The sequence below is a fragment of the Apis laboriosa genome, unplaced genomic scaffold (assembly GCF_014066325.1).
Source record: "Apis laboriosa isolate Shangri-la unplaced genomic scaffold, ASM1406632v1 scaffold1_cov151, whole genome shotgun sequence".
Lineage (NCBI taxonomy): Eukaryota > Metazoa > Arthropoda > Insecta > Hymenoptera > Apidae > Apis > Apis laboriosa.
In genome coordinates, this window is record NW_025222279.1 from 3,750,762 (window position 1) to 3,822,625 (window position 71,864).

The 71,864-nt window shown below is 44.7% G+C and overlaps 1 protein-coding gene and 1 long non-coding RNA gene across 4 annotated transcripts in view; both read right to left on the minus strand.

Moving 5' to 3' along the window:
• Positions 1-3,034: 3,034 nt before the first annotated feature.
• LOC122712412 (titin) lies at positions 3,035-52,562 on the minus strand. Of its 2 annotated transcripts, none has more exons than XM_043932072.1 (7): positions 52,056-52,562; positions 25,214-25,320; positions 14,116-14,163; positions 13,264-13,737; positions 12,860-13,144; positions 3,522-12,762; positions 3,035-3,443 (listed from the first exon to the last, which is right to left on the minus strand). In XM_043932072.1, the coding sequence occupies exons 2-7, from the start codon at positions 25,296-25,298 to the stop codon at positions 3,341-3,343; spliced, it is 10,236 nt and encodes a 3,411-aa protein (XP_043788007.1). In that variant the 5' UTR covers positions 25,299-25,320; positions 52,056-52,562; the 3' UTR covers positions 3,035-3,340. The 2 variants fall into 2 exon arrangements, with proteins under 2 accessions (XP_043788007.1, XP_043788006.1); XM_043932071.1 differs by having other exon boundaries at positions 3,522-12,765.
• A 16,527-nt stretch (positions 52,563-69,089) lies between these two features.
• Positions 69,090-71,864, minus strand: part of LOC122712304 — a 43,041-nt gene continuing 40,266 nt past the window's right edge. For both annotated transcript variants that reach the window (XR_006346309.1, XR_006346308.1), the window contains 3 exons: positions 70,072-70,228; positions 69,775-69,998; positions 69,090-69,704 (listed from right to left, as the gene is read on the minus strand). This is a non-coding gene — a long non-coding RNA (uncharacterized LOC122712304). The remainder of the gene's footprint in view (positions 69,705-69,774; positions 69,999-70,071; positions 70,229-71,864) is intronic.

Sequence of the window (71,864 nt, forward strand, 5' to 3'; positions counted from 1 at the left end):
TGTGTCGTAAGGTTTGAAAATTGGCGGGAAAGGGATTTCAAATCGCCGAGAAACTTTACTTTCGTTTCAGTTGTCGAGTGTATTTTTCGATACGCTTCGAAAAAAAAAAAAAAAAGAAAATGAAAAATGTTCTTTTTGAATAGACGCGTTATTGAGAATTTGCGTTTTTCCAATGAAAAACGTGGAGTGGCTACCCGACCGTGTGAAATGTACAAACAGTGGCTGGTCTGGGTTTTCAGATACTTCTTCCAAAATTTTTTTCTCTTACATATATATAGTAAAATTCAAGATATAACACTAGAACTACCAATTCCGTTAAAATGGCAAATTCTTTGAAGTGCATTTATTACAAATATATAAGTGTATTTGGCAAAATGAATTTTGACTTTTATCTAAACACGATTATATTTATAGTTATTTTTATTATATTTATTTTATTTCCATTATATCACTTTAACTATAATTATATGTATATTTAATATATTTATGTATATTTATGTACACGTTAGAGATTGGTCGTTCCAATGTTAATCGATCAAATTTCTCAAATTTTATTTTCTATTCCTTATTTTAATATAAATGCAACTTGGAATGCTAATTTTAAACCTGAGTCAAGAAATGAAACGCGTTGCTTTTCACATTTTCTCGTATACAAAGTTTCGTTATAAATCTTTAAACTTCAAATTGCGGAGTTTCCCTTAAAAAATCGACTCGTATAATTTCCATATATATTTAAACTTTATTTATCGGACGTGTAGCGTTGTTACGTATGTATATGATAAATCTTGGAGACAATGACAGTATGGCCACTTGTATCACGATCGAGTTGCCATTGGAAGCACTATAACATTTCAGCATTATTTCTAATTCCGTTTAATTTTTCCCGACGAGAATTTTTCACGCGACGCGGGTTCGTCCGCGTGTTTACGAGCTAAGAACGAACGAACGAACGAACGAACGAACGCGTGCACAAGAAAAGAATCGACGGGAAAGTTTCGCTCGGGGACTGAGTGAGAATTCTTTCAAGGAAGACACAGAGAAAAAACGACTTTTAGACTCTCTATCGGTCTGATATCGTTGGCTTATTAAATTACAAAGAGAATGTTATTATTCAGCGTTCGTTCTATTACATCTAAAAAACGGCCCCTAAGTTCCGAAGTCTCAAAGCGTGTTTGTCACTATGTGTTTGCACATTCGGCTCCCTTTACACACGCGGATCAACACTTCCTCTTCTTCTGTTGCTCAGGTGTTTTTTTTTTCTTCACGCGCATCACGCACGTGTGTATGTATGGCTTATTATTTTATTTAAAACGTAAATCAAAAACTCTAATTGACTTGTTTACACGGAATAATCGCGGGAGGAGAATTCGACACATTGATCCCGCGACACTTTGAGACTAGAGAACGAAGAGGAACAAATGTATATCGTTTCAGAGGCATAATTAATATCATATACTTTCGTACAAACGTATAGAACATCGTTAAGTGTTTGTTATTTTTAAAGGGGGGTACAGTGTGTATAAAGAATCGTATAAATGTATATATTTATATTTATATATATATATTTATATATATATGTATAATGACGCCAGCTCGCCGGAGAAGCAAATTCGCGATCGGTCCTCCGCGCGAGCCGCTGTTTGAGCTTTGAGATACGCGTACCTTTCGTCTTTCTTGTCTTTCTTGCTTCTTTTTTTCCTTTTTTTTTTTTCCATTTTTTTCTTTTTATTCTTTAAACGTATAAATGTACCATGCACACACGCGCACGCACACATGCAAACGCGGGTGCTCGAATACGATCTTCTTTTTATTGCACGCTACGGGGGATGGATTTTCGTATCGCTCGTTCGTATTGGATTCGTATGGTATAAAGTACAAACGATTTTATCGAGTTAAGTTTAGCGTTTCAACGAACAAGCGATATCGCGTTAAGAGGAAGACTAAGGAGATATATATATATATATTATAAAAATTCCTCCAAAGAGGAGGAATGTTGTGCGTTCAGAAAAAACAGTTTGGAAGAACGATAATTGATAATTGAAAAAATTCGTCATGGATCTGCGACGTTGTTGTGTATTATAATCTTTCCGATCGTATCCCAGCACGCGTGGAACGTCAGCAGACGCGAGTAAATGTGGACTGATTGTAAGCGCACGACGCGTGTCAGCCGTGTAACGATCAAGATCTATCGCGATCGTGGGGCAAGATCGCCGTCGATCATCGTTGTTCAAGTTTTTTTACAGTGGTATTACAAGAGCAATGTATTATTACATAATATACGTGACCATTCTCATCTCTTAATTAATAATTCTCACGCAATTATTGATCGCACATGGGAGACCAGTACGACGAGCTTCTCCCAGCTCGTTGATAAAGATCTTTCTGATCGTATCCCTCGCACGATCATGACCGATTGCTGTTACAATGTCCACTGTAAAAGAGAAATCGTTCCGTGATCGTTTGTCGATAACACAGATTCCTATTATTTTCTTCGCATTTTTTTTATTTATATATTTTTTTGGTCGCGCTCGATCGGAACGCTCTTTTATACGTTTGTTTCCCATCACCACGTTTAATTCCTAAATGACGATATTCCCATTTTTTTTTTTTTCCAAGCTTCAACGACGATGATCGCGGCTATATTCAGCGCCAGCTTGACTGTCACGGAACGAAAGTTTAGTGCCGCTGTTCGGCACTGACGAAGGCACAGTCATAAGTCTCGTACGTTTAGCAACATTATCTTTTTTTCTTTATCGCTTCTTTTCCTCCATAATTGTTATTTTTTTTATTGGTGAAAAAAAAAAAAAAAGAGAAAAATTAATGGCGTGAAACGTGCAACTATATAACGAAATATTTCTTTCTTTCTTTCACTATATCCCTTCTCGTTCCACCGATTTATTTCTTCTTTCCGATCGTATCCCAGCGAAGGGATATAGTTTTACGTTTGGCACCAAAAAAAACGAGCCTTGTTTTTACGCAGAGTTAAATTCTTCGTTTCTTTTCTTTTCTTTTTTTTTTTTTTTTTCTTAGTCCTTCCGTTACACGTACTCATCTCTCTCTCTCTTTCTCTCTCTCTCTCGTTCTCTATTCCTATTCTCATTCTCCCCCTCTCTTTTCTTTTCTTCTTTATATAACATAATATTATATTATAATATAAACGTTTACGGTTTTGGCCACTCAGTTCGTGATCGCAGAAGCACATTACAGTCTGTGTTCCCGCGATATTTAGATAGTTTAGAATATTTTTAATTCACTTTTATACAACACTGATCCAGCTCTCTAGACTTCCTTTTTCCCTTGTATGTTCGTCCAAAGGATCCCCGGGATCTCGTTGGACGGCTCATCTCCTCCTTCTCGCCGTGGCCGCCGCTATCATTTGCCTCAACATCGGTTCCGGGCTGCACACTCGTGGATCACATTTCATGTTCCCGTCACCACCGCAACTGAAATTTTAAATTATTCGAACGGTAAACGATGCGAGAAAGACTTTAAAGAAGAAAAAAATGATTTAAGTAACTTACGTGCACTGAAGGCAAGGTCCGGACGCGGACCTAATGACTTCTCCAACGCGATACGCTTGGCCGCGAATCTGACATCCGCTTCGTTTCGCTGCTCCTTTGTATGCATGGGCATGGAAATGAGGTGGTAACGTGGTCGTGGTCGTGGTCGTTGTCGTGGTGATGTTGAGCGACGTGGCCATCGACACCGGGCACTCGTATCTCGGACAGCAGAAACCGCTGATCGGCTCCTCGTGGCAACCTGGGATCGGTGGTGGGCAGCTCTGCTGCAGACAGATGATGTCGCTTCTGAAGCAGAAGCAGAAGTCGCAAGGATCGTCCCTTGGTATCTGTTGAGCCGAGACGTAGACTTTGCCGCCGTATCGGCAAGTGCCTGGTCCGTAAATCGCCTGGTCATCCTCGTCGTAGTCTTCATTCGACAGATAACTTCCACCGTGCGTCGGGAAGTGCGGATTCTCCTCTCCAGATACCTGGTCGGAGTACTCGGGTATCTGAGGGGCTAATGTACTCGTTGGCTGGTGAAGGGTGGGTTGGACGGGTCGTTCAGTGGCTTCGAACGTTTGGTTCATCGACGGAAGGTGATGATCCGATGAGCCTTCGGCCGATTCTTCTTTCTCGGTCGTCGAGCCGGAAGTTTCTGGCAATCCAGGTTCTTCTACTTCTCCCTCCTGTTCCTCTTCGCTCGATTCGGCGAGAGACGGCTCTGTTGGAAGCGGATGAGCCTTCGTCGTGGGCTCTTCGACGGACGCCTCGGTCGATTGTTGATCTTCTTCAGGTTTTGGGGAAGCTTCTTCCTCTTTGGGCTCCTCCGGAACCGTTGCTGGTTCCACGGTGCTCTTTTCTTGAGGCTGTTCCGTAGATGCTTGGACCGCGGGATGTTCTTCGGGAGCCTTTTCTGGTTCTGCCATCTCTTCTTCGTGTTCCGTAGTAGAAGTTTCGACTGTAGGTTCGATGGAAGGTTGAGCTTCCGGCATGCCAGGTTGCGCTTTCGTTACGCCAAGTTGTGCCTCCTCCGAAGGTTCCGCTTCCTTAGTCGTATATTCGTGCACCTCGGGCGCGATTGTAGTTTCCGTCGATTCGGTTATGGGGTTCGGCTGCTCTTCTTGAGGAGACGTCGCTTCAACTTCAACCGCTGCTGTAGTTGGTCGCGCCAACTCTTCTTCCTCACTGGTTGGAAGCTTGGTCGCTTCTTGAGGAGCTTCGGTCGCGGCTTGTTCGGGTAATTGTTCCTTGAGAGAAAGATCTTCCGTAGTTTGAGAAACTTCTTCTTCTTCTTCGGGCCTAGCTGTTTGTTGTTCCCCTTCGACTGTTGGTTTTTGCTCTTCCGTCACTTCGACAGGTTTTTCTTCTTCTGATAGAGTCTTTTCCGTCGTTTCCGCAGGCTTTTCTTCTTCAGGAGGAAGCTCCTTTTCCGTCGTCTCGGCTGGCTTCTCCTCTTCGGGAACAAGCTTCTCGGTCACTTCAGCAGGCTTTTCCTCCTCAGGAACAATCTTTTCCGTTGTCTGAACTGGCTTTTCTTCTTCGGGAACAACTCTTTCCGTCACTTCGACAGGCTTTTCTTCTTCCTCGTGAAGAACTTTTTCTGTGGTCACAACTGGCTTCTCTTCCTCAGGAACAATCTTCTCCGTTACCTCGCCAGGTTTTTCTTCTTCCGGAATAATGTGCTCCGGCACTTCTGTAACTTGGTCTCCTGCCGCTTCAGTAGGTTGAGTTTTTGTCGATATTTCAGGAACTTCCTTCTCCGATGTCTCGGTAGTAATTGCTTCTTCTTGCGCTTCGGTTGGAACTTCCTTCTCAGAAACTTCTTCGACAGGAATTGCTTTTTCAGGTAGTTCGGTCGAATATTCCGGCGCCTCTGGTGTTGCAGCTTTCTCTGGTGGAACCTCGGAAGGAAGTTCTTGTTCTGGAGCTTCCGTGGAAGGCGCTATCTTCTCAGGAGCTTCCGTAAGTTGCACAGGCTGTTCGGTGGAAAGCGCTTGTTCCGGCATTTCGGACGATACTTCTTCGGGAACTATCTTCTCTGGCACTTCGGTTGGACCAGCCTCGAGAGGTGTCTTGGAAACAGTCGCTTTTTCGATCTCCGCTGCTGGAGTCGTTTGTTCTTCTCCCTTTTCTTCTTCCATCGGTCTCGCTGTCCCTTCTTCCATCGATGGCGCTTCAGTCACTTCTGGAATACCCTCTTCCGGTTTCCTTTCAGTCACGGAAGCTTGTTGCTCCTCTGAAGGCAGAGTTACTTCACTTGGCACAGTTGTCGCTTTCTCTTCCGGTATTCCTTCCGTTACTACTTCAGGTTTCTTCTCTTCCTTCTCTTTCGACTCTTCTGGTGAAATTGGGCTTGGAGTATAATCCATCGGAGAAGGTGTCTCGCTAGATTGCTCTTCGCTCTTAACTTCCTCACCTTCCACAATCGATTTCTCAGTTCCCTCCTCGGGTTTCTGTGTCTGTTCAGGAGCGATTGTTGCTTCCTTCTCAGCTGGCACCGCAGATTCTGTCGCTTGTTCCTCCTTCTCCGTCACTTGTTCCGCAACTTCAACCGGCGCTGTAGTTTCAGGCGTTTCTTCGCCTTCGACAGAGACTGCTTTTTCGGTCGTTACGTGTTCCTCTGGTTCAACGCTTTCTTCCTTAACTCTCTCCGTAACTGTTTCTTCGGTAACAGGTGCCACCGTTTCTTTCTCGATAGCAGCAGCAGGTTGTTCAGTTTGTTCTTGAGGCAAAGTCGCTTCCACAGGGGCAGCTTTCACCGTGGTGGCTTCATGCGCAGCTTCCGTAATCGTTTCCTGAGAAACGGAGGATGATGTAGCTTCCTCTTCGCCAGACGGAGCAGGAGTTTGTTCCTCTGCTGGTGGAGTTGGTTCGGACGAAGGTAAAGCTTCCTCTTCGGGCTTGCTTTCGACGACGGTTGGTCGCTGCTCTTCGGTGACACCCTGTTCTTCAGTCGTTTCCTTCGTTTCGATAGGTATCGATGGTTCTTCCTCGCTGCTCGTCTCGACAGATTCGGTCGAGCTTGCCACTTGTTCCTCGGTTTGCTGTTCAGGTATCTCCGTATGCTGCTCCTCTGCAGTCACTGCTTCCGTAGTCACCTTGAGCGTGCCTTCAGGTGCAACTGTTTCTTTGGTTTGTTCGCCTGCTAAAGTAGTAGGTGTTAAAGGTTGTTCAGTTCCAACGGGTTCAGTTCCAACAGCCTGTTCCTCCGTTGAAGGAATCTCTGATTTCTTTGGAGCTTCTGCCTCGCTTGGTGTCGTGACCTCTCCTTCCTCCTGAGGTGCTTCAGTTTTACTTGGTTCTTCCTTAGTCACGCCAGGTTCAGTTATTTCCTCTGACGCCGGAACTTCTGTAGAGATTTCCATTTTTGTCGTTCCAGGTGTTTCACTTTCGATGGGCTTAACGGTTTCCTGTTCCACAGGAGTAACTTCTTGCTCTGGAGTGGATGGTTCCACGGTTGGAGGAGATGGTTTTTCTGATTCACTGGGTTGGACAGTCTGCGATTCATCCTCTGGAGTAGGCTGTTCAGGTTGTTCTTTCCTTTCTTCTTCGGGTTGTGTTACCGATTCCGCACTCAAAGTTGTTCCTTCTTCCAACGGTCTCTGAGTTTCGCCACTTTCCTGTGGCTGGCCTTCTGGTACGAGGGTAGAACTTGGAATTTCGGACCTTTGGCTCGTACCTTCTTCCGAGATCGCGGGAGAGACGGTCACTTGTTCTTCACCCTCTGCAGGTTTTTCCTCTTCTTCCGGTGGTTGTTCACCCGTTGATTTCGCCGTGGTAGCAGCTTCCTTTTCAATTCCAACGGAAGTTTCTTCTTCTTGAATCGGTTGCGTCGTCTGTTCCTCGCCTGCTGCCGGACTCGAGGGTTGTTGCTCTTCGGGAACATGTTTCTCGATTGGCTGTTCAGGGGATGGCACCTCCGTTGCTTGCTCTTCCTGTTCTTCCACGCTCTTTACCGAACTGCTCGGTATTTCTGATGAAGTTTCCTCCGAAGGTATTTGACTAGAAGACTCTACCTGCACCGGAGGCACTACTGGGCTAAGAGTATGCTCTTCGGCCTCTTTGGCACCTTCCACGACAGTGGAAGTCGCTTGAGTGTGGTCAGGTTCGACAGATTTCGGTGTCGTTTGCGCTTCTTCTGCCAAACCAGGCGCAGCAGTCATCTGTTCGCCTGTTTCCTCGCCGGGTATTATTTTCGGCGCTACGGTGGTCGAATGCTCTTTCACTTCGACGCCCTCCGTTGTTCCTTCCTTAGGAAGTTCCGCCTCTAGAGGTGGTACGGTCTTCTGTTTCTCCTCCTCTTCGTATTTAGGCGTTTCATGCTCGATCATGTGATTATCGGACTCCAAGCCAGCGGTTGGCGTCGAGTCGCAAGCGTACATCGGGCAGCAAGAATCTTTACCGATGTGAAGCGGCATACAATTCGACAAGTGGCTCGGGGGCGGTGGACATTGAACCAGGTCGCACTGAATAATACTGCTGACGCAACGGCAAGCGAGTTGACAAGGATTCGACGGAGGAATCGCAGAGTTGTTGCTGTAAGATTGACCTTCGACGAGACAATTGCCCTCTCCTGGAATTGTTGGTGGTATATGATAAGGAGGCTGCGTCGATACCTCTTCTTCGGGTATTCCTCCAGCCAACGTGGATTGCTCGACGACTCCTTCAGTCCCGACTTTTGACGATGTTTCCGTGTACGGGGTAGTTTCTGGAGTTTCTCCTTCCTTAGGTGCAGACGTTGCTTCTTCTTCTATAATCTTTTCTTCCAACATTGGAGCCTCGGTTTCTTTTTCTCGAGAAATTTGCGTTGTTCCCTCTTCTCTCGATGGAGCTTCGGTTTGAACTTGTTCAGGAACAGATACCTTTTGTTCTTCTTCCGCTGGACTGGTTTCCTCGGAAGGTGACGCAGATTCGGTCGGTGATACTTCAGTCACGATATTTTCTTCGGTGGATATTTTGCCTTCTTCTTTGATTGTTTCTTCGCTTGGAACAGCCGCTGTTGTCGCTTCAATAGGTGATTCTGGTTGTTGAGTGCTTCCTTCTTCGATGGGCTGTTCTGGAATTTGTTTAGTAGGTTCTGTAGAAGGTTCGCCATGATCGATGGGAGCTTCCGTTAATTTTTCCTGCGGTGTGCCAGCAATTTCTGTTTGCGTTTCTTCCGTGGGCGAAGGAATTTCTTCTTTCGGAGCGATCGTGGAACCCTCTGGAATCTCTTTTGGAAGCTCTGTCGATGCTTCAGCTATCTCTTTAGGAGCAGACGGGCTAACAGTTTCTTCTACAATAGGAACTTCGGTAGATAGTGGTTCGGCACTTTCAGAGGGTTTCTCTTCTATCGTAGGACCTTCAGTTGAAGTTTCAACTGGTACAGTTTCTTGAGAGGGTGCGACTTCGCTTGGTTTTTCTTCCGCAACAGGTTCCACAGTTGTCTTTTCCTGTTCAACAGGTTCGACAGGTTCGATAGATGGTTTCTCTTCCTCGGCAATCTTTTCAGTTGGCTCTTGTTTTTCCTCTTCTATTGGTTGTTCAGTTGGCTTCGCTTCTTCAGTAGGTTTTTCTTCTTCGATAGGTCCTTCAGTTTGTTGCACTTCTTCTTCTTCTTCTTTTTTAGGCTGTTCACTCGATTCCTCTTCTTGTACAGGCGCTTTAGTTGATTTTTCTTCCTCGCTAGGTTTCTCTTCTTCAGGCGCCGTTGATTTTTCCTCTTCAATAGGACTTTCCGTTGGTTTTTGTTCTTCAACAGGCAATTCAGTCGATACTTCAATTGGTTTTTGCTCTTCAGTAGGTTGTTCTTCTCCTATAGGTTCTTCAATTGGTTTATGTTCTTCCGTAGGTTGTTCTCCTTCGAGAGATTTTTCGGTTGGTTTTTCTTCCTCAACAGGTTTTTCCGTTGGTTTCTCCTCCTCAATAGGTTTTTCTTCTTCTTCAACAGGTTCCTGAGTCGGCTTCTCTTCTTCTCCCAATTTTCCTTCCTCCTCGACACGTTTTTCTTCTTCCATGGGACTTTCTGTTCCTTTCTCCTCTTCTATTGGCTTTTCTTCTTCTTCAACAGGTTTTTCGCTCACCTTTTCTTCTTCCACAGGTTCAGTTGGCTTCTCTTCTGTCGTCTTTCCTTCCTCGACCGGACTTTCGGTCGGCTTTTCTTCTTCCGCGTGTTTCTCCTCTTCAATAGTCGGTTCTTCGGTTACTTTTTCACCTTCTACTGGCTCTTCAGTCGGTTTTCCCTCAACAGATTTCTCTTCTTCCTCCTTCGTTGGTTCTTCACTAGGTCGCTGCTCTTCACTAGGTTGCTCCTCGGGTTGCTTCTCTTCTTCGATAGGCTTTCCAGTTACTTCAGCTTCCTCTGGCACTGCAGTCATTTCTTCCTCCCCTGCAGGCTTTTCAGTTGTCCTCTCTTCTTCAAGAGGTGGCTTCTGAACGCCTTCTTCCTTCTCGGATGGCTCTTCAGCACCTTTCACGCTTTCTTCATCCTCTTTACGCTCGCTGATAGGAGATTTAGTGTGCTCCTCCACAGGAGTTTGAGTTCCTTCCTTCTCTGCTCCTGCTTCTGTCATCGTCTCTTCCGTCGATGGAGACGCAGCTGCAGGTCCTTCGGTTTGTTCTTCTTCTTCCTTCGTAGGCTCCTCCGTCTTCCGTTCTTCTTCTTCCTTCATAGGCTCCTCCGTCTTCCCTTCTTCTTCTTCCTTCGTAGGCTCCTCCGTCTTCCGTTCTTCTTCTTCCTTCGTAGGCTCCTCCGTTTTCCGTTCTTCTTCTACCTGTTCAGTCGTTTCTTTGGTTATAGGCGCTTCGGTCTGTGTGACAACAGGCTGTTCCGAAGACTCTGGCGTTTCTGTCTTTCCTTCCATGGACGCCACTGTTGGATGAACTTCGATCGTTAAACTTCCTTCCGTTGCTCCTTCAGCCTCCTGAGTTGCTGGCGTGCTTTCAGGTATAGCTTCTTTCGGAACTTCTTCGAGAGGTTTCTCGCTCGCTTCACCTTCTTCGCTAACTACGGGTACTGTGCTTATCTCTTCGCCTTCTGCTGGTTTAGCGGTAACAGGAGCTTCCTCTTTGCCAGCAATTGGTTTCTCAGTCACCTGTTCTTCGGCAGCTTCCGAACCGACTTCAGGCTTCTCGCTTGGCACACCTTCTTCTGGCGCAACAGTGACTCGCTCTTCTTGTTCGGTAACAACTTTCTCTTCTGGGACCACTTCTGTGGATCGTTCTTCTCCGCTTGGAGCTTCCGTCGAAGGAGCTATCGGGGCACTTTCTGTACTTACTTTCTCAGTTCCAACAGTCTGTTCCTCGACTGCTGGTTGTTCCGTCAGATGCTCCTCGATTGCTGGTTGTTCCGTCGGATGCTCCTCGGATACAGAAGGCTGAGTTGGCGTCTCTGACGGATGTTCCTCGGGTCCCTTCTCCGTCTCAATCGGTTTCTCTTTGCTAACTTCCTCACTGGAATCGTTCACTTCCTCGGATGAAGTTACTTCTTCGGATTCCTCGATAGTCAATCCCTTCGTCGGCAGCTCTTCCTTGGAAGTTTCCTTCGTGGGCGAAACCTCGGAAGACGAGGTTTCCGTGCTCTGCTCCTCCTGTAAGCCAGGTTGTTCCGTCTGTTGAGCCTCTTGTTCCTGTGAAGGTTGCTGCGTTGTCGATACCTCGACACTCGGCGCGGGTTGCTCGGTGCCTTTAGGAGCTGCTTCCGTCGCTTCTTTCTCTTCGCCTGGAACCTGATCGCTTTCGGTAACCGAGGAAACTTCTTCTTCACTCGCCTTTCGTTGCGGCTCCGTCGTGGATCCTTCTTCGGACAATTGTCCCCTCATCGTGGTCCCTTCTTGCTCGATAGGCACTGTTTGCTCTTGCTTAGGAGCGGACGTCGTTTCGTGCTCTTCCGGTAGATACGTGGACGAAGGTTCCTTGGCCTGAGGAGCCTCGGTCACGAGGTTGCTCGGTACGTGAAATTCTGGCGGCTTCATATCAACGTAGCCCTCGGTAACCTGCATTTCGGTCACCGCTTCCTTGTCCTCTGCTTTGCTTTCAGGTATACGCTCCGTGATCGAAATTCCTGTCGGACCCTGTTCTGGGATCACCGGCGTTTCCTCCTCCTCCTCTTCAGCCTTTTCACCCGTAAACGGTTTCTCGCCGGCCTCTGGAGAAATAGGTTCCGGAGGAATTTCAGGAGGGATCGCGTCTTCCTTCTTAGGAGCCACGCCTGTCTTATGTTCGTGTACCACTGGCTGCTCCGTTTCTGCCGCAGCTTCCGTGGTCGCTTCTCGTTCTACGCCATGTTCCGTTGGAACAACACCCGCCTCTGTAGGCTGCTGCTCCGTGCTGACTTCCACCATTGGCTTCTCTTCCTCTTTCTTCTCTTCCTCTTCTTGCACAGGAACTTGTTCGGTACTTGGAGCTTCTGGGACAGATTTTTCAGTGGCCACCTCTGTTTCAGGCGTGGCCGCTTCCTCTGCACCTTTCTCTTCGCCAGGCACCACCGTCGTCCCTCTTTGTTCCTGCTCGGACACGATCGCAGGGCCTTCCGTTTCCTTCACCGCCTCCGTCACTTGTTCTTCGCTCAAACCCTTCTCCGTTGTCGCCTCAGGGATCGAGGATGTTTCCTTCTCCTCGCTTGGAAGTTCAGGCAACCGCGTGGACTTTTCAACCGGCTGCTCCTCCTCCAGAGCTACAGAGGACTCGGAGGTGACGCTTGGCTCTTCTTCCTTCTCTCCCTCGCCAGGAACGAGGCTTTCTTCCTCCGTTGGTTTCGCTTCTTCCTCCTTCTCGCCGCTTGCTGGTAACTCAGGCCGTTCTCCCTTCTCCACTCCTCCTACGGTCTGCGCTTCTTCCGGTACTATTGCCTGCTCGGTAACCACCTGTTGCTCTTCCCCTTCTTTCACTTCTCGAGTAGTTTCTTCTGCGGGTGTAGTAGCCAGTTCCTCGCCCTTCCCCTCTTTTTCCTCCGTCGCCCCCGCTTCCTCGGGAAGTGGCGTCGACTCGGCTGCCACCGCACCTTCGGTCGCGTATTCTTCCGTGATACCAATTTCTTTTCCAGTCGACGCCTCTTCCTTCTTCGGCTCCTCCGTGGACGACGCGCCCTCGACGGGCAGCTCGGTGCTCGCGGCCTCGTGGTCTTGAGGTATCACGTTGTCAGAGCCGGGGAACGACTCCTCCGTCGTTTCGGCGAGTTGTTTCTCAATTGCTTCCGTTACCGCAACAGTGGTCTCCTGAACGTGTCCCTCGGTCGTCGAGTATCGTTCCTCGCCTCTCGGTAACGTCACCACCTCTCCGTCATCTTCTATGCGACAAAGAACAAAAGTTTATATATATATATATACACTATGAAGGTAGTCTCTCGGGATCGGATCGATAAAAGGAGGCGCGTCTCTTACCGCACTCGTACGTGGTCGGGCAACACTCCCCTTCGGGCGGTGGCAGGGCCGTGCAGTTCTTTCCGTGAGTCTTCATCGGTGTCCCGCAATCTTGGACGGCGCACGCGATGTCACCGTGGAAACAATAGCAGTGCTGACAAGGCTGGGTCGAGTATATCAAGTCACCGCCCTCGTAAACCTTTCCCTCGTGGTAGCATTGAGACGTGGTCGCCCCGGGGGCCATCGTTGTGGTCATGATGAGGCCGGGCGTTGGTTCAACCGTCGTCGCTTGTTCCTCGTCGTATTCTGAGAAATTAATCATTATTATTATTAAAAGTATATATCGGGAAAATTTGAAAGCGAAGCGTGCCAATTATTAATAATAAGATCTATTTCTCTCTTACTTTCTTCCCCACTCGACTCACCGCAATTGTATTTGACAGGACAGCATACACCCGGTTGATAGACCGGCCTGCACCCTGCCACGCGCAAAGTACACTCCTGCATGACGCAGGTTGTCCTGTTCCTGATGCAGTAGCAGAGCTCGCAAGGATTCTGAGGATCGGTGGGCAGTTGGGCACCGTCCGCGTAGAACCTGTCGTCCACGTTGCACCCGTAATTGTCGTGGAACCCGACCGCCGTGGAGCCGGAAGTGGATGGCGCGCTAGTGGTGGAGGTCAACAACTGTACCGGCACCTCTGGACAGGTGATGACCGGGCAGCATTGATCCGGCCGTTTCTCAACCGTGCAATCCTGGCCGATCGCTTTCGTGAACGGGCAAACCCTGAGGTAGCACATCAGCATTCGATTGTGGCACGTGCAGTTTAAACACGGCTCGTTCGTGATGATTCTGTCCCCCTCCTTGTAGTGCTGGTAGTTGTAGTAGCATCCGGAAGTGGCTGCGAATTTCATCCGAAATTTTTCCTCAGATAAATCATCGTTTCTCCGAGTTTTTCGAGAATTCGAATTATCTTTCTCGATCTTCGAGATTACCAATGAGATGAAGAGATTCCGTAGAGAGGATATGTGTATATATTATATACGTACGTACGTACGCACGGTGTTTCAAAGAGCCTGTCTGGGAATATGTGACACGGAAGCATCGAAGCGCGGTTCTTAATATTCATCGAAAGGATCGATTGAAAGCGGCACCGTGTAAGAATCGTTAAAACGGCACGTGTCGTGTCGTCTCGTCCGAATGCGATACAATTAACGTCACGTCGGTGGCGTGCGCGTACGTTGATTAGAAGTAATGAAACTCGCCAAGTCGTACGTACCTCCATCGTATTCCGCTACTTGTGTGGTATCCTGGTCGTAAACGGGTGCTGCGACAGAAAAAGAAAAAGAAAGGCGCATTTTTATTAAACGTACGATCGATAAAATTGGGATAATGGAGGGAGGGATGGGAAGAAAGGAACGATGTCGAAAATTCCAGAGGTGGGATCTGCAAATAATCTTAGTAAAACTCGTAGTTTCCCATGAAATTCAGGGGGGAAGGAGAGGAGGAAAGAGACGAGCCGTGTCTCTGGGCGCAGTTTATCATAGTAATTACCGGCGGGATGCGTTTGTCCGGAGGGTGAACACGGCTTAACAACGGAGTGAGTCAAAGCGTCATATGGCGCGAGCGTACGTGGGCGAATTCTCGTTAACACCCTCGCCCCAGTCGAACGAATTGTATGCGCGTGGAATTCTTTTTCCCCTCTTTCTTTTCTTTCTTTCTTTCTTCTCCCTCTGTTTCTCTCTCTCTCTCTCTCTTGTTCCTCGCCTTTCGCCTCGCTTTATCTTTATCCCTCTAATTTTCAACGTCGACGGTTAGAAGAAAAGAAACGCACGTGCACGAATAACCCCTCCGACCTCTCGTTCCTCGTTTCTTTTTTTCTTCCCGTTCCTCGTTTCTTCTCTCGTTCTTGCGGGGCGTTTTCGCAATTTCTTCGGAATTGAAGTGTCGCGGAATCGAGAGGGGAGAGAAGGGGAGGGGGGGAGACTCGAGAGTTCGATTGTTCGTGAAACGGCACCCTACAGCCATTCTTCCCCACTCGGACAATAAGCTTCGCGTTCTCTCCTTTCTAGACTTTCAGTTTATTGCGAATTTCAAGCGGATAAAGTCTTTTTTCTTCTTTTTTCGAAAGAGAATTCCTCGTTGAGAAAGAAGTGGATGCTATTGATAAATTGAATCATTGGATTGGATATAATAATAATAATAACAATAATAATAATAATGGATGATAAATGCGGGAAGAAATTTCCCGTTGATATGATGTCTGAAGTAACGTGTGAGCGAAATGGGTGGATAGCGTACGAATTCGTAAATGACGGCGTCGTCCTCTTTACGAAACTCACTGCCTGTACTTTCTTCTTTTCTTTTCTCTTCTCTTCTCTTCTTTCTTTCTTTCTTTCTTTCTTTTTTTTTCTTTGAAAACCGTCCAGGAACTCTTTGTAATGCGCGAAACGTCCCTTGTACGCGGTATACGTGCATTGCGAGGCGAAGGACTCGAATGTCCAGTATAATCCCTTCATTGAACGTACCGGGTTGGCAGATTTATTACATGGCGCTGAAGATTGTTCCCGAACGTTTTTTTATAGCTCGTATGACGATCTCCTTTGTTTTAAATCGACTGTCGCCTCCCCACCTGATAAATTTTAATGGCCGAGTTTCGAAAAAGTCACGATCACGCGCCCGAACGGGATCCAATCATCGCTCAAACTTTTTCAATTCTTCGATCGATCAAATATTTCGAAACTAACACGAAATTATAATTGATTGAAATTAAATCGAATTAAATTCCTCCAACCCACTTTCTTCCATTAACCGATAACAAAATTTCCACGAAAAGCGTCCTTCCTTACCGACCTCGATATCCAACGATATCTACGATCTTCTCCTCGAAAGAAAAATTAACAAAATCCCCCTCTCCTCCAAAACACAAAAATTGTCCAAGTTTCCGCGAAGCGAGGGGATAAACTCTGTCGGGAGGAAGGCGTGCGCGGCCGATCCTCCAGCTGGCACACGGCTGGGAACAAAGTTGAGGGCGGTTGAGTCGTTGCTCGATCGGAAGTCCGCCCGCGACCCGAAGGCGCGAGGTTGAAATGCGCGGCGCGTGCGTTTCCGCAAGGTGTTCCCGAGAGGAGAGGATTCGCGTTTCCACGGTACGTGCCTCGCTCGCCGGCCGAGCCAACGCATATTCGAGAATCATGCATTCCGCGACTGTGCGGGGCGTGCACCGGCCGTCCGTTTCCAACGAATTGAATTGTACTGGGAAGCGCGCCGGGGTCCGTGAATGGAAGGGCCGTCCGTGTCTCTGTCGCGAGTCCCACGAGCCGGGTCCCCAGCCGCGTGCCTCCACGTTACAACGGGGGGGGCCCCACGTGTTACGCGCACACGCACACGCACACGCACGAGAATCGTCTCGCGCGAGCCGGGCCCGGCCGTTGAATTATCGCGAAGCGGGCTTCGTCCGAGGTGTCGCCGTTCTCGCCCTCGATTACCATCTCCTGCGTTTATTTTATTTCTTTTTTTTTAACTCCTCTTTATCTCTTGCCCTGCGATTCTCTCGACACGAAAAGTGCCGGTGGAAGAAAGGATCGATTGGAAAGGAAGAGGGGATCTATCTTCACTTCTTGGCTTTGATTTGTTGAAGAGATGTAACTTATTCGGATATTCGGAATCGTGGAAATTAATTTCATTTACGAACATTGTTAGGATAATCGTTATCTAGGAAGCTGAAATATTTTCGAAACTATCTGTAGAATGTTTATACGTACAATTATTATCTTAAATATTTGAATACGAAGTTACAAATTATAGTTATATAAATTTTTATTGTCTACTGCTGATGCATCGAGGTTTAAATATAGATCGTTGTTTTGGATTGTATGTGATAAACGAGTGTGTAAATAGGCGTTTCTTTTTAGATTAACCAATCAGATCCGCGTTAATTCCACGAGATTTTTTTTCATCAGTGAATAGTAGGTTTAAAGCGAAGTTTTGAGTGACGAATTGTCATCATGGTCGCTTCGATTTTCAGCAACAATGCGAAGAATTGTGGGAAATTTAGGTGTTAATGAAATTTTGAAATTGTAATGTTATAATCTGATTGCTTTTATCTTAAAATTGTTTGACTAAGATACGAAGAAATCGAGTATTACGGGATTAAATATTATTGAAATTCTGAAAATAGCGTTGAACGAACGCAGCAAGTTCCGAGCATCGAGTCGTAAGATTCGATTTTAAAGTTGCCAGTAATGAAAAAGTCAATATTAAGGAACGTAATTTTAGACGTGATTCTTGATAGAAATTGTAAAAATACCAAATTGAATTATTGATTCCAAAACGAATATTTTCGATAGCCGATGATCCGATTGCTTTTATCTTAAAATTGTTTGAAGAAATCGAAGAAATCCAAAAATGACCGAAATTTTAAAAACACGAATGAATGTTGCCTCTAAAAAATACTTTTTAGAGAATTAATACGAATAAATAAATTGACAAATCGGATGGAAATTCTAGAAATCTTGGCAAAAAAAAAAAAAAAAAAAAAAGAAAAAAATTGTAAAAATCTGACAAAAGAGTTAAAAATTATAATTAGAGGATAGAGGATCGGATGTGAAAAATAAACAGAATCTGTTAGGCCTCTGGTAAACGTTAAAGTATTTATTCACCGGGAACCGGTAAACAAGGAAATTCACGGCAACTTGGTTTTTTTCTTATCTTGATTCGCAAGAACATCTTGGTCCCTTCCCCGATGTTTTGCCAGGGAACCCGTTACATCGTCTCCACGCCATGACTCGATGATGAGACCCCGATGAGATCGAAGGAACAACAGGTGCGAGAGGAAGGAAAATTTTTTGCCTCGTCGCGATAAATGATTTGTTCGTTTGGCGAGACTCGACAGGAGAGTACCGGTTTCTTCTTCCCGAACACGATTTTCGTGTAGTTGGAAGATCAAAGAGGTGGACTGGTTCTGCGTCCCCGTGTTTTTTCATCGAACGGAGACGAATTAAGTGGGAATTTCGAGAGAAAGTAACGGGATTCATCGTATTATTCATCATTCGAACGATTTCGATCCAAACGTGCGACAACGTTTGTTTAAAATCTCGAAACGATTTCTTAAATCAATCGATCGAGGAAGAAATAATCGAAGAAATGGAATTCCCTTTGCACTCTTTAATTTCTTCTTTTTTCTTTCTTCACCTAGCAACAACAACTCCTCGATTCATCTACAAAAAAAAGGATCTCAATAAAATATTGCGTAAACTATCGCAAAGTTTTATTTGAAAGAGAGAAAGAAAAAACATTTTAAATTAAAAGCTGTTTGTATAATGAGCCACGTTGCTCGACATCCTAAGGGTTAAGCTTTCTTCGACCACGGAATTCCATCTGGTCGTAATTAACCAAGGACAAACGAACGATCTTTCGGTTGTTGCTTATCTCGCGCTCACAATAACCGCGATCTCGCCTCGAACGGCGAGAAAGAAAAAAAAGAAGAAGAAGAAGAAGAAGAAGAAGAAAGAAAAATTCATACGAAGAGAATGGTAATCGAGGTCGATCCTCTTATTCATCGCACAGGTGGAGGCGCGCAACAACCATTATGTAAGTCGATCCTCTCTCCTCGAGCTGTTTGAATCGAGCTTTTTATTAGCCGGACGATTCTCTTTCCCTCTCGTTCGGCCGTTCGCGGTCGAACCGCGCTCCCGATGCTGTTACATACCGCGAAGACTCGGTTGCGGTGTCCGAACCGAGAAAAAGGGAAGGAACGATCGAGTCGCGCTCTCTGAGAGACAGAGAGGAATGGACGGTTAACCAGCCGAGCGAGAGGATTGCGCGCGCGTTATGAAATCATCCAGGCGGCCTTGCCTCCGCGAAAGTTCATTACCATCAACCGCACACGCTCCGACGAGCACCTGGCTTTCCGCTCCTCGCCTCCTATCGCGTGCACCAAATTCTACACTATGTGTCTTCCAAGGTCGCGGTTAGACTGCACCGCAACCACCGTCCGAGGAATCCTCCCCTCCTATTTCAAGTAAGAGGAAACGACTCTTCGAAAGGATCCTTTGGAAAGGATCTTTGGAAGGAATTCATCGAAAACTCGTCCTGTTTGAAGTAGCGACGATTCTTTTTTAAACTTTTTTCTAATATCGGTTACCTTTCTTGAAAAACTTTCTCGAGTAAACTAGTCTCGAGTAAAATGATTAAAGGATCCAAGGATCTCTTTCGATCTCTCTGATGGTTTAATTGCTGGTTTAATTGAAACTAAACCTGTTACTTTTCGCTATTCGCATTCATGAAATACAAATACGGTTGACATACATCGGCAATTAAAAGGTGTTATCCATGGAAAAAAGGGAAGATGGCGGGGAAAACGGCGGCGAAGCAGCCACGGGTGAACGAGCACGGGATGAGATAATTTACGATTCTCGGTGCTTTGCGAGAGGATTAACCCGATCAACCTGTTCGTCGGCCGATGTTTACGCAACACGTTGACCAGCGCGTTGACCAACGTAAACGCGAGAATGGCAAATGGTGACGTCTTTGCTCCCCGAGGGGGATTAAAAGCCCTCCTAATGAGTTTGGAAAGTATCGTATATGCACGATTATGGTGTGTTCCGTGACGTTTCAGTGTCAATGTCGCGTTAGTATCGGTAACGGAGAGAAGTGGACCGACCGGTTTCTGCCGTAATATCTCGATCTCGTCCCGAACTCGAGTTTTCGAGGACAATTATAAATTCTACCTCGTGTTTTCGATCGGGTTTATTGGCCGCTTACGCAACATCTCGATGAAAAAAAGTGTACGTGGAAACAGGTGGCCGGCGCTCGCGCGACTTCTCGCGACTTCCGCTACGATAGGTGGCGCGGTTGAGTTCTTTCGAAGAGTGGAAGAGGATTACGGTAAAAAACGTGGCAAATTGATTTGTCAGCGGAATTCTTTTCTCGTGCGATGCATTTTCTTTACGAACTTTAATTTTTTTAACAGTTGAGAAAGTCGTTCACGAATTGTTTCGTTTACTGACAGAGACGAGATTTATCGTGACGATAGTTTTTATCTCATTAAGAGGTAATAATAATGATTTTTATATAAAAGAAAAACGAGGAAGAAGAATTTCTCGCTCGACTTTCGTCAACGAGTTTTCCAGAAGAAAGAGAAACCTGCAATTTCAATTCGTTTCAAGGACCAAGAGGTCAGATCGGCACGATCGTTCGATCATCCATACGTTCCTTATGCTATATCCTTCCATCGACCGATCTCGTCGCTTCCGCTAAAAGTATCGGTTAAAAGAAGAAAGAGTATCCCGAGAAGGATAAAACGAACTTTAGCTTTTCGAACGAATCCCTTTCGTTCCCTCCCGTCGTTAAAAAGGAGCCGTTCTTGTTCCCCGATTTAGAAGCTATTTCCGTCTCCAAATGTGTTTTCTCGCCCGTGACGATGATCGTAAACGGAGACGGGGCGATAAGGAGGCGAGGTTCGCAAATAAGAAAGTAGAGAAAGATAAACGGATCGTTGACGCTGATACAGAAGATAGGCGTGATGCAGAAAATCGTCGAGCAATGTTGTTACAAGCTGTGTAACAACGTTGCGCGGCAAGAAAAACAGGAATTGAAAATATGCAAATCGACGCGGAAATCGTTTAATCGATGCCTCCTCGCTCGACTTCTTCCTTCCCTCAGAGGGACGACGAATCTTGGACGAAAGGAGTTGCGTAAGCATCCCCTTTCCGATGATGCCACATCAGGGAAACAAGGCGTCAGGGAAACCGGCTAATTATGCGGAGATGTTTGCACGTGCGTGTACTTTCGTTAAATGAACGGTTCACCGCTACGTTTACTTTGCCGCTCCTTTACGCGTCCCGAATTTTAAGCGACGCGTCCGAATTCCCCTTCATCTCGAACAAGTTGGCAACCAACCTCTCCACGTCCAATCGTGGAGAAAAGATTGACACGTTGAACGATCGATTCGATAAAATTTTCGTTTTGATGATGGAGAGAGAGAGAGAGAGAGAGAGGAAAAGAAGAAGGATCACGTTTAAAGGGATAGGAGACGAACTTTTCGAGTTTATCACGGTTTCAGAGGATTCGAAATGGTAGAAAGATCCACGAGGCAATTAATTACCGCGATAACAAGGAGTGGGGAGCGTGGTCAAACAGGTGGCGAGACCCTTCGAAAGGCAAATAAACTCGAATATGTTTGCTCGAGCGTGTTTGATAGCGACGCGTTATTTACTTGGCAAATGTACACCGCGAAGGGCGCCAGCATTGAAATTACTCGGGTTTTAATTAAAGATATCCGTGCCCAGGATCCGTGATGTGAGATTATAAAATCGATTTTGTTATCGTTAACAGGCGAGTTATTGCTATGGGATGTTTGCGCAAGCATATTGATGTCGAGTACACATGAACTCGATAGTAAAATGTCGAAGAAAAATCTTATTTACGCGATTAACTATGCGACGCGATTAAAAATTATTTTTAATATATTTACCTTGCAGTATTACGCATTTTTCAACAGTTAATCCATCTTTCAAACTCGTTCTTCAAATTTACATTATCGCTTCCTTCCTCTCTTCGAAAAAAGATCCAACAACTTATTATAATATTATCCACAGCTGCTCAACGATCTAACGCTTCTAACGAAGAAACAATCGAGGGGACGAAAATAAATAACGAGAATAAATCGAACGTGATATCTCCATGGTATTTCTTTTTTTCTTTCTCTCTCTCTCTTCCATCGAGGAGGAAACACTCGTCGGGCACTCTCTCCGAGAGGAGAGAGAGAGAGAGAGAGAGAGAGAGAGAATCCAAGAAACTGTTGTCCCCGACCAACTGTTGTCGAGCGATACTCGAAGATAACGACACTTTGGCCGGCATCGAGGCATAAATATGGAACGGATGGAGGGTCAGGTGCGACGATATGGACCGTAAGTGGGCAACGGTGAGGTACGCGGTCACTGACATCCGTGGACCCGTCTCTTCGAGGCCTCTACAGGTTTGACCAGAATTCACAGCATCACGTGGATGCAGCCAAGTACGGGAACCGCTATCCGTGCAGCTGTGTACCGACTCGACACGCATTTTTCTCCTCCTCCTCCTCCTCCTCCTCCTTCTTAAATCGTTTCCACGACCGTTTCGAAATCTCGTTCTCCGGGTTACGACATCGCGGATATCGCTTTTCTCTCCCGCTTTTTCCTCTCTCTCTCTTCCTTCTTCGTCACGCGTCGTCCCCCTCGCTCGATCGATGACGAAATTACGCTGGAAACTGCGATTCTTCTTCTTCTTTCCCTCTACGGGAAAGGAAAAACGATCTCTCCAACTTGATTTCGACCAAAGATCGGATCGTTTCCTCTCGAGGATGCCGAGGATAATTCCGAAATTACGGCTGTCGTCGAGTTGCAATTGGAAACGGTTTATCCAAAAGGTTTAACGAAATTAGGGAAGCAGCTTTCCTTCCTTTCTCTTTTTCTTTTCGTTTCTTTCCCCGCAACGTTCTCCACCACGAGGAGAGAAAGAGAAATATGGAAAGAAGAGAACCAGACAGGGATCGATTTATCCAAAAGATTTAACGAAATTGGGAAGCAGCTTTCCTTCCTTTCTCTTTTTCTTTTCGTTTCTTTCCCCGCAACGTTCTCCACCACGGAGGAGAGAAAGAGAAATATGGAAAGAAGAAAAGCAGACAGGGATCGATTTATCCAAAAGGTTTAACGAAATTGGGAAGCAGCTTTCCTTCCTTTCTCTTTTTCTTTTCGTTTCTTTCCCCTCAACGTTCTCCACCACGGAGGAGAGAAAGAGAAATATGGAAAGAAGAAAAGCAGACAGGGATCGATGGAGAGGCTGCCTTCGAAAGAAGGAAGGGAGGGGGAAAAAACGTGAAGGATAGGCGCGCGCGCGCGAGGGACAGGATCACCCAGTGATCCAGTCTTGAAAAAAGGAGGAGGAAAAGGAAGAGGCGCGCGTACCTCGCGCGGAATTCTCGATCGTTCTTTCATGACCATTTGTCCACACCTGGTGTTCGTCGAAGCAGCCAATTGTCGGCGGGGTGGAGGGGAAGGCGGGGGCAAGGCAAAAACGTTGCATCTCTAATGAGTTCTCATTGACGATGCGAACGTTTTTGCACGTCGCTTCGTTCGAGGTAACACGCTGTTCCGAGAATGATTCCCGATGGCTGGCCGAGCGTCGGTCGCGTCGGGAAACAGGATCGATTTCTGCCCTCCCTGGCGTTGATGGATCATGAACGGAGAGATGACTGAGATCCAGGAAGCCGATTTTTCTTTCTTTCTTTCTTTCTTTCTTTCTTTCTTTCTTTCTTTCTTTCTTTCTTTCTTTCTTTCTTTTTTCTCGAAAACGAGAACGGATTTCGATGAATCGCAATGGAAATCTTCACGTAGAGGAAGATTTAATTTTTTCGACTCGATAATGTCGTTTAGTTGAGATATATATATATATTTTTTAATTTAAAGATCTTTTCAGATCGCAAAATCGATAGATAGATACGTGATAATTTGGGAATAATATTAAAATTAAGGAGAGCGAAATGAATAAACGGAAAGGTAATGTAACTTTCGAATTATTAAGCGAATTCGATATGGGTGTATATTGAAGTAAGAGAAATAAATTCCCGGGAAATGTTAATTTCTCGTCTCGATGGTTTTCGTCAGGGTTGAGTTGCGGAACTAAAATCGTCGGTGTTAAAGAAGGGAGAAACGAAGGAATAAGAATTCGTATTCTTAGAGGCGGCGGTTTAAGCTTGCGCTTTCGCCTTTATTTCCAACTGCGACCAACCGCGGGGAGACGATGAAGCGAAATAAATTGCATCCATTAATCCGAGCCCATTCAACCGAGACGTGGAAAAGGAACCAACGTTAAGCTCAACTCGGTTTTATTAATCGTCAAACTTCCCCTCGAATAGTTTCCTTCCTAGCACCTAGTACTTGTCCCCCTCCCCTCCTCCTCCTCCTCCTCCTCCTCCTCCAAGCGAAGCGAAGAAGAATCATCATCCGAAATCATAATCGTCGATAATCTAAAACGAGAGCCACCTATATACGCAACCTATACGTCGATCCTACGCACGATCGATCTCCCACGAACTTGACCTCCACGCTGTTCGTTGCGTGACGCGATCACCCCGTTGCAGGTGAAAGTGGCCTCCCCCCAGGTGTTTTCGAACGCGATTTCCAACGTTATACGTTGCCACGGGGGAGCGGAGATGACTAATCGGTCCCCGATCGGATCTGTCGGTCGACCACGTTCCATCGATCGTCCGAGCACGGGAATAGGTCTCGTGTGCTACACGTAACGCGAAACCGGCTCGACGTAAACGGAAGAGATCTATGCGATGCCTCGAACGGAGACAGGGACAGACAGACAAAGAGAGTGAGAGGGAGTGAGAGAGAGAGAGAGAGAGAGAGAGAGCGACGGTGGCTCACCCGCGATGGAGAAGACGATCCTGGATCGAGGAACGAATATGGTGCGCGCGCGCGTCCCATAGGTCCATGGGAAAGCACCCTGGCCACCTCTCGACGTCTGCTCGACGATGCCAGAGGTGAGCATTATGAGGTAAGATTATTCCTCGGCGAGGGAACGCGAGGGAAGGACGGAAGGATAGGTTCGACGTCCTGGCTTGGTTGGCCATTCAGACGTTGCCCGTTGGCTGGCTTTAGTCACGGCAGACGTTTCGAAAAAAAAAGAAAGAAAGAAAGAAGATTAAGGAGGGATTCGATGGGGCCAGATCATCGGCCAGGAATTAATTCTTTCGTATATATATTTATATATACGTGTGCCAGGCGAGGTGGGTTCGATCGTGGGAACTCTCGATTCGTTTAATTTCTTTTTTCTAATTCGTCGAGGCTCCTTCGAACTTTCTTTTCTTCGTTTTTCGATTATATACGTACGGATCGATCGATATTTCATTGCCTTTAAATCGTTGTTATTATCATCGATACCTTCGTTCTAATACCATCGCACTTATCAACATACGTATCACGTATCAAATACGTGGTAATAGAACGAAGGTGTCGATACGCTATTTATAAACCGTATGTACATTTAACGCACGAGATTTTTAAACGCAAACTTTTAATCTTAAAAGCATTGACCTCTCTCGCGAGCAATTTATACATCCTTCTTTTTCAAACGCTCGAAGGATGAGGATTTTTTTTAGAAAGGAGAAGAGAGGGGGGAAGAGAAGGAAGGCAGCGTCGTTCTTCCTCGTCGGGACTTCCTTTTCATGCCGTCTCACGTACACTTGTACGCCGTCAAATGAGTTACGTTTCGACACGTCGAGCATGTGTATGTATACGCGGAGGACGAGGATAAAACTCTAGGTGGAACGAACTGGTACCTTTTGTGGACGTGGTAGCTTTGTTAACGGATTCGTTGGAAAAACTTACCAGAATCGGACTGCGATGCCAGTAGAACGGCCGCCAGGTAGAGTATAATCCCGGGTCGACAGGGCCCGGCGTTCAAGGCCGACATGTCGGCACTCTTCTTCCGTTTCCTGAAATCAAAAAAAGAAAAGAACTGGTACTGGTTCGTCAAAAATCGGACCGGATATAAATTAAATCCCATTTTTCCTTCCTTTCCTTCTTTTCCATCTCGAGTCATCCCTTTCTTACTCGAACTCGTGTAATAATAATAATGCCCATTCGTGCCCATTCTCCTCCCCTCCCCTCCTCCACATTAATCCCCGGTATTTATCCTGTCACTGTGGCATTCTAGCGTAACTGTCACAGCGTGCTGACACTGACGGCTGGAAGACGTGGCTGGAGACGTGCCAATGTCTCGCATACCTCCGCACTTTGACCGGCGTTACGCTCTCGCGGATCAGGGGGATGAACAATGAACGTGCGCGTAACATTAGGCGCGTATATTTAGGCGTCGGTGAGGAGACGCGAAAATCGGACGACACGGCTCGCGCCACGACATTGTGCGTCACGGCACGCGCGTCAGAGACGCGCACGTAAGAGGATCCCTTCTCTTGGGGGGTGGGTGTGCGAGCCGCGTGAATTTACGAGCCGCGGGCGCGTGGGAATGCGTGTCCGGATTCGCGTGATTTCCGGCTGTCTGTTCGCTATGAGGAACGTGCAGGAATTCAATTCGAAATTCAAGGGCGGGTTCAAGGATGGCGGAAAGTCATTTCGAAATTATATCATGTTATTTGGAAGATCGGAAGATCGGAAGAATTATCTTAATTATTCCTTAATTGTGAATTTATAAATTTAAATTTGGAAATGATCAAATGCGCATTCCACAGGAGTCGAGGAATATGTACATATATATGTGGATATGTATGATAAGGGGAAGGAATTACGCGTGTTAGGAATTGTTGGCAGGATTAAGAGGGTGAAAAGGATGGGAAAGGAGGGAGGGGAGGTTAGAAAAAGGAGAATCGACAGGAAGAGAAGAGTGGAGTTTGGTGAAGGCATACCAGTTGCGACAGCGGCTTAATACAAAGGACCATCGAGATAAAAGAGCGTGGGTAGTTTCTCTTTTCACCCGTCGACTTCATCTTTTCTCGTCGTTCTCCGTACTTCCCCTTCGCTGTGGCATTTCATTGTTGATCGAACGCGGGAACAGAGAGACAAAAAGAGAGAGAGAGAGAGAAAGAGGAGGGAAGAGGCGAAGGATGGAAACTCGTGACACCTAAGCTCGCGCCTGCTCGTTAACGACGCTGTAAATTACATCTTGGAACTATCGTAATGAATCCTGGCGATCCTCGGATGGATGGATTTCTTCCACCGTTTTTTTCCCCTCCTCTTTTATTTATCTCCCTCTCCCTCCTATGCAATGGAACAGCGGCGAGGGATCGTTCGAGCGCAGAGCGAAAATCTTTCCGGTCCTTCTTCCGAGCCGGTAAAAGCGGCGTGTCATTGCGTATTCAGGATACGGCCCATTGAGCCGAGGAATTCGGTGAATGGGGTATGCATCGACCACCGCCTCGATCCCTTGCCGGCCAAGAATTCGACGGCGAATAACTACAGCGGCTACTCCGCTGTTGTACTACTCTGAGAAACGAATGATGATTTTCATCTCTACTGTCCCGAAGGAAGCGAAAACAAGAAGATATTCACAAGTAACGAAGCGTAACGAGATATATAATACAATCGGAATAAAATTTTGATTAACAATCCTTTTCTCCGTCTCGAGAATAATTCATCGGCGTTCTCAAAAGAATCTCGCCCCATTCACGAAAAAAACTCAAACGTTTTTTCCGGATGATCCACGACTTTCGATACGATAATAGAATACAAGTAAACGAAACGTGTCGATATTCCACGATTCAAGGATAGAGGCGTTCCATACAGATTCCTTCATTAAATTTTTCCATTGAAACGACGGAGCGAGAGATAAACGATCATACAAATATTTTCATTAATATCCCAAGGCGCGGAACGGGGATCCTTTGACCACGGCCGCGACGAGTCACGTCCTATCGAAATTTCGTAATTAATAAGGCCGCCTAGTTCCCTGCTCCCCCCGCCTGTTTCCTTCCCCAAATTCAACGAATCCATTGTCCTATTATCCTGTTAGCCAGGAACGATTGTGTTCCCAAAGACGATTGTGCTCCATCCGTTGACACAGACGTTGCCAACGGCGTTGACAGGCTAGGAACGGCACGCCCACGCGCGGTGACACGAGGTGAATGAAAATGCGAACGAGCCGCACGTTCCACGGTAAGATAAGAGGCAACCGGGTGAACGAAGCGGGTTCCTTCTCTTTTCCTCTTTTTTCCGTCCTTCTTTCGCGTCCCGTTTCCCTTTCGTTTCGCGTCGTCGATTCAACCTGATTCGTCGCGAGTCCGCGATTTACTTTCCAGGACCCGGTTCATGGTGGCTGCCACTCGTCGAACCGCGACTAATTTCACTTGCGCTCTCGATACGGCCGTGCCGCAACCGAAAGCGTCCGCGATTTCACGAATACCGATACGGATACGAGCGCCAGGTAATAACGACGTTTGATGGGCGAGAAAGTGATAGCCGTCGATGGGAAAAGTAAGCATGGATTTGTAAGCGTGGATCGTTGCTAATCTTCCGAGTTATTGTTGTTTCTCGAACAGGATTGAGTAAAGTGAATAGAGTTAAGAGATTCTTTGATTAAGTCGACGATCTTTGGAATATTTCTTTTTCAACGATTGAAATAATTGAATTCGATAGGAAAAGGAACTAAACACCGATTGTCGACAATTTTTGAAATATAAATTATTTCTTGAAGAGAATTGAATTGAAAGTGAATAGAGTCTAATTCTCGATTAAGTTCGAAATGGAAAGATAAAGGATTCGTTGACGATCTTTGGAATATTTCTTCTTTAACGATTGAAATAATTGAATTCGATAGGAAAAGGAACTAAACTCCGATTGTCGACAATTTTTGAAATATACATTATTTCTTGAAGAGAATTGAATTGAAAGTGAATAGAGTCTAATTCTCGATTAAGTTCGAAATGGAAAGATAAAGGATTCGTTGACGATCTTTGGAATATTTCTTCTTTAACGATTGAACTGAATAGAAAAAAGAAATTGTTGACAATTTTTGAAATATAGATTTTTTGATTGAAGAGAATTGGAAAAAGTGAATAGACAATTGAGTTAACAATTCTTGGTTAAGTTCGAAATGGGAAGGTAAAGGATTCGTTGACGATCTTTGGAATATTTCTTTTTTAACGATTGAAATAATTGAATTCGATAGGAAAAGAAACTCTGATCGTTAACAATTTTTGAAATATAGATTATTTCTTGAAGAGAATTGAATCGAAAGTGAATAGAGTTGATGATTCTCGATTAAGTTCGAAATGGAAAGATAAAGGATTCGACAATTTTTGGAATATTTCTTTTGCAACGATTGAAATAATTGAATTGAATAGAAAAAAAAATTGTTGACAATTTTTGAAATACGGATTATTTCTTCGACTTGCCGACAAGTTTTAATTGAGGTCATCTATTTTAATCGACCGCATCAACTTGACAAAAATTTGATGCGTTGCACGGATCAAAAATTCATCGAACGTGCGCGAGGATTTTTTAAAAAAGTGATGTTGCAACTACCTTTTAAGATTCAAGAGTCGAAATCGTGACCGAACGTCCATATTTTGCAACCACGCTTTTTAACATTTCTTTCCTCTCCCCAAAAGATATTCAATTATTCAATCGCGTACAAATCTAATCTCTTAAAAAAAAAAAAAAAAAAAAAAAAAAAAGAACCTTTCTACCCTTCCACTTCTATTAAAAATGAAGATGAAGTTCAGCGTGGATAAAGAGGCTAACCGAGTAAATTTATTAGAGGATCGAGAGAGGGAGAGTTGGAAACCGCAGTTGGAAACAAGAGGCCGATAACGATCTCTCCGTCTCTCCCTCCTCGATCCATGGGATAACAGCTGTTGGCGCGATAATTGCGTCGGCGAGAGAAGTTTGGCCTGAGTGCAGGTAGATGCACCCACAGGCCCGCCACACAGCGAAATGGGGTGGCAGAGGTTCCGTTAGCGGCCGGAGGCTGTGTTCGTTCACCATTACCGTGGAACGCGGAATATGATTACCTTCACCTGGGAACAGACTGTTCCTTCGTATCCCCTCCGGCCCGGCGAACAACCGTGGGCGAAGTTTCCACCGTGTCCCGGTTAGCCGTTCATACTCGACCGTGTACCGTGATTAGCTAAAGCCTGGCCCTGGCGCACGATTCCCGACGTTACGGGCCGTGAGATCGAGATCATGCGCTCCTCGCTCCTTCGTCGCTGCATCCGCGCCGCTTTCCACCAGAATCCACCACCAATTCCTCGATCCTCGACCGATCGCCTATCGAAACGACAGCCTTCGACCCAATTTTGCGAATAACGATAACGTTGTTTCATATTTATGAGATAGCTTTGTTCCAAACGGAAATGAAATTTTACAATGGATTGATGAGTTCTCCTCTTTCCTTCGATCCGAAATAATAGTGAACGAGAGGCGGGAAATTTGAAAATCACGACGAAATACAAGGCTAATTTTTTAAAGGTTGCGTGTTTTATGAAAATGGTGTGCGTGGCATCGAAAGATAATCAGTAATGTTTGGAGAAGGAACGCGCGATAAAACGTTGAATGCTCGTCGCTACCTACTAATTGGAACATTCCCAATGGATTCGAAAGGAGGAAGTTTACGAGAAGGGAAATTCCTCTTTCCTTTTCCTTTTTCTTACGTACGGTGGAAATTTATCGATGGGCGCGCGTGCTCAGAATAGGCCAACCACGCGAATAACGGTGGTATTTCGTAGAAAAGCGATGGTCGAACGAACGAACGTGGTGACACGGCACGACGACACGACGAGAGGCTCTCTCTCTCTCTCTCTCTCTCTCTCACTTCCGACATGGTAATACCCTGAATGAGCATCGTGCCGATCGAGCAATGACTAACGGGCCTGTCCGCCTCTCCTAAAAGGCAGGCTGATCCCTCATCTTGGAGGGACGACAAGGAGGTTTCGACGACGACCGAATGCTCGATAATTGACAGGCTTGCTCGCTCGGTTATCTCGAATCCTGACCCGGCGGTTAACTGGATGTCCTGCTTAAGGATACAACGTGTCCTTGGGAACCTGTTCGCTTCGCCCATTAATCGAACCTCGTTCCCAACTTATTATTATTCCTTTTGATAAATGGTGATTGCGTCTAAAAATACGACAAACTCGATAACTTTGTGTATCGCGTTTATAATATTTTCGACGACGTCCGAGGAAAGAAGAAGAAGAAGAAGAAGAAGAAAAAACGGAACGGATAAAATAACGAGTTATCCTCGAACGAAAAATATTTCATTTTTCAGACGTATCGTTCGTGCATCTTAAACGAAGATTAAAAAGAAAACCGCTATACGCTCTCCTCCTCCCCCTTAGTCTCCCCCAATAAAAAGTAATTTTACCACCGGATACCGGACTCCGGCCTAAAGAGAGAAGCAAGGAACGAGACTTGCCGCGGTATCTGATACAAGAATCCTTGGTCGAGACGGTGACCGAGAGAGAAACACAGAGAGAGAGAGAGAGAGAGGGGTTGGAGACCGAATGCAAAAGCGGCTGCGTCGTGATCTGCACGTTTCGGTTTATGGGCGCAAACGGGTTCAAAGATCAGGGATCACCGCGCGAAGGTGGGACGGGCTCCAACCCGACCCAACCTTGCAAATGACGGTATGCAAATTGCGCCAGGACTACACCGCATGGATCATTAGCAGTGTCCAGACTCCAACTCCAAAACGCCTTCCCCGTTCGTCGTTATTAATTATATAAGAGGAGAACGTTTTCACGTCGCCTAATATTCGGAGAACAGTGCTCCTCGAAAATCCTCGAAACGCCCCCGTAACATCAGCTTCCGCGTGTTTGGTATCGAACGGTGGTCCTCTCCTAAAGCCTCTCGACAGGTTGACGGCGAGTGGCTCGTTACGCCATCGTCGGCCCGACTCGATCTCGACTCGAAAGGAGCGCCGTGTCACCGCAAGTATCCCTCCCGTGTCCTTCTCCGTTCAACGCAAACGATGGATGGAACGAGAAGAATTCCATAAACCTGAATGCTAATTAATTCATTACTCCAATTCGATCCAATTTTGGAATACGCAGGCGGGACGAAGCTGACAGCTTTCGGCCAGGGGACGGAACCAACCTCTCTCAGGCAACAACGGGGTTCGATTACTCGAGGGTGCTCGAGCAACAGGTCGTGGCGTCATGTACACGGCCTCTCTATTTATAGATCTACCTGAGCTAGAATTACGCGGGGTCGAGGATGCGCGCCCGACTCCTCGTCTTCGCCGGTGAATCCGAACGGCGAGAACGCACGTTCCTTCCTACGAGCTACCCTCGCCTCGCCCATATTTGGCTCGTCCGCGTCTCACTCGCTGATTCTTAGGAATTCGCCCCATCGTCGCCCGATCGACCGGTTCTGCTTCTTCCTCCCATCTTTTCTCTCTCTTTTTTCTCCCCCTCCCTTGTCCCTTCGACTTTTCCCCCCTTTGCCTATCTCCCTCCTCCGCATTTTATTATCTTCTCAGAAATTTTTCATCCTTTCATCCATTCCGCCCCTTTTCTCTTCCGCGTTTCTCTCCAATCTCGTCCTTGCAACTTTGCCGGATCGTTCGATTATTTCCGATCTTTTCCAATCGGTGGAATTTGAACAAAAATTGATTCCACGGGGAAAGATACACCTAAGCCTCGAATAAAGATCATTCGATTTTTCGAAGAGGACGCGAAACCGTTTGGAGGGCGTCGTAAGAGAGTCTGCCGAGGGGAGAGGAGATCGGACGATCCCCCTCCATTTATCTTGCCCATCCCTGTGTGCCGCGTCGCGATTGAAACGTCCCCTCCGTGTCGATCGATCGTTGGATCGCTCAGCAGCACGTAATAACGAGTATTACCGCGAGATGCCGGCGATTCCCCTGGTATTATAATATCTCGTCGAAAGATCGGATCGGGGCCCGCAGCCATCCATCCATCTCTCTCTCTCTCTCTCTCTCTCTTCTTTTTCCCAATCTCTCTCCCTTGCCGTCTCTCGGCGAGGAGACTGCATGCCAACCTTGCGCTCCTCTTCGTTACCGTAATCTTGCTGTTATTATTTAAACCACGGCACTCGGTACATTCATCACTGTGATTATTAAATTTGAGCAATTTGCCGGCGCGTACGCGTTTGCCTCGTGCTAAAATGGGCGCGTTGTTATGGGAGGAGAGGTAGGAGATTCATTTTCGTTAAACGAAAGGGAAATTGTTTCGGTTTATATGCTCGCTCGCTCGTATCGTATCGGAAGGGGGATGAATAGAGGAGAGAGGAGGGGGTCGAAGATTATGGAGAAATTGGCGAGGAATTTCAACGTGATTGGGGAAAGAGACTCTTTCGAGAGAGAATAGCGAGAAGAGTAAATTGATAAATTGTTCCGATTCTACGAAAAATAAAACGATATCCCTGTTCGAGGGCAAAGGAGATCGAAATGAAAAGGGGAGTTATTTCCACTTGTCCCAAGATTCGATTGAATATTCATGCACGGACGTCGCTTGAAGAGAATGAGAGAGAGGAGGGGAGGGAAAATAAAGCGGCAAGACGGCGTAACACCGCGAGGAAAGTTTTATCGTTGGGCGAGCGTACAATTAAGTTGATATTATTATATATACGCGCGTACAAGTTGGCCGTAAGTTCTCTCGCATTCTTCGCATCCTCGCTACATCTGTCTTTACGCGACTGGAAAAAGGTAATAAAAGGTAGGAATCCCATCCTCCACGCTTGTCGTCCTCTCCTCCCCCCCGTCTTCCTCCCCGCGTTCCAAAGCACCGTGGTAAAATTCACTTCGGGACGAAGTGAAACAATTTCCGTTTACCACGCGTCTACCGCGCGATATTCATTCGTGTGTTATTTTCTCTTTCCGTTCGCAGCCCGTTTCTTTTCACTTCTTTCCCTTCCCTCCCTTTTCTTTCTTCTTCCTCTTCTTTACAGCGGAAGTCGCTCCTTATCTAATTTCACTCTCGACTCCGCTCCCCTCTTCCTCGCTCTTTCGGCAAAGGCTTCCTGTTTTTTCTTTTTTCTTTCCCTTTTTTTTTTTCACCACCGCGGCGTTTGTACAATCCGTTAACACCTCGAACGAGGTGTTCCTTCCTCTTTTTTTGCCTCGGGTCTTTTTTGCCTCGTTATCGACGAGGCCCCTTTTGAGTCAGCTTCCTCTTCTTCGTCGCGTTTGTCGTCGCCCACCCCATCCTCGCGTTCGACGAGTCCTTCAACTTCTTTGTCAGTACGTATATATATATATATATGTATATATGTATATAAAGTTTCGTCGTGTACAGGGTGGTGGAAAAAGCACGAAGAATTTCAATGCCTCGAAAATTAGAAAAAAAAAGAAGAAGAAAAGAAAAATTGAAAGGGACTTGTTCAAAGTTTCGCGTGGAAAGTAAATTTATTCAAAGTTTCAGAGTTGCATAAGATCGTTTCGCCTCTCTACTTTGCGTATCGCGTTACGCGTCATCAACGCGGGATTATCTTATCTGCGCGATTATCCACGATAATGCGGAGATAGATAAGAAAGATAGACATAAATATCAATCCACCTGCGACTTCCCTTTTTACTCGTTTATCCATCCTCCTACCTCGTGCATACCTATCTACCATCAAAATTCCAAACACCTTTCTTTCTTCCTCCACCACCACCACCACCACCGTCAGCCGGTGGTGTGCTAGGGGCGGGAGGAAAGAGGGAATTTAGAAGCCGCGATAAAAGCGAGAAGGAGGGACCCCTTCTTTGTTTGACGAGAGCCTTTTTTCCACCGTCCTCTTTCGCGTTCCCATGCGAGATGCCTCTCTCCATCCTCCCCAGCCGATCCGTCCGGGGCAAAGTCTCCGCCGTGTTTCCGCCGCGAGAAGTGGCCAAGTCGTGTAAACACGAACGCGTCTCTCTCTTATATACCAACGCCGCCATGCAACGGAACGACTTCTTCACGGATAATCCGTAAGTGGCAGGCTTCCCTTCCCCGCGTTGTTGTTGCCGTTGTTGTTGTTGTTGTTGTTGTTGTTGTTGCCGCTGCCTTGCCGCCGTGGTGTCTAACCCCCTTCTCCAAAGGGGAGGAGGAGAGAGGGGAACCCCCCCTCGCGATTTCTCGCGGCACGCATCCGCTTTATTCGACGATGCGCTCCGCTTTATTCGCGCAACGTCCTGTCGTAATTTCAGACGATTCTTAAAGCCGAGAGGCGATCGCGCCTCTCCCTGTAATTTCATCCTTCCCTTCCCCTCCTCGAGCCGTTTCCCGGATGACCGCGATCCAACGCTCCTTGGTAATTGTAAAATTAATTTTGCCACAAAGTTGCGAGAGGGAAAGAACAGTTGAGAAACAGGTTCCTCCAGTTCTCTTCCCTCCGCCATCTTTGCAACAATAAAGACATCTTCTTTCCGGGGCAAGTAGATGAATATCGACTCGAAATCGAGAAGCACAAGATCGAGGATTCTTTTACCCCCCCCCCCCCCTCCCCCCACCCGTTTCCTTCTCCCAACTTGGTCGAAGGGGGTTTCGATCGATCGCCTAATAACGGGACGCGCGGTAATTAAAACGCGACCAACGCTGTAATCTTCGGCCCATTAAAGGTCATCAATTACCTACTCGCCCTACCTACTTAACGAGGACGGATCTCCTCGAGCGGATCTCGATTGTGCATAATTCAGGACGTGTTTCGCCGATAATGGTCCCCGGAACAGGCTAATGAATCGATAGGTTCCTGGAAAGGGACGTGATTTAAGGGATCGGCTCGCGAATCGCCTCGTCCCCGTCCCCGTGCTTCTCGATTAAAATTTTTTGCCGCCACGCGGTTTTGTGCCCTCTCCTATAATGGATCCGGCTCCATTTCGAGGAAATCGATTGACAGACGACGGATCTCGTGGGAGGGTGTAATAATACCCCTATCCCTATACCAGTTTTTACCTGGGATATCGCGGTATCCCAATTTTTCACCGTTTCTTTCCCTAACGTTTCACGAGGGGAGGAATTGCAGGGGATCGAATCTCTCGTTTCTCTCGATGTCATTCTCCTCCCAATGAGCATCTCGGTTACGCGGATTCTTTCAAGGTTCTTAAAGGTCTTTAAACGTCGTACGAGGGCTGATCGAGCTAACGACGAAGCGGCTATTGATCCTTGGATCGATGGACGGGCCGAATAACAGATATCAGAGCCGGAGAGGAGAGGAACGCGGCTTTCCTCTTCTTCTTCTTCTTCTTCTCCCGTTATCTCCTGTTCCTCGCCGCCGTTATTTAGCAGATGCGGCCAGTTACGATCGAGGGAGCGGCGGAAATTGTCCGTTACGAGCAGCGGCGGTGATTAATTATTATGCAAACTAGCGGTATCCGCGCCCCTTAAGATCTCGCACCACGCTTTCGCGGAGAAACGGCGGAGATGGAGAGAGCGGTGTCGGAATGCCATTCTTTTCTCTATCACGTCGATACGTCACGGTAGGGAAATTGTATCGCGAGGATTAATTCTGCTCACGATCACGAGGTATCGTTGGAAACGATCGATAGGATTGGAGACGATGTCGAGGAACGATCGGTGGAATAGGTGGATTCGAGCGATGATTTAATATACGCGGAAGAGATTGTACACAATCGAGCCGAGCGAAAAAGTGAAGGGAGTTTTATCGACACCTCGCGCACCTCCGATCAATTCTTTTTTCTTTATTCCATCGAGGGGCTAGCAAAGCGGAACGAGATATTTCTTTCTCCACGGTATGAAAACGGGCTCTAATGGGGCGAGCGTGCGAGCATGGCCGAGGTAACGATCAGAAGCAATCTTTCCCCGTGACATGCTACTTCGTTCCAAAGCAAACTCGAGGATCGTTTCTCCGTATCTTCTCGGCTCTTAGATTCGTTGCGATTCGTATCCTCTCTCTCTCTCTCGTTCTCTTTCTTCACCAAGATTTACGTTGGAGGCTCGCGAAGAGGATGACGAGCCTCGACTTCTCGGGATATAGAGAGAGGTATAAAGAGAGAGAGAGAGATTCTGGAACGTCGATTGGTCGTTCCTCGCGCAGGGTAGGCGAGTACAACGTTGAAGGGTCTCTCGACGAATGTCGAGGCGGGAATAATTGAGAATATCTGCAACGCGGAAAAACTCGACTCGTCGCTTAACGCAACCGTTCCAAATTAATTAGAGCGTAAAACGTTTTCCACTTTTCTTTCTCGAACTACGCAGAGAGATCGAAGGACGATCATCCTCCTCCATTTTCACGGGAGGAACGTTTCCGATATCTCGATCCTCGAAAGTAGAAGATATCTGGATGGAAAAGCGGCGAGGAGAGGTCCTTTTTTCGAGATTACAGAGCGGAGGTCCGACATTAGCATCGAATCCTGCCCCCTCGACGCCGTTTCAAAGTGGCGTTTCGATTCGCTGGCCGGCGGTCGTGCCTCGCTCTCTAATTAGAGGGGCTCGCGTATATCCAGCGGCGAGGCCAGGACTCGATGCGAATATCGAGGCATCGCGTATCCAAACAGGGAATAATTAGAATGATAATGGAGTATCGAGGGGGAGGGAGGGAGTGCTGGTACTCGGGTTCCAGTCGGGTTCCATGCGAGTGTTTGCACGTCGGGAAAGCCTCCGAGTCGATCCATCGCCCCGCCATGTTTGCCCTCCGTTTACGTGGAAAGCCTGAAATATACCGTGAAGTTTGCTTTGGGCGCGTTTCGTCGCCGAGGCGACTCGCTGCCGCGGTTCAACCTTCAAGTTCAAGGCGCCCGTCCCACTTAGCGAGACAATGTTGAGGGTAAACAAGACATCCCGCACGCGGCGTCTCCACCCCGTCGCGATCCCTTGTTCGGCGTGGGAACCGCTTGGCCGGGTCTACTTTTGCCATGCACGCGCCATTCGTCACGAGTCGATCTGGATTAACTGGGCGAGCTAATATCGAGATTGCAAGAATTCGTCCTCTAACTCTCTCTCTGTGCGTTATACGTTATATAACGATAACGTTTCTGCCAATGTTTTCGAATTATTGGAGAGGTATGCGAAATATTCATATGCAAACATATGGAAGCATTCTTGGCGAAAGCTATTCCGACGTTCCTTTGTTTTTCACCTCACATTCTCAATTTTCCACTATCCGATATTGAAATTAAATTTTAATTAGCGTAAAATCATAGTTAACGAAGAAAGTTAACGGAATCCCGTGTCGTACGGATCCCCCCCGACAGATTTGAATAAATAGAATTTCGCTGCAACGATCGTAAATATCCAATAGCATCCCTATCAACGCGATGGTTACCGACGTCGTCACCGACGTTACCGTGTTCCAAGCCAATACGATCCGTGAAATGAGTATCGGTATGGACTGTACAGAGGAACGAATCAGGAAATGACGGGGAAGTTGATCCATCACCTCCGTCTCCTCGTGATTCCCCATAAGGTCGGGGTGAAGGAACCTTAATGACTGGGGTGGCGGGGGCAAGGAAAGGAGCAGCGAAAGAAAGACGGTGATCCCCGGTCCTCCTCCCTGGAAACAGGCTGCGCGAGTACACCTGTGTCGTCGAGAGGAGGAGAGACAGAGAGAGAAAGAGAGAGAGAGAGAGCCTGGCAACGTAGGCCGACCGATCCCTCACCGAGTCACGATGGCCACGATGGGCCCCTTCTTGTACCAGGTTTTCAGATCGGCGACGCGACATCCCGACTAGGAAACCGGTACAGGGAAGCGTGGAGAACGATCCACCACGTTGCCCGAGTGGCGCGGCTCCCGGGAACCGGGCCTACGACGAACGTGCACGAGATTTCGCGGAACCTCCTCTTTCTTTTCTCCCGTACGCGTACTTAACGCGTAAGTTCGGGATCGAAGTGGAACATGGCGGCGTTTCGCATGTCGGGCAACGATCATTACGGCATTCGCCTCGGAATCCTTACAAGGATTCGCGTCGAATCGACCGCCTGTCGTAACGAATCCCTCCTCCCTCCTCGTCGTTATATTATAAATGGTTGGCAAATAGATTCTGCGAAACGGAAGAGAGATTCGAGCGGGGGAGAAGAAGAAACGCATACACACGGAGTGGGGTCGGAAAATGAAGTTTAACCAACGCGATAAACGCGTTTTAGGTGGGTGCGTGGGTACCGGTCGGCTCGCCACAAAGGGGAAGGAAGAAGAAGAGAGCGCTGGCTCGAGCACGAGCCAGAACCACGCTCTCTCTCGCCATTGTCCTCCGCCCGTGGTCCAGGTGTTGAACGCTCTCCCCTCGTTGAAAGGCACGACGGGGCCGGCCCGTGTGATTAATATACGCGCATCCGGCGTATATATATATACACACATATACACGCGTTGGAATAATTTTCAATCTCACCTCTGTAAAACGAACGACTCGCCAATGTCGTCAACGGCGCGAAAAGAAAACGAGAAGAGATCGACGCAATCCGTCTGCACGGACGAACTGGAACCGGCCTACTGGAACGGGAACCGGCCTTGTTCCGGTGGCCCTCTATAAATAGAATCCGGCGGAGCGGTTGTGATGATCAATATTCGTGCATCCGGCTGGTACGACGGATATTCCTACTTGTAGTTTCATAAGATGTATAAATATTTTTTATGGCCGCGGTCGAATAAAAGGGAATCCTGCTATGAAACGGTCCCCTCCTCGTTTATCCCTTCTATGAGAGAAAAAAAAAAAAAAAAGAAAGAAGAAAGAACGTAACGATTAGGTGATTGAAATTTATTATTGGCTTTTAGATATTGGATATTGAAATTGGGCGGATTTTCTTTCTCTCCGGATTTTCGAGAAAGCCTCGCGAGGAATTCGTTGGGGTGTGTGTGTTGGACGGAATAAGGGGCGTCAGAGAAGATGGAGCGAGCACGATCGGAATAATGCCCGTCGGTGTATTCGCGCGAAGCAGCCAAGGAGGTGTTGGTGGACTGTAAAGGGAGAAGCATAGCAGGCTCGTGCACAGCTCCGCGGTGTCCCAGGTGCAGGGCCACCCTCGCGTCCCCTCGCCCTTTTTTTACGAACCTAGCCACACCAGGTTACACGTGCATAAACTCTCCCTCTCTCCCTCGAAGCGGCTGACCTGCGAAGATCGACTTCTCGAGGGAGAATAAAGGCGAAATAACGTCGGCGACGGGTGAACCGGATACGAGCTTGCGGACCACGACCCAACAACAAAGCCACCCAACGTTCGATGGCGTGGTTGTTGTGTCTTACCCCGTGTAAGAGGATCCAGATAGGATCTTCCTTGAATCGTGTCTCCTCCTCCTCCTTCATCGAAGCCCACCTTGATCGGGGACAGGTTCACGCGACGACAGACCAAAACCTGTCCGACTGTCGTCCGCCTTGGAACGATGATAATCGGCCGCAACCGTGGAGGACACCCACGAAACGAACGCGGGTCGCGGCTCGTTTCGACAATCTGAACCCGGTCATAGATAATACGAATGCTATCTCCCCTCCTTTCTTGCTTCCATCCATCCAGGGGGGGTTGCTCCAAAGCTGTGGTAACCGTGGCCGATGGTTAATTAAGTTCTACGTAGCCCTTAATCCTCGAACCACTCCGTAATAATAATGATAATAATAATAATAATAATATTCTCCCCCTCTGCCGAGATATCGTATCGATGGGAAAATTATTTCTAATTCTATGGCTTCCTCTCGTCTCGCCCTCCCCCCCGAATGAACGAATCCTTATCGACTCGAGCTCCCAATCGAGGAGGAGAAGGACGAAAAGTTTCATTTCGATGTTCCATTGAAACGAGGCGACGCGTGGTTTAATATCGGTTCCCTCGATTCCGACGATCTATCGTTAAAGAATCAGAAAGGAATCAGGGGGCGAATACTCGAGAGAAAGGTTACATCCAGCCTCTTTAAAATCTACGAGAAAAAAGAGAAAAGAAAAGAAGAGATATATCGATGTCAAATTCGATTCTCCTATTTGCTCCTACTCAAGGATACGATCTATATATTCCTCTATAAAAGTGGAAGGTGGATTGTTCGCGCAAGGGAGGGATGTTCGCTCCGTCCGCGAGAAGGGTTGTCGGGGAGCGAGAGGGGAGGGGTTGGACGTTATTAATCTCCGTATGGCCGTCACGCTCGGCCAACGCCGCGATGCCTCCCGATGATTGGCCGAGATAGCGGATTGGTAACCGGGGCGGAGGATCCACCGAGGTTTCATTCTTCACGGCCTCCATCGCTTTCGCGTATACGCGAATGCCGGACGATTAACGATCGTACCTCGGTCGCGCTCGTTAAGCGACGGTTTCTTCTCCCCCTCGAGACGAAACGAACGCGAGGAAGAGAGGAGAAAAAGAAGGAGGAGGGACGAAGAAGATGAAACTGGTACACCCGAGATCATCACCGCGAAGGTCGAAGACGAATGATCCGGACCCCGGTGCCTGGATACATTATCGCCGCGCGAGCGGGCAAAGGAGTCGTGCACGAGCAGCGTCGGGGCGACACTTTCGTAGAATCGTGGATCGAGTACGTGACGACGATGGCGATCTGGGGGAGGTCCTCCTCCTCCTTCTCCTCCTCCTCCTCCTCTTCCTCGAGCCAAGGTCGCGTACGACTAATAATAAACTCGTACGGTGGGCAGAAATCGATTTCCTCCATAGTGGGATCGATGAGCGAAGAGTCGAAGATGTGGGTTGATCGGGTTCCACCCGATAGCTGACCAGAGTTACTACTCTTTCTCTCGTCGCTTCGTTTCGATGATGTTTCGTGGAACGAGGCGCGTGGATCGGTCCACGTATTCGAGGAGAAGCGAGGAACGGTGAAAGTGATGGCGACACACACAAGCGTCGATCGCAAATGGAATCGTTTGCGAAAGATTTTCAGACGGCTGCCAGAAAAAACTCCTTTCTTTTTTCCTTTCTTTTTTGTTTTTGATTTGAACACGTTGCCTCGAGTATCTCAGGATGATATTTTCGAGACGGTTTATATTCGATTTATAGAAAATGGAACGTGATCGGGCAACCGTGTACCGATCACCTTACGCAATATTGCAATTAGCCCATTGCCAGCGAGTTTTTCTCGTTTTCCTTGCGCGGATAATCGTGCGAAAAATTCCGGCAACAATCGTAGGAAGTAATGGGTAGGATATGAACGAAGAACACAATCGTTGTGTATCACGGGGGGATTTCCTATGTGTCACAATTCCGCTCCATTTTCTCCTCTTCTCGTGCAATAAAAAGAATCGTGGAAAATAGCAACGAGGAATCGATAAGAAGCAAACGAATGAAAAAAAAAAAGAGGGAAGAATACATATTTTTTAAACCAAGAGATCAATCACTCGCAATTAAATAAATAACTTCGTGACGAACTATACGATTCCACTCGAACAAATTAGCTCGATTCGATCGTTTCAATTTCACCCCACCCCGTCTCTACGTACATAAACGATAAAACTTAGAGTCAGCGATCGAGAGGAGGAAGCGAACGTTATCGAAATACGATCGATTGTGCTTCGAAAAGAAAAGTCACTTAAGGCCTCTGTGCTTCGAGATCAGTCTCTTGGATCGGTTCTACGAGTTAATGGCGTTAAAGCAGAGACTGAGCACCGGTTAGAAAATTTACCGTTACCGGGGGAGAGGGCCGATTACCATTAGAGATTAGTTCTCGCCCGCTTATATCCGCCGAGATGCTCGCTCGAGCCTTTCCATATCTTTTCCTTTTTTCCTTTGCTCCTCCCTCTTTTTCTCAAGCACCCGATCAAAACTCGGCCGACTCGCGTGCGTCTCGTCAACGGTGAAGTTCCATCGATTCCGCGCGAATTCGTATCTGTCACGCGATATCGTATCACGAAAAGGCCTCCCTTCTCTTTATAAATCGAAGTTCCTCTCTGCTCCCATCGATCTTTCTCGAGCCTCGAATTAACCATAAATTCTGTAATCGAGAGTTCGAGTTTGAGAGCGCCTATCTTTTTTTCCCTTTCTTTCTTTTCTTTCTTCATCCGCACGAGATGATTCCTCGATCTCGGGTTACGAGAAGAACGAGAAGACTAGAAGTTAAATTACACATCTTCCTTCTTTCTCTCTTTCTCTTCTCCTCCGTCTATTTTTCCTTTTCTTTCTTTCTTTCTTTCTTCTTCTAAATTCGTATCACACCGTTAAACCGGTTTCCTCCTAAACGCGCACCACACTAAATTCTACGTTCTAAAACATTCATTAAATATTGCTAGTATCTTAATCGTTATTATCGATTCCTACTCACTTCTCATCCTGTCAACCAGTTAATCGTAATCAAATTATTTCTTTCCTTCTATTTACTTCCTCCATCCAGGATTTATCCTCGTTCAACGAAGTTTACGAATCGTATTTTTATTTCCTTAAGCAGAAATTATTATAATAAATATATTCTTATAATAATAATAGAAAAAAGAAATCCAAGACGATGACGATCTCGATTTCCAAGAGGACAAAATCGCCGATCACGATTTCGATCGAGCGGTGGTGGTACGAAAGGGGAAGAAGAGAAGAAGGGAGGGATTTCTCGTCGATCTGATCTCGTCGTACGCGTGCTCCCTTGATTCCCTGTATAATGTTACGCGCTATTGTACTTAATCCCCGCCAGCTCTTACGGTACTCCCTGTTCCCTGGAACACCACCGCTCCTTCCAGAGAGTTGGCCTCTCTTTCATTCCTTCCAACTGTAATAAATAACCCTATAGCAGGGTACCCCCGCTCGATAAACCGAATATGGAAGATTCGCCGCAATTGAATCGCGCGTGTACAGATAGAGGGAGCCGATTCTTAAAGCCGATTCTTTCCTTCCAGCCTTTACTGTCCTCGCTTTTGTCACGCAGCCTGCACGAGCTATATAGGATCGTAACAGGATTACTTCTGGCCGATTTGGTCATGGTCGTGCTCGTTTCGAGGATCGTCTCGTTTACAGATTTTTAGAATAAAAATCTACAATCGAAAGAATTCGTCGAAAGAATCTTGGGAAAGTTGGGAAGCAAGATTTTAATCAATCGAGATTGATTCGTCGTAATTATTATAGAAGCAACCGATTTTCTTGATTTTTAATCGAGAATTAATTTGAACATACATTTGAAGAGGTTCAAGTCGTTATTTATCCGTTTAACAGCTTACGGCTATTTATTCTAATTATTTCGCGGAAAGAAAGAGGAGGGAACGGGTTGAAATTTATCGTATTTATTTAACTGTATTCGATCGCAGCGAAACGACGACACGCGCAGTAAAAGGACATCGCGGTTTTACCATTTTACGACAAGTTAATCCGTTGTTAAACTAGAACGGCAATAACGTTCAGTTACAGCTTAATCCCGGTGTAACGAGTTGCGCAACAAGCGCGGATGCCTAACAAGAGAGTGCCTAAACACGGGGGGAAGGGGAGGGGAGGGGGTAATTACACGTGTCGGATCGGATAAGACTCGTCCGAGTGACATTTATGAGATAAGCGGAGACTCAAAAAAAAGTGGAGCGGAAAATCATTTTCACTCTCGAATCAATCCGTCGAGAACACGTGTGATCTCGTGTATATTCGAGCCCAGATGCGCGAGAGATGGATGGAATGGATTTATATAGAGGCCGTTACACCTGTTTACACCTGGATTATTTTCGTGAATAAAATGGCGCGCATGCGTGCATGGCCGTGCCTCGACTCCTCAGTGCTACAGTCGAGTACAGTCGAGAACGATAGTCTCGAGCGTGGCGAGGAGAAAGAATATATATTACGCGTCGAGGAGGAAACGAGACGAAAGAAAGAGATGGGGATAGAAGAGAGAGACGAGGATAGGTCACCGACCGGTTGTCACTGACAATTCCAACGCGCGATACGTGCGCGATACAGGTATGCCTACATTGTTCGAGGAACTGGGGCAATAGTGCAGGTTCACTTAACCACCACGAACTGGATTCTATATATCTCGACACCTTTATTTTCGTTTGCCACGGGACCAAAGGGCTGGGATATTTCTTTTCTAGGCCACACCTGCCCGCTCGACCGAATTTACCGTACAAACCTCCATTGACCGAGGTCTGATTCGCATCGAGGTGACGTTAAGTCATCGGGGAGAGATCGTCCCTTTCTGTACATACGAATGAATAACGAATCACGAAACTTCGTGTTTCTCATTTTTTTTGTCTCTCTTTTCTTTTTCTTTCTTTTTCTTTTGTTTCTTAGGCGAGGCGTTTTCGGAGAAGAATGAATCGGTGTGGAGTGATTCAGAGAGAAGAAACAAACCGGAAAGAATGGTCGATGCAACCTCTTTTTTTTTTTTTTTTTTTTCTTCTCCTTCAACGAGAAAGCAACGGCGATCGAATCGGTAATCGGTTTTCGAGGTTACGTGTTCGAGGTGACGTAACCCGTGCGTTACGAAATTTTCTAAAGGATTTCGGATATTTCGTGAAATTATTATTATACCGGGACGTTATTTTTGCATAAATTCTTTCGAGACCCGGCCGTATACTTTTTTTTTTTTTCCGAGGAAGCGATTTATTTTTTTCCAAGTTATGTAAATTTGGGTTTATTGGCTCTTTGGTGTTCGTTGAACTTCGAAAGGAAAGAAAGCACGTTTTCTGCACGATTTAAGTGGGCAATTTGCATAAATGAAGACCGTGCATGAAAGAAACATGATAAGTTCATTCTCGTCGATTTTTACGTCACTCGGCCTCAATGTCAAGATCGTGGTAACGCGACTTTCAAAACATAACTTTGGAAAAAGAAAAGAATCTCGCGTTACGCAAGATTGAAAAAAAAAAAAAATTAAGTACTAAAAATACTACGTTTATTAGATCAAAAGACGAGAATATTGAAAATAAATAGAGAAAAAGAAGGAGCAATTTTTACAACGTTTCGATACTCGGCTTCGTCGACGACTCTCATCAAAGGCATCGAAAATATCGGGCAAATCGGGCTCGTGGAACTCGAACGAAATCGAGTCCGGCGTCGGTCGATTAACGTTCTAAAAACCGTTCGTGCAATACGTGCGACGAGTCCAAAGCTCGTTCCCTCGGAGTCTCGGATTCGTGCGCGCATTGAAATTCTCTCGGATCTCGTCGAGGTTAGAGTAGCCGATTTTTATCGAGTACACGACCGGTTACCGGGCAGAGCTCATAAACCGCATTCGACATCGAGGCACGGGCATGGCCACGTAAGGAATACGAATATCACAAGGTAAGCCCATTCGTGGTATTTGAATCGGCCAGACAGAAACCGTTCGAAACCCGTTCAGACCGCGGATCCACGAACGACCGTGAAACCGTGCCGGCTGAATTCCAGCACGACGGTCGCGTGTCGCCGGTCTCGCCTCTATTTCGCCGTAAACGCCGATGTTAAGTCGAAATATCTACTGGATTTCAACGATTTCGTTCCTCCGTACGTCATCTTCCCGACCACTCGTTTCGAATCTTTTGAAAATGATTCATACGTAACCTGTATCGAAACCTTTGCAAATGAGGCCATCTGACGGTGAAGAGAGTAACGTGTACTCAGTACGTGCTTAACCTCTTCGAAGTCGAGAGAACGCGTGTTCGAAGAGGAAAGAAATTCTAAATTCGAAGAGTATCGAAGAAAATCAGCCACCATCGAAATATTTGTATCGATTGATAGTTCGTGTCACTCAATTTTCCATATATATATATACGTATATGTATATATACACGATACGATAATATTCAAACGCAAACTGTTCGACAGAAACGCCGGCGAAACGGACAATTCTGTAATTGAATTTCTTTGTTCGTTCCTCCCAACGATGGAAAATTCGTTTCCACGATGTTAAAGAAGATTCTTCTGCTCCCTTCCGGAAAACGAGGAAAATCAAGGATTCTGACAGAAAGTCGATATCCAGCGCGAGACTCCTTTCGTTTTTTCATCGGATGGAGTGACGGCCGGCTAACCAAAGGTACGTTAAAACCGTGAAAATGAAAATCGTTGAACCTTCGATGCACCCTTTTGGCCGAGTCATTGGCCCGAATCCCCGCGAATTTCTGATCCCTCCTCTCTTTTCCCTCCTCCCAGCCTTCATTCTTATTCACGCGCGCGAACCCGAGCGTATCCAAATTCCGCGATAATCGTAGGAGGAAACGGTGTGCCGTGGAAGGAGCGTGTACATCGTTACCGTGGTCTCTTTGAAAGATTCGGCTACGGGGAACAAGGCGTGACGTTGAATTAGCACTTGGTGTACGAGGCACGCGTGCCTTGAATACGAGGTGGTCGCATTGTCGGTACCGCAAGCCCCGTGCGAATAGAATTCGAACGTGATCGGTGTCGATTCCTCGTTTGAAAGAACTTTCTGAACCTCCATTGTTCCTCTGTTTTACGATTCGAAGTCGTTTACCTTATAGCGTTCCCGGGTTTGAGCTCTCGGAATAATCGAAGGGGTATAGACTGACTTAACTTCGGTGTAAGTATTCTTTTTACTCGGTGGTAATGTAGCTGGAATATTCGTCGAGAGGCAAAGAGATTTAACTGTGAATTGTATGGATTTTCTTTGAAAGAAATATCAGGAAGTCGAAGTATCGAACTCTTTGCGGGGAATAAAATTTGAAAAATTTACGAGAGGTTCGTGCTCGATACGCGAAGTAATTTTTTTTCTTCCTTTTTTTTTTTTTTTTTTTTTTCTTTTAAATAAAATATTCGAGGATATTGCACATCGAGAAATATATTAACGAGTCGAATTATTTCTCTCGGTTAATCTCGGTTAATTGTAAAAGAAAAAAGAATCATTTCGAAAGGAAAATGTAAAAATATAAAAAATTTTAAATTTAATGTATAATAAAATATATAGGTATTTGAAAAATTGGCGGGAGTTTGGGGGAATTCCAATGGTATCGCTTAAATTTTTCGTACGTTTCGTCGTGCGTTTAGGGAGAATGAATAATTGATCGCCGCTTTTGAACACCGCCTTAGCACACGTTGAATACAGGATTTCACGGGCCGATAGGTCGAGTCTTCGTGCTCGATATTTTTAATAGCCCTTTTTCAATAGTGGCCAGGTAGGGGCCAGTGGCCGACCAGCCGTCCAGGTGCTGTTCTTTTTTTGAAACGCTATATACCCAGCTAGCCGATAGGAAGCGCTGCCTCTTTTAATGCTCGATCGCTTCTAAATAGTTTGGCGTTTTTTTCAAAAGATATAACCGTTCGTTAAACGTGGCTGTAGTGATCCAACAGTGATCGTTTTCGAATTCACTTTTCATTTCACTCTCTTCGAACGAGAATTTAATCGAGAGAATCTATAACGGAGAATCAATGATAAATAAAAATCGATAATCTCCTGTTTTCTTTTCTTTTTTTTTTTTAAACTCGATATTCTCAAAATCACGTACGAGATCTGAACATCTCTCTGGTCCCTGATGCATAAAAGAATTCGATAATTAAATTTCGCTACGTCTCGTAAAGACACGACCGCCATGTTTCGAAGAACGAAACATTCCAAGAGTCGAAAGGCGGTCTGTCGAAGAGGTTAGATTGTTTTTTTTTTTTTTTTCTTTTCCAGACGAAACCGTGGCGCTGGAGTCGCGCACGACCCGAATTCGTGGCGCGACACGATCCGCGTCTCTCGGTTTTTTACCGTTTCGTGTGGGCTACGTGATTCGAACGGAAGAGAGGGCGGTCGAAATAATAATGGCGCATGCACAATAACGGAAGATTATTGTCTTACGAAGATTCTTGGAGATGCCTCTCGTCCCGATTTATACTTTCACCTCGGCAATGTACACGGTATCGATTTTTCCGATCGATCGGGCAAAATTCGCCGGATTTTCTCTCTCTCACTCTTCTCCTTTCCTCTTAATGCTAATCACCCGACTCGTACATGCATCGTTTGTTCGGGAATCAGCGGTTAATTATTCAACAGCGACACAACAACGGGCAGGCTTGAAATGGCGAAGCGTGTAAAAGTGGCCGGTGTCGTGCCAAGAAGTTGTGCGACATCGTTCGCCGTAGTATACGGTTTGAAAAGCTGAACGGCACTAACGGGCAAACGAAAGAAAGCTGAGCGCGTCTGGAGCTCGAAGCAAAAAGTAACGTTCACCTCTCTGCGAAAGGGGGACGTGAAGCAGACGCGAAGAAAAGAAAAACCGAGAGCCAACTATAGCCCAGCCGGCTATTACCGTCGATAATTAATTCGTGGCACACCTAACTCAAAACCTGCCACGGTTACCTCTTCTCTCTACCTCTCTACGAGAGAACCAGAGAACCGTTCCATCCTCCCTTATCCCTTCCTTCTCTTTCTTATCTATTTCCTATCTCCCCTCCCCTTCCCCTTTTCGATCGTTATTTAATTCGTCTCACGATATGGAAGTATTGTTGCGAACAGGCTTATACGAAATCGGCTTACGTAAAAAGAAAAAAAAAAAATAATCTTTCTCTTCTTCTTGGTCTTCTTCCGCGATCGATCCGCAATTAAACTCTCTCTCTCTCTCTCTCTCGCTCTCTATTCGGATCGATTCTCCACGGTTATTGCGGATCGCGTGCCTCGGATAGCTTCTTACACACACTCCATTACTCTATTTCATTTTCGTCGATGCGTTTAACAAGGCAGGCCGAACTCGGCCTGTCTGTTACCACGGTGCAAGACCGCAGACCAGAGAGCGGAGGATGGTCTCGGTAATTAACGTTTAGTAATTAGCAATTAGCCGGTGGAGGCGGTGCGCAAAGAGTCGGAGTAATCAGAGGCATTGTAAGACGGATACGAAAGCGAGGAAAATGCGAATGCAAATTGCACGCATTGATCGTGATCGAGGTGCCCCTCGCAGGTTTTAACTCTTAGCTCGAACTCGAACAAGTGGTAATATTTAGCCTTTCGATCGATTGGAACAGGTATGAAACGCGACCGAAGGTACGAGGGCATGGATGCGATTACGAGCGAGGCGTACGTTTGCGATTTTTCGATTCCCGATCGCCGATTAGATTCGATAGTTGGAATTTTTTTTCTTTTTTCTTTCTTTCTTTCTTTCTTTTTTTTTTTTTTACGAACGATATTTGCAAAAGAGGAATTTGCAAAAGGGAAGGAATCGTCGCGATTTTTCAACATTTCTCAATTTCGACGGAACCAATAATTGCAAAATTATTGGTCCAATGCAGAATATTAACGCAACGCGACGAATTATTCCATGTCGATGGTTGTTTGATTCTCAATTCGGATCGCTTTAGACCCGAACGAAATCCTATCCTATAATATATTTGCAGTTGTAAAAGTTAAAAAAGATTATATACAAATCTGACAAGTGGAAAAAAAATGAAAAGCTGAATCAAAAGCTGACGTATCGTAAAAGAGTAAAATACATATATATATATATCGTACACGGTTAAGTACGATCGGTTATCGAACCCTGGAAAGAGGCTAGGCAGGCTCATGAAAATTCGTAGCACGGTATAAAACAACTCGTTTCCACGCGATAATTAGCGGATAAAGAGCGCGGTCGCGTAATTAATTGGTCGTCGTTATTGCGGAGAAGCAAAGTTAAATCGTTGATTAGAAAGCCCGCGTTTCCTGGCAAAAGGTGATTCACGGTATGGCAACGGATCGAGAAACGAGCGCACGCTCGCCTACACTCCTGATCACGGTTCATAATGCAATCGTAACTTCTTCAACGTACCTCGACCGTGACAAATTCGCCTTCTCTTTATTCCCCGCGAGAGGGAGCGAATCTCGTTCTCCCCCTGTACGAATACTTCCCGACCGACCCGATCCATTCTCAGAAATTCCCCCGTATCGGCGTACCTCGTTTCGCCGTAAATCTCGTCCAATAATTTTCGACCCTATTCGCGAATAAATAAAGTTTAAGATAAATTCAAGGATTCAATACGCGATAAAACTCCACTCGAATCCGTCGAAACACGAGAAGTTATTACTATCGATCGATTTCACTCGAAATGTTATCATGCGTTACGTTACGTTCAAACGCGTATTCGTTAAAACGCAACGTTAAAATTAAGAAATTATTGTTAAGAAATTTTAAGGAATTTTATTATATTTTGTTCGTACGAGTTCGACTCTTTCCCCTCTATAACGATGCATCTTGCTCCTTCGTCTAACTTGCTCGTCGTCGTCGTCGTCGTCGTCGTCCTCGATATTGAAAATTCGATTTAACGAAGGGGAACGTCGGCCGACGGGATACGAAGAAGGATCGTGCGCCTCCAACTAGATTCCTCTAGTTTACATTTTTCGTCTGCCGACCCTTCGCCGCGATCCATTATATATACCGATCCCTGGAATTTCTTCTGACTCATTATGCCAGGTTCGCGTTCCACCTTTGCGGACCCTACTTTTATATTCCCGTGCGGACCTGCCTCCGGGAAAATCGATACCGTTTCGACTCTGTTCCCCCTCCCTCGCCCCCCCCCCTTTTGTTAGGGGGACCGAAGGAACGATCGGATCTCCCGTTTCGGATACCCGAATCTATATACCCTATACCGAATAGCTTGCAAACTCGAATCTTTGAAATGCATCTCTCAAGGAATTCTTTCGAGCCACGGTGTTTCAGTCGTTTCGATGGCGTTTCGGTTTCGATCGATTTCACGAATCGCCGCGGACTCGTCGGTCGACGAGATTCGATCGGTATGTCCTATAGTCCGCGTAGTTGGAGAAGGAATCGTCGAAATATTCGTTTTCATTTTCGCTACGGAAGGAGCCTTTTTTCGTTTCGTATACCGATCTTTCAGATTCCGATTCCGATCGATCCGGCGACGCGTTACAGGTTGCGTCGAGATTCGCTTGGTATTAACCTATCGGCCGTGTTTGCCTCGGTATTCAGACACGGTTTCTTAATTGTACGAGGTGTTCGTGCACGTACGGCTAGCCTTCACGGCTGCAAGTCGGCACGCATACCTATTGTACCGCCGCGTTGAATTATTTAGGCCCGGGCCCTCTTTGACTCCGTTCCGTGAGTCGAACCGGTCCAGCCTCCGACCGCGAGCCACTCACCCACACCACGGAAAATCTCCTTTAACGATCGTAACCCCCGTGGCGAGAAATTTCCATTCCCGTTATATTCCCGAAAATTCAAAATTCCTTTTTGAAAAATGTTCTTTTCTTTTTCTTCTTTTCCTTTCTTTTGTATAATTATTCTATCTATATACGGGATGAATTATTTCTATCGAGGAATTTCTCGTTCGTAAAGTTGTCGCGAGTTGGAACGCGTAGGTGTACGTAACAGGTGTATTTCGATCGGGCGTCGAGCCGTTACGAAGCGATTTTACACCCGGCGCGGATTTATCGATCCCTTCTCACGACTCACGATCGCGTTTGAAAGCTAAGCGGATCACTTCGCACGTATAACGATCGTTCGTATTATCGCTCGACGACAACGAACGATTACGCTTACTCTTCCGAGACCTCTTATCCCTTGCACGTAATAACCATATATATATATATATATACGTAATTTCCTTGTCAGAGAAGCACACTTTCGGATCAACGTATCCCTCTCGCGAGGCACACATTTATCGTTATTATTAATATTTTTCTCTTTGTCACATCTTTCTTTCTTTCTTTCTTTCTTTCTTTCTTTCTTTCGTTTTTTTCTTTTTCTTTTTCTTTTTTTTATTAAAATCCACGACGAAGACGAAGACGAAGACGACGACGAAGTGGAGCAGGAGAACGATGCGTGGTCCGCGAGTGAGAGCACAGCGCAACAGAATCACTGATCTTGATCACTTATGGTAACACCAGATCGAGGTACAAAGTCGTTACATACGAAACGTACGTACTCGACACTATATAAATACGATTACAATTTCCACCCTTTTCTCCATCGCACACTAATAAAAATGATCCACACTGTTTCTTTCTTTCTTTCTTTCTTTCTTTTTTTTTTTTTTTTGAGATGAGACTTACCTATCCAGGACGGTCGTCAACGACAGACGACCCCGACGATCCTGTCCGGCGACGTGTTCTTCCGGATGGCCGGCTCGATTCGATATCGATAAATAACGTAGAATAACGATGTCGCGGTATACGAAGAACGTGGTCTCGCGATCTCTTTCTCCCTGGACTGGAACTGTTCTTCAACGAATCTCGATGAACCTTCGGTCACTTGTTTCGAAAATACGTACGCGCGTATATCGTCCCCGAAACGATTTTTCTCTCTCGTTCTTTCTTTTCTCTTTTCCGTCGCCTTCCCCTCTCGAGCGAGTCGTCTACGAGGAGAAAAATTTCTACCTTTTCCTCGCCGCTCTCTCGCACCCTCGCAGCGATCGAGAGAGTACCCGAGAGCGCGATCTCCTTTTCTTTTCTCGTCCCTGTTCTTTCCCCTGTCTGGGTCCCTCTCTCTATCTCTCTCTTTCCCTCTGCGCGCGCGGGTGTGTGTGATATTTTCCTCTTTATCCCTTTTCTTTCTCCTCTGTCCCCTTCAAAAATCACCGCGACACCGCACCGAACAGAAGTGAACTACTCGTGCGCCGCCGGTTCACGGTACCTTAAATACCTTGGCAGCCGCGCCGCCGCCACCGCCGCCGCCACCGCCGCAGCACGCCACCGCCACCACCGCTGTGCGTCGTGCGGCCCCCTACCTCAAACTCGCCCCACGCCGCGCGCGCCGATTGGCGAGGGAGAGGAGCCGATGTGTGCCCGCCGGCTACACCGGACCATCCTCTCTTCCTCTCTCTGTGTCCCTTGCTTCCCCGTCTCTCTCCTTTTTCTTCCCCCCTCCGCCCCTCTCCGCCCGTGGATACATCTCTCTCTCTCTCTCTCCTCGCGTCGTCGTCCCCCCTCCCTCCGCGCGCCCTTCTGCTTTCGTTTCTCTCATCTCGTTCGTCTTCTTCTTTCGGCACTCGCCTCTATCCCTTTATTCCTTATTATCTCTCTCTCTCTCTCGATTCTTCGTCTTTCCTTCCAATTGGTTGGCAATGGTCAATCACCGAGCTGCTGCTGATGCTGCTGCTGCTGCTGTTGCTCGTTCGCTCGCGTTTGCTCGCATTTTTCGCGATCTCTCTTTTCTTTCTCCGCTTTTCCCTTTTATCCGATTCCTTCGAATCGTGTTTTAGGCGTAGATCTTTCGACTCGTTTCGTTTCGGTTTCTTTCTTTTTTTTTTTTTTTTTTTTTTTTGGTGGAGAAGGAGATGGAGATTCGAGGTCGCGATCGGTGAGGACGCTTGCTTTTTTCTTTCTTTATTTTTTTTTTATTTTGTTTTATCGTATTCGTTAGGAAAGGATAGAATTCGCGTATTCGAGGCACGCGATGGATCTCTGGTTGGTTTAGATCGTGTCGGTCGCGCGAGTCCTCGAGGGTCGGTGTCGCGCTGCCGAGGAAGAGGACGAGGAAGAGAGTACGTAGAGCGTACAAGTGCGGTGCGCGAACCGCGGTGCGCAGAGGCGCAGGAGACACGGCGCGCGGCTCCCGTCGCGCATTCGCGCTCCGCACGTCGTTGCGAGCGCATCCGCTCGTTGGCTGGGCTTCGTCCTTTCCTTCGTTTCAACGTTTCCTCGTACGTACGCTCGTTGAATCGTTCGACGTTGCGAAATATCAGGCAAATATCACGCTTCTTTATATTTTTCTCACGGTTTTTTTTTTTTTTTTATTTTTTAAAGAAGAAGTAAACGTTATTTTCGAAGCATCGTAGATAATTCTTCGAATAACGTAGTCGAAGTAAGTAAGTGGTTCGATTTAGAGTAGTTAGTGATCGTTAGTGAACGTTACGCTGATTAACTTTGCTTTGTAAAGTGTTTCAAACTTAGGAGAGAAAGTAATTTCTTTTTTTTTCTGTCCTAACTTCGTTATCTATAAATTTCCAAATAATTTGCCAATCTCTAATTTCTTTCTGTATCGTATATCAAACTCAAATTCGACGATCAATCAAATTATAAAATATCGAATTATAAAATCTAACAATTTTGATGTAAACATTTGGAACATTCAAGTATAAGGTCGAGGTTTATGACAGGAAAAGAAACAGAAACATTACAAGAAGTGATGTATGTAAATAAACTTACTCGAATAATTGCGTAGTATATCGCCGTATGATTCATACATTACGATTCTCTCGTATCCGATACGAATGGATACGATACGTTGAAATTATGTTAAGGTCCATCCGGCAATTCGTTTCAAGATATTTGTCCGAGGGAACTGGTCAATGCCGTTGGGATCCGCAACCCGCTGACTCACTATCGGACAGCGCGTGTCGCTTCGCGAGATGAATCGAAACTCTCTTCTGCAAAATTGTTCTTCTGGGAAAAACCTCGACGAAGAGACAGACAGAGACAGAGCACGAAGGTCAGCTTCCCATTCGAATTCGTCTAACCTTCCACGCAAGATTTCGCTACTTTTTCCCACTACTCTCCAGTTTTATCTCCTCCTCTTTTATTTCCTTCTCTCCTTCTTTTCTCCCATAAAACATTTTATCGACGTACAAAATATTATCGACAAACATTTCAATTAACTTCCACTCCACGATATTTCGAACTTGTAAAACTTCTCGTCCGAATTTTTCCGCGATATTATCGAACTTATTATTACTATTACTATTAGAAAGCGTTTCGTTCGGGCAAAGAAAGAAAAGGAAGAGAAGGGGGGGCAAAAAAAAAAAAAAAAAAAAAAGAATCGTTCGATGAATCAGTTTTCGCGTCGGTGTCGGGCCACTCGACACCTTCGAGTCGCGCCTTCTCGATTCCACGGGGGACGTCACGTCCCAAAGTGGCATGTATCCCGGGGTGTGCGTGCGTGTCCCCCGACACGGCTCGAGGAAGTTCATCCCAGCCGGGTACATAGAAGCCGCCGTAAAGCAGTCGTTGGGTCCCCTCGTTGGAGCACGACGGGGGACACCCGAGACACGAGGTTTCCAGTTGGGTTCACCTTGCTCTTCGCGTTCCTTCTTCTTCGTCGTCGTCGTCGAACGGGGGAGGGGAATTCGGTTCAGCGAACCGCGGACACCAACTCTTTACCTCTTACGCCTCCGCCTTCGTCGCGCTTCCGCCGATCTCCCCGGTGCCATTGACATTCTGACGTAATAAACGTAGACGCGATTAGACGGTGTTGGTCGGTTAAGGAGGTGGATGGAATGGATAATGGTAGTAGTGGAAATGCGGGTGATAGACGGATGCGATAAGAATTGGCGGTGGAGATTTATGTTCGATTTTCTTTTTTCTTTTTTTTTTCTTTCAATTGTGGGAGAGACTTCTCTTGTGGGATTATATCCGCGAATTACAAACGGATTACGAACTGCGTATTTTCGAAGAACACGAAAAGGTTAAGCTGGAGGGAAATGAATTAGAAACGAGAGAGAGAGAGAGAAAAAAAAGATGTAAAGAATTTTATTTCATTTGGGTGGCGAACGTGAAGAACTGGAAGAACGGTTCGCCACGAGAAAATTGCGAGAGGTGGCGGACCGATCGTCGCGATTACGTGGAAAACGTGGTGTGGAGAAAGTGGAGGACAGGCAGCCGTTGAACTTGACCTGAATCCTACGGTCTGGGAGAAAGAATGATCGGGTCGTGGAAGCGGAGAAAGGAGAGAAAGAGCGAGGAGATGGAGGAAATTACTTTCGATTTCGAGCTCTTGGGATCGGTTACACTTTCTCCCCTCGGTGTCTGCCTCGGCGAGGTCGTACTCGTCGCCGCTTCCTTCCTCCTCGCGGAGGACGGCCAGCCTCTCGTTACGTGACTCTTCCATAAGGTCAAGGCCGAACCTTCGATGACCCCAGCCTTGCGCCAAGTTCACGATCGATCGCTTTTCTGGACGATTTTCGACCCCCTTTCGACCGCCTCCTCTCCCTCCGAAGATTCTCGAAAGGGAAGGAAACAGAAACGGATCTTTCGTTCGGCCAAAGCGGCAGAGATTTCCTCTTCTTTCTTTCTTTCTTTCTTTTTTCCACTTTTTTTCTCTTTTCCGACGCGCCACCACGTGGCGGAGCGATACGTGGGTCGAGGAAGCTCGAGGCATTTAATTCGTGGGTTTTTTTCTTTTCTATTATCAGTACGAGTTAACGTGCAGTTATTGCGGTACGGTGCTTCATCTGATTACACGGTTCGGCGTGTAAAGTCTGGAATGGAATGTTCCATTGTTCTCTATTGTTTTGTCGAATGATATTGTGGAAAGGAAGAGACCTCTTCGGGGGCCGCCCTCCCCTTCGTAATCTCTCGTAGGAAGTAATAACGTTTTTAAAGACATCTTCGTAACGCGGCGCATACTCCTCTGTTGTTGTTGTTTTTAATCGAGGCAGCGGTGGTATTAACCTGGGCTCCTCCGCCAAGTCCAAGCCCGAGCCCAAGTCGATGGATGTAGGACGATATTTTTGAGGATGGTGGTTATTTATTACCGCGTTTTACCTCGATATAAATCTTATCGTACGCTTGGGGTTGGTATTTTTTGGAATTTTTATCGGCCATCTTTTTATCGGCGTATTATTATCATTTCAAGTGAACGGTCTGGCAAGCATCGAGGAAGTTCGCACCGTGGATGCAAGCAGATATTTTTCACGGTAATACGATTTATCGCCTTTCCTTTTTACGATTGCTCGTTAAAATTAATAGTGAAATTTCCATCCATTACGCGTTATTACTTAATGAGAATATAAAAAAATCACAATGTAGTGTGGAAGGATATTTTTCGCAGTAAAATAAATTTATTGTGTTTTCGCGTAAATCTTTCGGGGCCGAACGATTCTTCGAAATTTAATATCGCCAATTATTTTTATACGAAATAATATCCGTATTCCGTTCCACAAAGTCGTTGTCAAAATAACGAATAAAAAAAAAAAAAACGAGCAGATATTTTTTCTTCAAAATTTATTCCTCGTAAAACGATATTTAAAAAAAAAAAAAAGAAACGTTATTCTAGCATAATAATTTTCAATCGCAATTTTTATCCGATATAACAAATCGCCGATCGTCCCATCCAAAGCTCAACAATTTCGAAAGATTCGAATCTCGAGTTCTTCTTTTTTTTTTTTTATCGCCGAGGCGGAAGCGGTGGTGGCCGCGATCGCAACGAGACGAGACGCGTGGGTGGCGCATTAACACAGCGAAACGAGCGCAAGTGCAAGTGGCGGCGCGTACTCGTGTACTCGCCACTTTTCACCGAGACGTGGCAGCGATCGGTTATGCCGGCGACCGACCTTGCGACGTTTCCAACTGCATTCCATCGTGACGAAACATCGTTCACCGTTATTCGATGAGATATCGATCCGAGGCAACCGAGCCGTGGAAACACTATCGCGCCCAACCGATACCGCTCTCCTTTGGAACGCCCTGTAGAGGAGCCCGGCTTCATCGATTTTATACATGGATCGGCCCAAGGTTACCATATGGAGGACCTCTTTCGAGGGGAAACTCGTGAAAAATTATCGAACTATAAACTATAATTTAGGAAAGATTCGAGCTCGTAGGGGAATATCGAGGTTCTCGAAGATAAATTTAAGCATTAGAAATTTTTTAGAAATTCTCGTTGAAATATATCCGTCATTTCGACGAAGAGATTCCTCCTATTACACGAGTCGAGTCGAATCTCTCGTGCTGATTAAATCAATAACTCCGCTAAACTCTGAGAACTTTCTCACTTGCCCGCGGAGCCAATTAAGTTCATCGTCGCGATCTAATAATAAACCGACTTAACTGTATTCCGCCTCTATTACCGAGCAACTGTGACTAAATAATACATCGAAGAGAGGAAAAAGAAGGAGAAAAAGAAGAAGCAAGAACGTTTAATTCCACGTAGATTAATTCTTCGTAGAATCGTTGGAATTGGAAAATAACGTTATTCAGAAATGATTCCTTCTTCTCGTTTTTATCTCGCTTCGATACGAGTTTGCGGTTTAGACGAGGAGAGGGAGAAGGAGAGGCAGAAGAGAATTACCGATGCACCCTGATTGTGTCGGATGTTACCTCGGCTTGTAATGCCCATGAGGGTCTCCTAATACGCCGCAGATAACTCATTGCGCGAGGCGTTCTATCGCGAGGAGGAAACCGCGATTCAGCGCGTCGAGAGATTGGCTAAGTGTTCGTTAATCGTGCCACGTGTATCCATTTGCGGCCATTCGAGTGCGAACTACAACGTGTTTAGTTTGCCTTGCACTTAACAGTGCCGGCGGGATACAATTGGAATACAGGTCCTGGTTCCTGCCCCGACAAACGGAATTAATTCCCGATAAACGTTGCCACTATCTTCCAATCGTCTTATTAATTCCGTTGTTGTATCGTATCGCGAATTATTTTTCAATTTTTCTTGCCAATATTTTAACACCGTTTTGTTTGAAATTTATTTTAAAAAATAGTTCTTTGATAGTTATTTATCTCAAACGAGTTTTGTTCAATTTAATTATATTGAATTATAGCTGTCAAAGTTTTGTTGCAATTTACATTTGTTTTTAATTTAGAAACAAGACAATTTAAATGAATAAAGGAAGAAGGAAATACATATAAAAATCCGTTTTATTTATACCGTTTTTTAGATTTTCCAATTTTCAAGGATATCGTTTGAAACAATTTCCAGGATGCAGAAAATTGCTTTTCTTTCGCATTTTCTTTTCTTCCTCCAGGTATTTTTCGGTTTGAACAAACTGTACAATCTTTGCGTTTTTCTTCTGGATGTAAAGTCCATCTTTTCCATTTAAACGATTTTCCTCCCTCGTTTCAAATCTTTTCACGTTTAAAATCAACAAGTCCCAACAAATATTATCATCATGTGTCATCGTATAATCGTCCCAGATTAGTGGGCCTGGAATTTGTTACTTTTGCAGTTTGTAAAATTGTCATCAAATTTTATTTCGTTCAATCAGAAGGTTGGAAAGAAATATTCTCCTTCCCTCCCTAGAAAACGTCGAATTACCACGAAAAATCTGCCCGAGGAAATCCTCCAATGACAAATGCAAACGCGATGCCATCGGTTCAGAAATCCTTGGCGCCATCATTCATATTTTCAAGCATTTCGTTCCCTCTGCGAATCGCGGCCTTTCGTAAATCGCGCGCGATTCTTAAAATTCGTAAAAAAAAAAAAAAAAAACAAGAGGAAGAAGACAAAGCGGTCACAGCAGTTACAGTTTGCCTGGTAAATCCTAAGTGATTCTTAATTCCATTCCCTCGAAACGAATGCACGCGTTTCCCCCCCCCTTCCACGTTTATTTTTCCCTTCTCCCCCTTCTCTCCCTTCTCTCGTTTTTGTTCTCTCTTTCTCTCTCTCTCCAGTTTTCTCCGGTTCGAGGGGTGGCGGCGAATGTCTTGTCCCCTGACATGACGGAGTTTCATGGACTTTCAGGACGGTTTTCCACGAAAGAGGGTAAATTCTGCGAGATAGTTCTCGCAAGGGGGACGAAGGAAATCAATAGCGTTGCTAGGGCTGGCCCGAGAGTATGGGACGATGATGCTTTTAAAGCCCAAGCATCCGGAGGTCCCCCCCCTCTCTTTGTGCACGCGGGACGCTCTTAACACACGATCCTCTCTCCTTTCCAAATATATTCCATTTAGGAAATGTAACTCCATAAAATCGGTATATTAATCAACTCGCGTTGGATTTTCGCGTTGCGCCGGGGATTTACGCGGCAAGGGAGCAATCTTTTCGCCCTCTCTCTCTTTCTCTCTCTCTCTTTCTCTCTCTCTCCTTTTTCCACCAGGTCCAGGGATCCTATGAAATTTTTTAAATCGGATATACGGTGGAAATTTATGCATCGGTGGTACGGCGAATCTTGGTTTCCGTGGATAGAATGCTCGAGATTAATGGAAATTACGTACGAAATCGTGGATTTCGCGTGGAAAATTAAGGCTTCGAGTAGGTTTTCGAATGGGTTGCGAGGTTTCGTTCTCAGTGGATTGCAACTTTTTTTATTTAAAAAAAACAATCGTTCGAAACGGCGAGAAAGAGAAATGAACGAACGAATCCGCGTAATATTTAACAGAGCAGCGATGTTTTCATACTCGAATCTGGGTTTCGGTGGATGAAACGATCGAGATTGGATGGAAATTACGTACGAAATACGTGGATTTCGCGTGGAAAATTAATGTTCGAATATGTCGTGATGATTAGAGGATCACACTTACGATTTAAAAAAATCGTTTGAAAAGAGAAACGAACGAACGTATATATCCAATTCTACGATATTTAACGAAGTCTACGGTATTTTTCTCGACGAATATAATAACGAAAAGAGGAAATGGAGAGGTTACAAGAAAAATCTAAAAAAAGAATTTCAAACGAGTCGAAAGCACTTCGATCGATTTTCCATGTTTGCAGAGATTAGCCGAAACCGAAAGAAACGAACCCCTTCTCGACGGGGGTTTCCGGCAACGATTTATGGTAATTAGCCGCGCGCAATTCCATAATTATCGCATGGTAATTGGAAAATCGTTCCCCGTCGAGTTATTTTTCTTTCCTCCCCCTATCCACCTACCCACCCATCCCTCGATGACATCCCTCATTTTTGAAGTGTCACCAGCCAAAACAACACCCTCGAAATGAAAAACGACTTTAATCTCAAGCCGAGCCGTCGATTTAAGGGGTGGCTCGTGTGTCATGTGCGAGGGACGGAACGAACGAACGAAAGGGTGGGAGGGAGAGTGGAAGCGTGCACAATAAAACTACGAGATTTTTCGATAATTTACGATCCGTCGGAAAATAACTCCACGTCTATTCCGTCCCTCTACCCTTTTAAAAATTTAACAGGAAATATTCGGTCCCGATATAACTTGCGCGCGCCACTAGCGTTGTTCGTCGATTCCAGAGACACGGAATCGATAGATTGTTAACTTGGATTAAGAAACTTGGGTTGAGTTTCAATTTTGAAATATTCTTTCCTTCCATATTTTCGCATACTTATCGCAAAATTGGAATCTATGCATTGTTGCGCCAACAATAATATATACTGTATTAGTCGCATATTTTAAAATTTGGCTGTAATCTCTGCAAGTGCTTCTTTGTTAAAATTTCCAGAATCAGTGTGCCAGATATCGTCGAAAAACAGGTTTCATATTCGAGCAAGCAATTTCCACGAAACCGTACATCAAAATCTTGAGAAAAATTACAAAACAGATATGAAACAAGAATTTCATCGAATCTAATTTGTAGTTTTACAAACTGTCCTATACAGGATCAAACGATCACATGCAGTATATTCTTTGAGTAAAAAGAATTCTATGAGTAAAAAATAAGAAAAGAATGTTTTATAAATATACAGATCTTCAAATATATTTTATTATTCTTATTGAAAATAAATTTTCCATTTCCATTTCCAAATTGTCGTCACTCTTCCAATTCCTTCTACTAGTTTGAACGGTACAATTCATATTTTTATTGTGTAACTTTTTTAAACCCATGTTCTTCATACTGCAGCCACATTTAATTGTCGAATCTTACTAATTTTATTCAATTTATCACTCTTCCAATTCCTTCTACTAGTTTGAACGATACATTTCATATTTTTATTGTGTAACTTTTTTAAACCCATGTTCTTCATACTCCTTTCTTATTTTCACTCATAGAACTGCATACATTTAATTGTCGAATCTTACTAATCTTATTCAATTTATCACTCTTCCAGTTCCTTCTACTAGTTTGAACGATACATTTCATATTTTTATCGTATAATTTTTTTAAAGCAAACCCATATTCATATTGCTTTCTTATTTTCACTCGTAGAACACATTGCGGCCACATTTAATTATCGTCTCATGAATCTTACCAATCTTATTGAATTTATCACTCTTCCAATTCCTTCTACTAGTTTGAACGATACATTTCATATTTTGATTGTGTAACTTTTTTAAAGCGGATTCATATTCATCCTTTCTTATTTTCACTCGTAGAGCACACTGCAGCCACATTTAATTATCGTCTCATGAATCTTACCAATCTTATTGAATTTATCACTCTTCCAATTCCTTCTACTAGTTTGAACGATACATTTCATATTTTTATTGTGTAACTTTTTTAAACCCATGTTCTTCATACTCCTTTCTTATTTTCACTCATAGAACTGTAGCCACATTTAATTGTCGAATCTTACCAATCTTATTCAATTTATCACTCTTCCAATTCCTTCTACTAGTTTGAACGATACATTTCATATTTTTATTGTATAACTTTTTTAAAGGACCCATATTCATCCTTTCTTATTTTCACTCGTAGAGCGCACTGCGGCCACGTTTGATCGTTCGATCCAAGCATACCACGTATAGAATAACAATTGAAACGAAAAAGAGAAAGAAGGAAATTCGTATATCCGCGTGCACACTCCCTGTTCCACACGATTATTAGACCAATCGAGATCGAAATGCCCCCGAAAATCTCGTTTCGAACATCTGCGTCGTCGTCATCGGCAACGACGATTCCAGGGAAACGCGTGCTCGATCGACGATCGGTTGGCCACGTGCGCCATCCGGGTTCGAAGATTCACCGGGTGAATCGCGACGTTCGATCCTATTTGGCCCCGGCAGCTGTCTCATCGCCTCGTTGATCCCGATTAATCTGCGAACGGGACCGGGATCACAAAGGACGGCAGAAGCCCCCAGAGAAGCGGGGGTGGTGCGTTGTGCGGGACATGTGCGGATAAGATGACGTCAGGACGGTGTATTCATTTCGCGAGGAGGGAGGAGGGGGATGACACGAGGCCTTCGGGGCCGTGGGGATGTGGGAACGCGTTCGAGGAGACGGTCGATACGTTGGCAGTGATCGATGAATCGTTTGTGAATCACGAGATTCTGATAATAAGGGTATATATAGCTGCCCCCTTGTTTCTTTTTCTCTTTCTCTTCTTTTTTCGTTTCCATCGTTTTGATATAGTGGATATAGCGAAATCATTTATTAATCGTAATATTCCAGAATTTCCTTGTTTCAATAGCAATAGATGCTAAAATTATAGAATCATAAGAAGGTGCTTCATCATGAGCTTTTAATAATCAAGCATGAAATATGTATAAAGGAATTTTTACTGAAAATGATATTAATAAGTAAATAATTAATAATATATATGAATCTAAATTTATTAAATTTGTATCAATAAAAATATTAATCTACATTCAATAAAGAAAAAACTATCGTATAAAACGTTAAATAAAATACCGATAATCATCGATTTTCTCTACACCCTCATTGTATTACTATATAAAAAATCAATAATAATCCTAATTCATAAAGTTAAATATAATTAACCCATATATAATAATAATTAATCTAAAATTACAAAAAAAATTAATTCACTCAATTCAATTATAATTAAATAAATTTATAAATATAATTCACTATCAAATTGTACTTTATACTTTACCATTTATAATTATTCAAGATATTCGTTTTTACAAAAAGTAATAGTTCGTCCGTGTTTCTCGAAAAATATCTTTACAAAAAGCGCATCGATGCGAAATTCCTCCTCGAAAGAAAAAAGAAAAAAAAGACATCTTAAAAGAAACGTTCGGAGAGACAAATTTGCAAAGACATTATGAAGATGAAAAGAATTTGAAAGGACAAGAAAATCCCGCCGATTTTCTACAAAACTTTTCGAACGAGAAGTCTGAAGAAGTTGATTATAACGTACCCATTAAGCTCTTCCTCGAATTACCTGAACCTTCGAGATAAATCACCCGTGTCTCCTAGGGATTAACATTTCACTTTTCTCCCCGCTCCGTCGTTGGAATTAGCTTTCGCTACCCCCTTTTAACCGACCCTCGAGTACTGCCCGCGTATCGTTTCGCGCGTATCATCCTTCTCCACCGACAAATCCGAATCGATAACGGAAGGGAGACGAAGCAAGGCGAAAACAAAATATTGGCGGTGGGACGATAAATCAGCCGGTGGCCGACGCGAGAGCTCTCGATTTCCCATAGAGGTTCTCCTTTATTATGGGTAAGATTGTAAAATGGCGGGCAAATTGGCGGGGGCCCCTCCCCCGGGTAATTCCCTCGTAAACGTCGAAATGAAATGGTTACACCCTGGTCGAGCGTCTAAGCTCCAGACCTGGATAAATACACCTAATTTCAAACGTTCTCCGTTCGGGATGGCTAGATGACGATCCTCCTCCGTTATTTACGAGAGACTGGAATATGGTAAGACGTTGAAAAGTAAACCGGTGGAAAAAAGTTTTTTTTTTTTTTTTTTTTTTTTTCCTCTGAACCATCTCGAGCAAAGTATTCTCGCTTCGTCGTAGATATGGATATGAAAGAGAAGTGGAAAAACACGTGACAGAATGAGACGTGTCGGCCGGTGAAATAAGAACGATGTGAAACTTTCTCCGTGTATCCATGTGTAGTCCGTTTTTCCTCGTTTAAAACTAACTTTTCGCATCGCTTGTCGAATTGCATATGTATGGCAATCAAGCCTGAATATCTCTTCATCTATAAAAAAAAAAAAAAAAAAAAAATTGTATATCGAAACACACGCAAATCCCTCGATTCCGCGCTGGAAACCGCATAAATCACGCGAATCGAACGATCGAGGTTTCCAAACGCTTTCATCCCATGTTCGGAGAATACGCATCGTTGCAAGAGCAGACGGACGGAATTAATCCATTTCGATCGATGGAATTAACGAGTACATTCTGCAATTAATACGTGACGAATTCCCCTGAAATTCGACGCATTCCTAACCGATCGCCAATCTCATGTAGCCAGCCACTCGATCGTAGAGTCGTATTGAAATTTTATCGAAAGTTTAAAAATGAAGAAAGGGGAGAATTGTCCAATATTAACTAATTTTCATTTCTTTTACCAAATATATATATATTTTTTGACAACAATTAAACATAAAATGTTACATTATTGTTATATTATATTTAAAATAGACGATTCTTCTCTAATTATAAATACGAGATTCGTAACATTTCTTAAGGCATCAATTCGATCGTAGAATCGTATTGAAATATTATCAAAAGTTTAAAAATGAAGAAAAGGGAGAAATATCCAACATTAATTAATTTTCATTTCTTTCATCATATATATATATATTTTTTTTAACAAGAATTAAAAATGTTGTATTATTGTTATCAATAATATGTATTGGAATTTTATCAAAAGTTTAAAAATGAAGAAAGAGTAGAATTGTCCAACATTAACTAATTTTCATTTCTTCTATCAAATATATATATATATTTTTTTTAACAACAATTAAACGTAAAATGTTACATTATTGTTATGCTATATATTTAAAATGGACAATTCTACTTTAATTATAAATACAAGGTTCGTAATATTTCTTAATCAATTCGATCGTAGAGTCGTATTGGAATTTTATCAAAAGTTTAAAAATGAAGAAAGGGGAGAATTGTCCAACATTAACTAATTTTCATTTCTTCTATCAAATATATTATTATATATATTTTTTGACAACAATTAAACATAAAATGTTACATTATTGTTATATTATATTTAAAATGGACGATTCTTCTCTAATTATAAATATGAGATTCGTACATTTCTTAAGACGTCAATTCATACGTGACGAATTCCCCTAAAATCTGATGCCTAAAATCTGATCTGATTCTTAATCGATAGTCTTTTATTCGATCGTAGAATCGTATATATAAATTTTATCAAAAGTTTAATAAATAAAAATGAAGATACTTAGGGCAGAATTGTCCAATATCGACTAATTTTCATTTCTTCCATCAAATATATATATATGTTTTAACAACAAATGAACAATAATATAAAATGTTGTATTATCGTTACATTTAAAATTACCAACTACTCTTCAATTACAAATAAGACTCGTAAACATCTCTCTTAAACATCTCCCTCCAAGATCGACAATTTCACTAATCACTTTAACCATCGATATTACCCATCGACCCACATGTCTGAAACGCGCCCCCATAAACGGAGCGTTATCCACCCTCGAGGATCCATATTGCCTGCGTTCCACGTGCGTTTCGCGGCTTGAACGAGTTCAAGTTCGATTCCAAGCACAATCCCCTCCCTTGCACTTTCTTTCTCCCTATGTTCCACCGCCGACGAAATTGATTCGTCTCTCAGAGAGGGTGATTCTGTTTACAGAGGAGTAGGGGGCGAAGGTTTGATTACCGAATATGGGGGAGAGAGGATGGAAGAAAAGCGGACCCTTTGACGCGAAGTGGATCCTCGAGAAGGCGTCCGGGAGGCCTGCCCAAACTCGCTCGTTTTTCCAATTGCTCTCTCGCGCCACCCCTCCTCCCTCCCTCCCCTTTCCTTCCCCCCGTTTCAGCTTGCCGTTTGATTTCGACGCGTTTCCGCTCTGTTACCGTTTAAGCCTTTGTGCATGTCGACCGTGACGAGGGAAACGGCTCCTCTCTCTCTCCCTCCCTCTCTCCCTCCTCTCTCGAACTCGTCTCGTTCAACAATCAACCACCACCACCACCACCACCGGGACATTACGAAGGTAAAAGGCCCGGCCTCAGAGATTTCCCGCAATCTCTGTGTGCGAGTGACGTGTTTCGAGTGGAGGCCTTTCTGCCAAGATCTCTGACCCTTCTCCCCTCTTTCTCTCTTTCTCTCTTCACGGAAGCGCGATCCAAGGATTTAATTAAAATTTCACCGGTAAAACGTCGAACGTATATCTCCTCCTGTACGCTTTTTCAGCCAATTTTTTTTTTTTTTTCTCGCCCGTCTTACGAACGAACGTTCTCCTTCTATTTGACGTTAAAGGGAGGAATATTATCGGTTATCGATAGGTATTGGATAAAGGAGGGAAGGAGGGGGAAGGGAACGTTTCTTTTTTCGCTCGATTTGGCCGCGAACGTTCTTTCGCTCATCCCTGTTCACAGTACGGAGTGCATTGTGCGCTCGCGAGGGAGGGGAGGGAAGGGAGGAAGGGAGGGAGGGAGGATCGAGGGATGTTCCTTAATATCTGTCCACCCATATTTCACAAGGCAAGGATGGTGTTATATATTTCTGCGCGAAACTGCTTGACGATAGGAGAATTTTAAACGCGTTTTAGGTAGGTAGGTAGGTTTCGCGTTATTTATGTAGTCGCCCGTATTATATTCGAAGCTGACAATGAGGGAAGGAGGGAGGGTTACGTTTTTTATCGTTTCAAAGATATTGCCCTTGTACTTGTATATACATAGCGGGGAGAAGGAAGAAAAATTTCTGCCGATATTTTACTCATCTCGTAGAAAACACGATGATAAATTTAATACAGTGTGGAAAATATCCGAATATTTTGGAATCAGTTTGCATATCTTTTTTTTTTTATAGTTTATAGTTTAATAATTGATCGCTTGAAACGATTGACAATACCGTTGGATGCAAGAAGAATGGTTTTTCAAGGATGACGATTTCGATCTCATCGATTTCGAAGATAGAACAATGAAATTTGTAGAGCGTCTATAAAAAAAAAAAAAAAAAGAAAAAATCTCTTCTTGCGTCCAACTGATACAATTATTAATCACATAAATGAAAGAAAGGAGAGAGGAAATAAACGATCGGCGTAAGCAGTTATTCGGAAAGGTGTCCACCCGACAAAAACACGGAGGTGTAAAATAGCGTTGGAGGCGATTCTCGTAAAAAAGCGTACCCTGTAATTATCCGTTTAATATCGGTGAGCGCAAGTGGAGCAGAGCAATAAAAAAAAAAAGAAAAAAAAAGGAATCTCGGCAAAAAAGCGAATAGATGTTCGTGAAATACCGTTGCTCGAAACTGTATCATTGGAAACAGTTTCATTCATTGTCCATGCGACGTTTCCAACGACTATAGGTGTCGTTAATTAGACAATATTTTCTTTCCTCCAGCTTTGTATCGATCCTAAACGGAGTTTTAATATGGCCACAAGTTTTTCTTATTATCGAAGAACGAATGAATTGGAACGATAAATAGAACGAATTATTCACAAAATAACGACAAAATAAAGTAAGTAAAAGAAAAAGAAAAAAAAAGTGAAGCAGATTTTTATTCAAGTTCTCAAAATTTCAACAAATACCCTTTATTTCTAACGTTGATGAAAATAAAAGTAACCAAGAAAGTGGTAAAAAAAAGTTATAGAAAATTTAAATTATTATTATAATTACGAAAAATAGTGAGTTAGATTTTATTAATAACGACGAGCGTCCCGATATTTATTGTTCTCGATATTGGTTCGATAACCAACACGAGGGGATACCGTTTAATCTTTATGAATAGCGTACTCCCCTCCTCCCCCTCTTCTGGCTCTTTCTTCTTTTTACCCGAGTTGTTCGATCACGGAAATTTCGCCGGGTCATAAAATAAATCAACCGAAACGAGCGGTGATGAGAATTTAACGCGTGGTCCCGTTTGTCATGATGCGGCGCAGAGACAATGGGTCTCGTTCGGTTCGGTATCGATCGTGAATCTTCATGGTAATTGGTGTGGTATCGAGCAAGATATTGTCAGCGAGATTGAAAGTAAATGGATTAAGTGTGCTTAAATAGGATCGTGTATAGGATAGTGAAATTAACTCTTTAAAACTTTATGGATGTAATACACGTACACGCGTGCACTTTCGTTGATGGGAAAGCGCGAGCACGCGTAAACCATTCTATTGAAAGCTGTTAAACAAGCTGATAAATTTTTACGTAAATTTTACATTCCCCCCTTTTGGTTTCGAAAAAATATTCGAAAATTTTCTGTTCCACTTTTCCGAGAAAATTTATCCCAGAGAGAAAATTATTACAAAAAAAGAAAAAAAAGAATTATTCGAATAGATACCAATATAAAGAATCGTCGAAGTAATCGTTGCTAAAAATGTTATAGAATTTAAAGTTCGCTGAAATTTTATTTGTATTATTTGTTATTCAACGTTGTCAGCCGTTATTTCATAGTTGGTATCTATTTGTTTTTCTTCGATACGCGTACTTCAAATGTTTTGTAAACAGATAATTACGCGTAATTAAATACATTTTTATTTATTGTTTTCACTGCCCAGTCAAGAAAAAATTTCTAAACTACATTTAATAATAATATTAAAAATAATATTAAAATATTAATACTTAATAATAAACTATATTTTCCAAAGAAATATTCCGCTTACGTTCGAAAGCCGATCCACCGCCATCCTCGAGAAGCTGAAGGCCTGGGTCAGGGATCGGGTCGTCGCACCTATTCACCCTAAAAACATACGGGCAAGGGATCCCTTCGTAGGATCTCGTTAGAGCGGTCGTTAGAGTGCAAGCTCGTTGCAGCGAAATAAGAGAAAAAAGAGATGGAAGGGAAACCTCGTTTCCTTACTAGATCCGTTACCAGCTTCCGCGAGGTTTATTTAACAACCCCTTCCCTCGAGACGCTGGAATGTCGTCAATGAAAATTCCTCGGATACCTGCAAGTCGATCCCCAAGAATCGTCTTTTCGACGCGATTCTCGCATTCCACAAGCTGGTCTTAACGATGGGTTATCGTTGAAGGTCGGAAATGGACACGCGAAATTGTGCCTCGTCGCTTCTCTTCTGCTTCACGACTTATGGTTCCGTGATTCCCCCATCGTGGCCTGCTACACCGCATCCTCAAAATGATATACATATCTCGAAATCTCATGGCCTGTGGGGTGTTTCACTGGTCCCACGACTCTCCACTTCGCGAAGTTCAACATCTCACGACCTCGTAATTACGGGTTGATGGATTTCACAACCGAGTCTTGGAGGTAGTCCTGAATGTGTTCAAATATATATATATATATATTTCGAGATCTGTTTCAGTAATTTGGCTGCATTAGATACCTTTTATCTCTCAGTAATTCATTACTTCTTTTTTCATTCTTCTTTTTCCTCGAACTGTTCGAAGATCGTTGCGCTCCATCCATCGATTGATTTGGATTTCACGCGAGTCTACTGGTTTTCTTCATACAGAGATACGTATTCGAAGGTATTCGGAGATGTGGTTGAAAAGAAAATTTTAAAAGAGTTGATGAGTTTACAGGATTTCGCAATCTGATCTCGGAGTCCTGGATGTGTTCAAACGGAATATATATATATGTATTTCGAGATCTGTTTCGGTAATTTGGCTGCATTAGATACCTTTTATCTCGCAGTAATTCATTACTTCTTTTTTCATTCTTCTTTTTCCTCGAACTGTTCGAAGATCGTTGCGCTCCATCCATCGATTGATTTGGATTTCACGCGAGTCCACTGGTTTTCCTCATATAGAGATACGTATTCGAAGATATTCCGAGATCTAGGAGGAAAAGAAAATTTTAAAAGAGCGTTATTCTTGCAAAATCTTTTCCCCAAGAGGTGCTGCGCTTCCCATCCAGATAAGGCTAATCTAAAAATAAGAAACGGGAAAAGATTCTTCACCTTCGTCATCGTCACTTTTCCTCTCCTCCAGGAAATAATTCGAACGAAATTTCCAATTAATCTCGCGAGAGATTACATCAGGATACAACGATCGATAGTTATCGATAGTGCGAGATTTATCATAGGAAATTGGCTGGTGCAATTTGATCGGGAACGATAAGGTCGAGGCACGGGAGCAGAATATCCTACCTTAGGTATTTACAGGTGCAAATTGCAAGTCGACGACAAATGCAATTTGCAAGGTTAATGACCGTTAAACCGCCGGGTTTCGCCCCTGACAATTATACCGAACAACATAATTCAGCGTTATTATACACGGCTGGGTGAATCGTATCCTCGGCCGAGGTAACCGGGTTCCACTTATCTACTATTTCGGATCGGGCGTTTGTTTTACAAGAAGAAAGATTGAAAATGCATCGATTACACTGTTAAGTCCTTTTACTATTTTCAACTCGGCCAATTTAATTTCAAATGATTTGCATATAAATGGGTTGTAGCTCGGATAAAGTTGCGCAAAGGAAAAAATAATTCCGATTAACGATTAACGATTAACGATTAACGCGAATAATTAATGTCGATAATCGGGGAGGGGGGAAAGAAAAAAATTCGATCGAAAATATTTCTGATCGGAGAGATCGAAAAAAAAATTGGACGCAACGAGATGGAAAAAAGAAAAAAAAAAAAAAAAAAAAAAAAAAAGAAAAGGAAGAAAGGAGGGGGAAAAAATTCTCAAAGTGTAAAAACGTGTTGGCCGATCGCGTTTACAGGCACTTTTCACACCAACCGCCGACTGTTGTTCAAACAGTTAATGTTTGAGATGCGTGCGAAGCAAACTCGCGTCTTTCACCGCTTTTTCTTGTTTACAAGCCCCCGGCGAAAAGAAGATTAAATACCGCGTATTCATTTTCGCGGCCGGCCACCATTAACCGCGCACATCCTTAACCGCTCACGATCGAAAACGGCGAATACAAGAAGGCAAGTGTGCAGGCCGCGTTTTATCGCGGCTCACAGTGGCGTTCATTGTTCCGTTCCTCGAAGCGACCAACTAATCTTCGCCTATTATTCCTCGAAATTGGTATAATTTCGTCTAATTGGCTCCCCTTATTGTCCTGTTTCCTCTAATAATCACGGACTGTTAACCTGTCGAAAGCCGAGAAAAATGACGAGGTGCACGATTTCTCATCGAATATCCTTGATTAGTTAATTATCTCATTGTCGTGTTGAAATAGTTCGTTAAACGATATATAAATAAATATATATATTTGATAAAAAAAATGTAAAATTAAACTTTGTGACGCGTTATTGTGATATTATAGATCGTATATTTAACTTTGTCGAAAGTTGAGAAAAATAATAGGTGCACGATTTCTCATCGAATATCTTTGATTAGTTTATTATCTGATTGCCATAATCGTGTTGAAATAGTTCGACATATAAATAAATATATATATATATATATATATTTAATAAAAAAAATGTAAAATTAAACTTTGTGATGCGTGAAATTATTGTGA

What these genes read in the sequence shown, in the direction of transcription:
- LOC122712412 (XM_043932071.1), bottom strand. Translation starts at nt 25,298, where the DNA reads ATGTCGGCCTTGAACGCCGGGCCCTGTCGACCCGGGATTATACTCTAC. An exon ending in GGCATCGCAGTCCGATTCTG is followed by an intron (nt 14,164 to 25,213) that starts GTAAGTTTTTCC and finishes TTTCTGTCGCAG; the next exon opens with CACCCGTTTACGACCAGGAT. An exon ending in CCCGACCACGTACGAGTGCG is followed by an intron (nt 12,766 to 12,859) that starts GTAAGAGACGCG and finishes TTTGTCGCATAG; the next exon opens with AAGATGACGGAGAGGTGGTG.